The 62,803-nt window shown below is 39.1% G+C and overlaps 2 protein-coding genes across 3 annotated transcripts; both read right to left on the minus strand.

Moving 5' to 3' along the window:
* Window positions 1–5,455: 5,455 nt before the first annotated feature.
* Window positions 5,456–28,262, minus strand: LOC121943405 (mitochondrial intermediate peptidase-like). The gene is given in 20 exon segments (XM_042486929.1): window positions 5,456–5,535; window positions 5,696–5,781; window positions 7,262–7,383; window positions 11,692–11,808; window positions 12,307–12,381; window positions 12,573–12,682; window positions 13,453–13,660; window positions 14,370–14,447; window positions 14,678–14,831; window positions 18,009–18,061; window positions 18,290–18,313; window positions 18,315–18,351; window positions 21,765–21,813; window positions 22,018–22,174; window positions 23,238–23,420; window positions 23,547–23,610; window positions 23,729–23,815; window positions 24,005–24,093; window positions 24,257–24,430; window positions 27,751–28,262. Coding segments are annotated over 20 exon segments (2,094 nt in total). The 5' UTR covers window positions 27,898–28,262.
* Window positions 28,263–30,447: 2,185 nt separating this feature from the next.
* brwd1 (bromodomain and WD repeat domain containing 1) lies at window positions 30,448–59,878 on the minus strand. 2 transcript variants are annotated; one of them, XM_042486272.1, is made up of 44 exons: window positions 59,684–59,878; window positions 59,511–59,569; window positions 59,366–59,395; window positions 59,116–59,175; window positions 57,937–58,087; window positions 57,606–57,704; window positions 53,910–54,070; window positions 53,422–53,643; window positions 52,316–52,416; window positions 50,462–50,532; window positions 50,267–50,367; window positions 50,076–50,116; window positions 49,860–49,961; window positions 47,433–47,586; window positions 47,186–47,320; window positions 46,040–46,168; window positions 45,690–45,838; window positions 45,359–45,435; window positions 44,903–45,133; window positions 44,539–44,722; window positions 43,580–43,670; window positions 43,107–43,229; window positions 42,921–42,991; window positions 42,402–42,648; window positions 42,127–42,243; window positions 41,623–41,730; window positions 41,216–41,340; window positions 40,785–40,867; window positions 40,385–40,496; window positions 39,833–39,894; window positions 39,550–39,705; window positions 38,582–38,702; window positions 38,258–38,383; window positions 38,061–38,127; window positions 37,738–37,788; window positions 37,369–37,494; window positions 37,096–37,248; window positions 36,211–36,371; window positions 35,842–36,014; window positions 35,456–35,581; window positions 35,161–35,349; window positions 34,070–34,399; window positions 33,731–33,886; window positions 30,448–33,019 (listed from the first exon to the last, which is right to left on the minus strand). In XM_042486272.1, exons 1-44 carry the CDS (start codon window positions 59,718–59,720, stop codon window positions 31,602–31,604), a joined length of 6,786 nt encoding a protein of 2,261 aa, XP_042342206.1. In that variant the 5' UTR covers window positions 59,721–59,878; the 3' UTR covers window positions 30,448–31,601. The 2 variants fall into 2 exon arrangements, with proteins under 2 accessions (XP_042342206.1, XP_042342205.1); XM_042486271.1 differs by having other exon boundaries at window positions 35,161–35,355.
* Between the last annotated feature and the right edge of the window lie 2,925 nt (window positions 59,879–62,803).

The following is a 62,803-nucleotide window of genomic DNA, read 5'->3' on the forward strand; positions in this document are numbered from 1 at the left end:
AATGTTTAGGATAGGATTTTTAACCACATAAGAAGGATCATTCTAGTGATGCTGGTCCGTTGGTTGGTTTGCTACCTTACTCTTGGATTTCCATGAGATTTTAACATTCACGGTTTTAAGAGGATGAACCCTAATTATCTAGTGATCCTGACATATTCTCTAGCGCAACAATGATGTTCATATTTGTGTGACATTTCAAAAACTTTTGTATGGATTGCCACAAAATTTAATTCAGACATTCATGCCTTCCTCAAAATCAACTGTAATAACTTTGGTGATCCTCTGACTTTTCATCCAGCTTCATCATCAGGTCAAAACTTCAATATGTGCAATACTTCAGTTTAGGACTACATATCTGCAAAACGACCTGCAAAATACCAAATATATAGTATGTCAAAAGCAGTGTGTAAAAAAATACCAGGATAACCTACGGCAACTGGTCGCATTTTATACTTCACAAGTCATAATGCTTGAGCTGAAGAGAGGTAAAAGCTCACCCAGAGCTGACAGAAGCCTAAATTACTGATCTCTCAATCAATCACAAACAATCTCATGTATGCAGTTCTTAAAATGGCTCTCTGGGTTGACCCCCATCTCTGGTGAGCTGGGCAAATGGCATTTTTTAGCCAAAGAGGGAGCAAGGTATCATTAAGTGATAACATTAAGAGTTCCAAATCACACACTTTTTCTGTTTACTTTGAATTTCGTGCTAGGGAGTGTGATGCATATATCAGCAAGACGGTCAAACTTCAAGGTGCAATGTTATGACAAAGCAGTATGCATACTCAATGCAACAGTACATACTTTGTACGGGCAGCTGAAGTGCGTAATTACAGTTTTAAAAAGTTAACGCAGCATGAGTCTTTTCTTATGAAAACTCAAGATACTTTTCCAGCCCAGAGACACACTTTCATCTATTTCTGCAACTGACACATTTATCTAAATGTGGTTAGCCTTTCACCACACAAAAGCTACAATAAATTGCCATCTGTGTCTCCAATGATGACAAGTATGTCTTGCACTTTTCAGGACTTATATTACTTTTTTCTTCATAGTGCTGTGGCGCTTCATAGTGAGACGACTATCAGTAAATCAAGGATACAAGGAGACACCTCCCTCTGAACATGTGCTGTCTGGAGCACAGTAAAATCATTTTCATCACAAATCATGTGTTTTTAACCAAAGGCTATAAATTATGCATTTTGCAGCTTTACATCTTTGTTGTGTGAAGTTCCCCTCCTCTCATTCAGAAGGAACTATACATCTTTGTCACAAATGTGCTCTGGGACTGCACAGACCACCATGCTCTTGGGGTTTATTAGCAACTATGCAAGCAGTCATAGGAACTATTCAACCACACTGCCTCCGGACAAAGAACTCGGCTACCAAGTCGGAGTAGATCCATTTTCTGTGCTCTGCATTCGGGGCTATGGGAACAGTCTGGGTCATGAAAGCCCTCTCTGTGGCAGGATCTGAGCTTCGGTTCAGTCAGTTGATCACCTTTCACTCTTTCTCTCCTTTTTCTTCTCTCTTACTCTCACTTTTTCTCTGACTCACTCTGTCCCGATGTTGCTGATCTGGATTTACTGCCTGGGCTTACATTTCAACACCATTTTTCCTGGGAAACATCCACTCACGCAGGGGGAGCCATGCAGATAAAGACTGGCCTCTGATTAGCCTTGCTGGACCTGCTCCGGTTCCCTGTGTGCCCTTGTGCCCCCTCTACCACCTTGCCAAAGGGGAAATGTTACACACCTCCATTTACAAGCGTCTTTGTTTAAAAGGATTATGTGTAATGGGTTGGATCTGGATACTGTGTCTAGTCGTCTGCTCTCCTCTAACCTAAAAACTGCTTTAGATATAAAAGTGCCCTTCTTTTGCAAAATCTTTTTCCATTCCCCGTTAGGAATTCATGATGGTTGCAATGAACCTCTCAACCTCATAGTGAATAGAGACTAAATGTTTCAGCACATGCGCTGATGTACTGTTATAACTTTGACTATGGCTTTTATGACGTAAAAGTAAATTATGAGGATATACACGTATAAAGCCATCAAAATGGCGAGGTGGCTGGATGAGTCTCTTTTAAAATATGGGTACATTTTATCTCCTTTTGAGTGTTTCTACAGACCCTGGACTAGATTTTATTATGATAAAAAAAAGAAAGAAAAATGGGTTTCAGATGATTATCATGAATGCAGGTGCACAGAGAGGACTGAGAAGAAACTGCCAAAAATGTGGGACTGGAACTAACATCTAACCATAAAAGCTCTTTTAACTTGATCTACATCTTGTGTTATAAAATAAAATTGTTGGGGGTAAATTTGATTCCCCAAGCAGACATTTTTAGAGTCTTGAGACCTGTAAGAAGACTTATGGCTGAGAAAGACAGCCAGAGGGATCAATATGACCCTGATAACTATTCTGCACACAAGGCCTTGGCCTATAATTAGAGCAGCATTCACTTCAAAGGACGCCATAAAAGCAAATATTGTCACTCCAACAACAGTTAATTGGACAGAAGATCTAATAACAAGGATCTGATCTGTTGGGGGGTGTAATTTCAGAGGCTGGGTGCAGCCTTAGTTGGAGCTGTCAAAAGGACAATCTGATGGAGAAGGGAGGAGGTGACCCTGAGGGAGAGATTTACAGTACACTCCCAAGTGTCACCTGATCTTACTGCTCCCTCTCCTCTCACCTTCTCTCCCATTGTCCTGTCCAGACATGCCACAGTGCCTGCACAAGGAGAGGAGGAGGAAGTGATGGGCGGAGGAAGAGAAGAGGGCAACAGGAGGAAGTAGTTTGTTTTCTCCATTATGTCTAAATAAGTAAATATAGCTTTCACTAAAAAGTCATAACCTGAAGTTTTATGGTATAAAAGAAGACAAAAAAGAATTCAAGTGTTTAGCCATACTAGTGGCTTGGTGAGCCTGTAATTGGGCTGAATGTCAATGAACATCAGCATCCTAATATGCTTATAATGGTAATGATAACATTACAGGTATGTTTCCTAACATATTCAGAATCTTAATATAGCATGTTAGTCATATTCATATATATACATATACACTGTACATATATACAGACACACACACACACACACACATAAATATATATATTGGGATGATAACAATTAACCGATGATCAATTCATCGGTCATTAAGAATTAAATTGATAATTTGAATTTAATCGAATAATTGATAAGCTATGAAATACTGTCAAAATATATGCAATACGTTGCAGTGAGCTTTGACTGAAGATTAAATGTAGTTGGTATTGTTTGAAATAAGCAAAGTTTGTATGTTTTTTCAAATAACAATTAATCAATTAATCAATCCTTAATTTTGCCGATAATGTATATTTATAGATACCGTTACCATTAAAAGCATATTGGCATGCTGATGTTAGCATTTAGCTTTAGCCCAATTACAGGCTCACCAAGCCGCTAGCATGGCTAAACAGTCACAGTCTTGTTTGTCTAAGTTTGTACCATAAAACTTCAGGTTATGTCTTTTTAGTGGAAGCCATATATTCTTATTTAGGCATAATGGAGAAATAGTTTTTACAATACAGCATTTGTATAGAAATCTCCCACGCTTTTTGATCCATAAAAATGGTTTCCACTGTATTTGTTCATAAAACAAACTATCACACAAACTGATTTGAAAATTAGAGGACAACAAAAGTTATTAAAATTGATCCTGAGGAGAATGTTACATTTCACAACAATACTTCAGTGTGGACCAAAATGGTGGACCAACCGACCAACACAGCCATCTCTAGAGCCATGCTTCTAGGATGGCTGAAAAATGTTGATGAAATGCAAAGTGGAAAGCACCAGTCTGTGTTTCAGCCCTGCACAGTCAGCAGTTTTTAGGGCTCAAACCCATAATCACCCATGTCTGTCTTTCCTGCCTTCTGGATTTTGTCTATCCTAAAAAAAAAAAAAGTGTTTGGTTGCTAGAGAGACCTGAGTCAAGAATTCACACCACAGCAGGACTGGTCGTGTCTGTGTTGACAAAGCTCTTATAAACAACGGTAAGAACCCTTGGGAGTTATGTTAAATTGGTAAATAGGTGCTACTGCGGGAACTCGAGCAAGGAGAGAACCAAACCACAAGAGCAGCAGCTGTGAACACCTGAAAAAACCACAGCATGACTAACAGACTAACAGCTGCTTCTGTCGGATGACAAACCTGAGCTAAAATTTTATGGCTGAGATTAAAGGACTGTAATGGACATCAAGAAACTGTGTCAGTCTCTCATACAATAAAAATCCCTATTTGAACCCAGTTTCCCTCAGGAAGGATGATCAATCAGTAGCAATTACTACAATGGTACATGTAATACATTCTGTTTTTATGTAGCTTCTTCATCCTGTGTAATCTTCTATATACCATTTCATTTTAACAACTTGATCACAAAATAAAGAAACCTTGTTAAATATGTAAAAGTGGTACTAATAAGTAGCAAAACAAAAAAACGGACATATAATTACTTACTTATGACTAGTACGGTCAAAAAATTACAATTTATGGATTATGAATAAATGGCAAATGGACCTGCACTTGTATAGTGCTTTTCTAGTTGTTTCATCACTGTCACATTCATCCATTCACACAGACATTCATACGCTGCTGGCCATGGCTACCGTACAAGGTGCCACCTCGGTTTTAAAACTTTCTTACACATTCACAAGCAATTTGGGGTTCACTATCTTGCCCAAGAAGACTTCAACATGCAGACTGGAGGAGCCGGGAATCGAACCACCAACGTTCCGATTGGAGGACGACCCGCTCCACTTTCTGAGTCATAGCTGCTCCATAATAAGGCGTAGAATAGCCCCAGGTCACTCTGCACTGCAGGTGGGAATGTTTCTATATGTTCACATGACATCCCTAATTCTGAATATTTGAAACGGTTTCAATACTCATTTTTGGCAATACTGATTTTTTTTCTCTCTCTTATAGTTAACGTTTACTACAGTCATTCTGCTGTTCTCTACTAACCAAGTTAAATCGTTATGTTATAGCCTTGTTATATTTATCTTTTAAGTCAATTTTCTATGCTCTCAATGTCAATTTTTCCAACAAAAACTGTATCAAATACTGATATTTTTTAAGGTGTTGTATCAAAGATAGAAATTCCAGTATTGTGGAAACATTATTAGTTACTTTCATTATCTAACATTTTATGTTTGGACACTTTCCCACTGACACATTTTTTTTTCAAGGACTTTTTTCTGCCTCACATGAAACAGCTGAAAAAAATTCAAGAACAGTTGACTTTTCAGGCTGTCAAAACAAATTCAAGAGCATTACTTATCAGTAACTACACTTAACCAATTTACTGGTGCTACTGGGAGATAATGGACTGACATTTTAATTACTAAACTGAAGGAAACCTGGAGATGAACTCTGGGGAATCCTAAAACTGTGTACTATGATCCAAATAAGCTAAGTCTGCCCGAGGGGTGGCGGTGTCCCGTACGAGGTGGGATGACTGCTGCCTGAAGGCTTTGGGGTCAAAAGGTCAGCTGAATGCAAACAAAATAGCGGCGAACTCAGGCCTAGAGGTACAGTTCTTAAGTGTGCCGAAACATTTTAAATGACACATTGTAAAAAGTGCTTTCTTGAATTTTATAGGCAAATATGAAAAGATTATTCCAGAATTTTGGGAGAAAAAAAAAGTTGGGCATGGCAAGTTACCTTCCACCATCAGCATGGGCTCCTTGGCTCCTCCGTGGGCCAGCATCTCCCGACGATAACGCTCACCCATGTCCCTGACAAAGAGACAGAGAGCACAGGAGAGACAGAGACAGAGGAGAAAGAGATAAAGTTACAAACACCTGTATTCTCTGCCGCGGCCACTCGGAGCCCAGGGCCAAGTTTTCTAAGCTGCCTGTTCACAACAGACAGGTGACAGGAAACAGAGATCTGACAAGTGCAGGTGGAACTAAAACAATCTCGGAGGGACAGAGAAGACATGAAGACAAAAAAGCAGCAAAGGGAAAGAAAAGAGAAGCAGGAGGAAAACGCTGCAGGCCTCATCTCGATGAAGGCATGGCAGAGCTTCATTTTTCAAAACAAAGCCTTTGTGCTTTGTCCAGGGGCAAACACTTGTGAAACGGGTGGCTCTGGATGCTAGTGTGTGTCTGTGAATTACAGCAGACACCTGCCAAGTCGGCGTGAGTTTCATATTAATGTCATGTTCAACATCAGGAAGCAGAGACTTAAACAGTATCCAGGGGAAGGCGGCCTGTCAGGAGACATCTGTTTCAGCGCTGAAAACGCAAAACAGGTTTACGCTGTGCTTTACATCATGTGTGACTCGCACCATGAACACAAGGCTGTAAGTGGATGAAAAGAGAGTGAAGACTGCGAGTTAATCAAAACATATCTCTGTGGAAACTCAAGCGCAGGAGCTGAACTAATAACTTTTCTGAACTGTAAAACACACTTCGGTGAACCTCATGACCTTACAGCTCTGCTGTTGGAGACTTCATTGGCTATGTTTACATTCACACTAATATTCTTTATCATTCTGTTTTTGACAATATTCTGAATTTGATACGGGCCATGTAAACAGCATATTCCATTCAGATAGGCCTCTTTCTGAATGTATCATATTTTCTGATTAAGCAATGAGGGATATGCCAGTATTATTCATCCATCCTTTTTCACCCACTTATCCGGGGCCGGGTCGTGGGGTCAGCAGGCTGAGCAAAACACTCCACATGTCCCTCTCCCCAGCAACACTTTCCAGCTTCTCCTGGGAGACTCCAAGATGTTGTCAGACCAGATGAGATATATACTCCCTCCAGCCTGGGTCTGCCCCAAGGCCTCCTACCAGTTGCGCTCGTCCAGAACACCTCTAACGGGAGGCGCCCAGGAGGCATCCTAATCAGATCCCTAAACCACCTCAACCTCCTTTCAACGCGAAGGAGCATCGGCTCTACTCTGAGCTCCCTCCGGATATCTGAGCCACTTGCCCAACCACCCTTCGTAGAAAAATCGGAAAACTAGAAAATAATCTATGTCAGTTGCACGTTATATTTTTGTGCTATGAAAAGGAGGATCACTAAGTTCTCTTAGCCAAAAACCTCCCTCACCTCATACGCAAACATGTGCTGGATAGCAAATGCTCAATTAAAGCTCATCTTATGTTGAGTTGAACCTTTTCCCTTGTTTGTGTTTCTGCCGGCTCAGTGTGATGGTCTGTCATTTATTTATTTATTTTTTTGCTCTTAGCAACTGTCTCACCTGTCTAGAGGATCCTGAACGAAGCACTGTTTCCACACCATGGAGGCCACGGCCCTGGACATGAGGTAGGAGTAGTATTTGGCCCCATAGCCGATCAGGTGGCTGAATCTAAGCTGCCAAGCCTATGGTGGAAAAGAAAAGAACATTATCACCCTCACCTGAAGGAGAAGACAGGGCATCTTAAAATAATCTGGCCGTCAACAGGTTTACCAGACTATTTGTGACAGAACAAACTCATTGAGCAACAACAGCTGAACTCCAGCTCCAAAATAAATAAGACGCACATAAATGCACATATCTCATGACACTCTACATACATTTTGACAAAATGAAAAACTCTTACAGGTTTTTTTGGCTACAGTGTGTGTGGTGAGGCAGCAGTGTGGAAGAGGGAGAATATCACAGCGTTAAACGTTTCTGCTCGTAAAAACCTGTTGAGAGAAGCTGCTCCATGACTGCGGCTAACTATTTCAGTGAAAGGCACAAAGTGAGGCTATGGATATAACTGGATAACTACAAGGAAAACTTCAACTTGGCAATAAAACACCTTCATAAATTTCCAAATTTGTACGTGTCAGCCTTCTGGTTTGGCACTGCAACTAAACGGAAGTAAATATCAATGGAAAAAAATGAATCATAAAACTATTAAATCTCTGCTGACAAATATGTCAACCACTTTTTTTCATCTTTTAAGCTGTGTCTATTGTATTTATGATATTATAGAGGTGGGAATAAATATACCTTTACCTCCAATAACTAAACACTAAATCACAACATGCCAGCTCCTCCTTTAAAGGACAAAACATGGAAATTCCTAAATGGTAGAAAGCCCCCTTCTGCTCTCCTCTGTTCTCCCTGCAGTTGCCTGCGGGGGCCCTTCTCCATATCTATAAAGAGGAGCTCTTTTATGATCTTTGCAAACGAGGACTCTGGGGGAATTCAGCTGGCAAACACTCAAACATTCAGCCAGTTAAAAAAGACAGCAGCTGCCATAGTTAACATCACCATAACAGACTGCAGATGCCTCCCTCCAACTCCACAACAAAAATTAAACGTCTTAATGATTTATGCTCCAACTGCAACTGAAATAATTGACTGACTCAAAAGGATCTCTGCAATTTATGCACATAAGTTATCTCTGTGCCTCAGTGAAAATCCTTGTTCATTTTATAAACTCTGGTAATTAAAGTGACTTTAATCTCTGATGCCCAAAACAATGCATTTATTCAGCATTAGACTGTATTTATTCCCACATTTTTTTTTGGTCATTTGAGGGTAGGAGAAACAAACTGTCATCACGACATTGACTTATTTTCACCTTATAAAGTTATGGCGAACTTGGCAGCAAACAGTTTCTTATTTACACTTCTAATAGATATGAAGTAACATTAGCTTTTATTTTAAGTTGTGTCCAACATTTACTCTGCATTTATTTATCATCCATTTTTTAATCTCCTGACCAAAAATAACTGGCTCTGCTAATCGCAAACCTTCTGCAGTCTGGCGCTGAGCAGTTGTCGAACAGTTGGTTTGTGGATCCTTCTCTGAAAACCGAGCCAAAGAGAGCGATAAAAGTGAACCAAAACAGTAAAGTTATGGGCTATAAAATCAAAACAATGAATTAAAAGATGTTAAAATAGGCCATTAAGCTGACTCTCTCCTCTTTTCAAATTACACAGTCCATTGGTAATAAAGACATGCCAGCTTCAATCTCGTAGGCTTCATTGAGAGTTTGATCTAATTTTCAAGAGAAACTTGAGTACATATTTTATAAGGCACTGTATGCTTTAGGAAATAATATTAATGCCATTATAAAAATAATATCAAAAGTCTGTTTCAACAGTTTTGGTTTGATTATGTACAGGGTGATACTGTGAAATCATAATCATTACCAATGTGTCTACATTTCATTATAACATCATGAGATGAGAGGTAGAGGATATTGCAAGGAAAAATGGATCACTGAAATTGTGATGCCATAATTCTGATAAAAATGTACTGTTCTAGTCTATTTTATTTTTAGTCCTTATAATGAAAGACCAGGAAACTAAAAGTACTGCATGGTGGAGTAGAAACAGCATCACAAAAAATTATTGAACAAAAGAAAAACTTAAAAATTGTATATTACTTTCAAGAAAATACCTCCAAAATGATGCTACTGGATGACAAGGTGTAATAAAGTTTGAAACAGCTGTTTGAGAGCTTAAACTGGGGGCTGCTCATCTTTGATCCAACAGCATTAAAAATGCTTAAGCTCCAAAGTGTCAAGCTGACGAGTCTCCTCTGGGCTGCAGTGACTTTAATAAGAGTAGAAACCTCTCCTGAGAGGAGTTCTGGCTCAGGAAACCAAAGGCAAGCTAAAGTTGACTGAGTTTGCTTTGTCAGCTGGGCGCAGCGGTGATACAATGCCTCGGTCGTGTCGTGCCTCGCCGTCATGAAGATCAGAGGCCTGTTTTAGCTGTTTGGAGTTAGTTCGCACACTGCCAAAAAAATTACAAATTCTGACACATACAAAATAAATCCCGGTATTAAAGGTGAAAATGCAAAAAACAAAAAAAAACAGTTTTGTGCTTTCTGTTTTAATTTTAACTTAAACTTGGGAGAGCCAGCCTTTTATTAAAGACTTTTGTACTCCAGTGCATTTCCTCTGTGGTTTATGGCCGCTGATATCCTGGAAACAGATGAGCAGCTATTAAAGCACTATTTCGTGTGCTGTTTGAGTCTTTGACAGGACACTTTAAACACTCGTCAAAATGTGCCACGAAAATGATTTTCAGACTTCCAAGCTCCTCTTTGCCTCCAATCCCTTCACTTCACATCAAATGATTAATGTCGACTTTTGTAAGGCTGCAAGTGGGTGACATGTCAACAAGATATCCTTTTGATCCATACATACAAAGGAGACAAAGTCAGCACAGGCTTTTCACTTTGTTGCTCTTGTAAGTGAGATAAAAGACTTTTTGTTCTTTCTAAACTCAACTTGTGGAGTTTTGCTCGTGGTGCTAAGGTGCATTTCCACATTTTTGTAGGATACTTTGGATTACATGTGCTTGAGCGTGCATCAAAAACACTCCTCATTTAAAAAAAAAAAAAAGGGACCGTTTGGTCCTGAAGCATTCAAGCCAAGAATCGCAGATTACAGAAATGTCAACACAGCAAGCAGAACATCTTGCTTTCTGCCATTTATTTCCAAATATTATCTTCGGCTCAAGGGTAAGCATGTGGTCTGTGTTAGTCGCAGCTGATCCTCTCTCCCTGCACACAGCGGGAAATGATAGCCCTGCTCTGTAAACTATACACATGTCAGCGTCACCCTAATGTTTATAATCTGTGGCTCTCCGTAACCTATTAGCCACTCAAATGTTCGCTTTGCTGTGGAAACTTTCCCTGAGCCGTGTTTCCATGAGGACGGGTAAAGAGAGAGACACACACAGACACAGACACAGACAGACACACACACACACACACACACACACACACACACACACACACACACACACACACACACACACACACACACACACACGGGGCAAATTTGAAAAAGAAACAAGTTTAAGTAGAGTCCGTCAGTGAAAAATCTAAACAAATCTGTTTTCACTTGCTCCGATCCAATTCAAGAAACTGCAATCATCTTCAGTTTCTGTGGAGTTCAAATGAGGAAAACAATCCTGCTGTGGTTAGCTGTGCACACAGAGGAAAAGTGTCTGTTAGAGCTTTCAGTGTGGTTTGAAAAGTTGAAGAGGAACGATTGCGACAGTGGGAAACTATATAACATAAACCACAACCTCTGGAGAGGGAGCTACAAAGCAGGGCGCAAGCAGAGGAGTGGGAGGACAAACGCTGGCCGGGACACTGACGTTTGGGAGAAAATACAGCAGTTTTGTAATCTCTATTCCTGATGGCACCCCACATAATTACAGCCCAGAGTAAATGCTCTATGAAGGCCATTCCTGGCTAAATTATGACTGTGCGTTTGATTCCCTTCTCCCTCCTGGCCTCATCCCCTCGCCCACAGCTGCGAAAGTCGGGGAAATAGGGAGCTTTTTTCATTAAAGGAACGGGAGGAAGAGTTTCAAATATTGCCCCCAGGGAGAGCTCTTTCAAAGTAAACCTCTGCTTTGTTATTTTAGCAGGGCTTCAAAAAAAGGCTTTAATCCCTTAAACGCTGCTGTGCCTGGGTAAAAGATATAAAACCAGAGAGAAAGGAAAGAAGGAGAGAGAGTATAGAAAGCTAAAAGGTCTTTTCAGTCAAGCTTAAGTATTTTCTGTGCCGTGATCAACTGAGCAGTGAGAGGAGGGTCTTCAGGGAGTCACGAACAAAACTTTCCACAAATTTTCAAACCTCAAAAGACTGTAAGCGACATAAAGACACAGTATCAAAGAGACAAGCTGGTTGGTGTTAAAAAGCACAAAGACAAGGTGGGATGTACCGTATTGGGCGTATAAGGCAAGCCGTAGAATTTCTGCTGCATTTCCTTCAGGATGTCTGTGGTGGAGCGGTCCTGAGGTTTGCTGTGGTAGATCTGGTCCAAGACGGCATAGAAAATCTGTCCAGGAAAAAAAAAGAGAATTAATACAGCACAGTACTTCTCTGCAGTGGTAGAGGTCTCTGTAGAAAAAGGGGGCAATGTATTTATTATCACCGCAGAGCCGAAATTTCTTTACCATGAATAATAGATCTAAAGAAGTTTAGGACTGTGTAATACCTGTTTGTTAATCCAGCTAAAAGACAGATAAGCTCAAAATGTGCAGACTTAGACAAGGAAAAAAAAGTAATATGGTTTAACTATTTAACTTACAATATCTGACAAACTCAGTTTTGGTTTCAATACCATGTTGATAAGAGAGAAGCTTAAGTAACCCGTTCAACAACAAGGTTCTGATAAAGGTTTATGGTACTCCACATTGAAGGACTGGAGGCTTTTGTACTTGACAGATTGTTCATCACACCACACTCAGCTTTTCTGCAGCTGTGTGTTCTTGTAAAACTGAAACGCACTAAGATATAATTGTAAGGGATGTGTGTGTGAGGTTAGTCATTGTACCTGCAGCTGGGTGTCTGCGGCTCCACACACCTTCTTCGATTCAGACAGACGGTTCACCATACTCTCAGGCAGCGGCTGAGCACACAATGAGACAGACAGAATAAATCAGACGTCATTTTCATCTCATCCAAGCTGAAGTCAGCTGCATCATCAGTACAACAGCCAACGTGACACAGTCTTTTGGAAATTATTTATCTTCAACCATTTGGTTTTTCACCTCTTTTTAGTATTTCACACTGGTCTTTATTGTGAAGTTTTTGGCATACCTGTCCAGTTTCATAATGGCGTGCAAACTGGCTAATGACTCTATAGTCTGTGGCAAAGTACTCCATGAGGATTGATGGGACTTCAGCGAAGTCAGTCGCACATCTGGTTCCTGGAGGAGAGATGTCACAGCTTTGATATAAGAACACAAAAATTAAAACAAAGTAAGGTCTGACCAAACCAGACAGGACTGACGTGACACACAACTGCAATGTGACTGGTACTGTGCGTCATTTTAACCATCCACAGTTGTTTAAACGTAATGAAATACCACATCTGATATAAAAAGAGATTTGGAGACGTGAATAAGATGGCATTGAGTTACAGCTAATGCAACTGTTGTGAGATTTCAGACACAATTGTAAATTATGTAGCATGTCTCAACAGATGTAAACATGGTTTCCATTAATGAAACAGCCCCGAGTTGAGTTAATGCATGCCATTAATAGTGTAAAATAAATACTTTAGGGATCTGGAATTACTGGAGAAGATATCCAGCAACTTTATCTGACAACTGAAACGGTATCGGATGACAACTTTGGTAGTCAGGAATAATCTAAAGCTCTCCTCAGGGCTCACACTTAGAAAGTGGATTAACCCTCTTTTTTCAATTCCCCACACTGTAATGAATAACCTCCAGCTCCATATTCAACAATTTAATTCTACAGTGTGACATTTGGGAAGCGCATAGCTATCATTTAAAGATACAAAGCTCATAAAATGTCAAACATTTGCTAAATCCTCTGGTTTGAGAACACCTCCTGGTGATGATGTGTTACAGTCCTCCTTTGTTATGTCTCACTTATATATTTTTATTTTTATGTTGATTTAAACTCAAGTGAATCTTGTGGTTAGAGTACTCAGTCTGTGCTCACACCCCACCTGTCACATGCTGGTAGCGAGTGCGTCCCAGCATGGAGTGCATGGCGTGTCCCATCTCATGGAAGAGGTTTTCCATCATGCCCGGAGTGAGCAGGGTGGGGGCGCTCTTGGTCGGGTGGGGCAGACTCAGCATCAGCACCACAACGGGCAGCTGGTACTGACCCGTTTCCTGGCACCAGCGGCCGCCTCGGATGGTGAAGTGACAGTCCTGGGAGGAGGAGGAGGAGGTGTTAGGCAGCGAAAGAAAGACAGGTAGAAAAACATAATGTAGATGCATATTTTGATTCAAGTAAGAAAATAACACAAGTGCAGGTCAATGATTCCAACTATGACTTTTCTTTTCTGGCACCAAATGATCATTATTTCTGAGTATATTAATAAAAGAAACCAGCCTTTTTCTGTTAGAGCTTAGCAGCTGTGAAACTCCCTACCCAAGGACGTTAGGTTGGCGAAATCTGCTTTTAAATCACTCCACAAAACCTACTTTTACAGGAAGGCTTTATTTTTTTACAGTGAATCAGTTGTTAGTCTAGTTTCTATCCCTCTTTTGATGAATCTTATTTCTTATTACATACAACTTATGGTTGTGTTTGTTGTTGTAATATTGTTTTTTATAAATGTTTTTGCTGTCTTATCATGATGGTGTGTACTATTTGATGTTGTTCTCTAAAGCACAATAAAAATAAAGTTCATTATTATCATTATTACCCATGGTATTACAGTGTTATCAACTCACTGGAGTATGACAGTAACATGGACTTTTATTGTATTATGCCAATAGAGAATATTGGATCTGAAAACTGAACTGAAAAGAAAAAAAAAATTAATATATATAGAGAGATCTACTTTCAAAGCAGAAACTAACATAAAAAAAACATGAAAATATTGCATAGATGAGCGCCTGTTTATATGCACACCTGATGAGGTTTATCTTGCCGGTGGAAAAAGTCACAGTAGATGTATCCCAGTAATCCCTCTGTCTCATGTACCACAGCCTGGAAACAGACATAGACATAAAGAAACATTAAACACACACACACACACACACATACACACACACACTAAGTCCTGAAAAACTTTGATCTTTGAGAAACAGACCCTTGCTACCACATGGTAAAAGAGAAATCTTTGGTTTAATGTTGGACATAAAGCAGACTTCAACATATTAGAAAGAGGCATTGAGCCAACACAATCCCAGACATTTTGCACTATTAGTAAGATTTACCAGTTTGCGGACATCCTCGCTCCAGACCTCTCCAGCACTGGGGTGTTCGGACATGAGGGACACACCATACAGCTGAGAGAACAGGTTGTTCAAACCTTCCATACAGGCGCCCAGAGACAAATACGGACTGTACAGACTGGGCTCTATGTTGTACCTGCAATGAGCAAAACATTATTTTTATTATTAAAAGTCTGATATTACTTGAGATTGGTCCGTGTCTGGCAGTGAACCGGGGAATGTCATACTATTTAAAACACAACCAGATATAGCCAAATATTGCAAAAGGCCTTATAGCCAACCTTATTAACATACACAATTATTTAAAGTACAAGCTATACACAAGCATGACAATGACATGCTGTGGAAAAATAATGTGGCCACAGAGACATCAACCATTGGTCTGTTGACTGTTTTAAAGTCTCAAGTTTCTGCAGTTTGATGAGGGATACACAATACTGTATTTTTTGCTTATATGCCAACATAAAAAATAACTAATTTGGCTGATAACCAATACCGATACCATATCAACATCGATGTCCACTTTTTTCCCACCTAACTGTGGTGATCTCTTTTGTAGAAGAATAAACATCATATTAACATTATTGTCAGATTATGTTTGAAGCCAGCCTTGAGTGGCTATTCAATGAACTGCAGTTTTTGGCACTTCCGTGTTGGCTTCATTTTCAAAGGCTGCCGCTTGGACAAGGACCCCCCTATTTAAACCGAGCACATCATTTCTTTAATAAGTCTGGCGAAAACTCCCCCTGACCATTATGCATTTCTGATATTAACCAGTCAGACAAAACCACAAAACTGCCAGAGCTGAGGGCGAGCAGAGGGCCACCCCTCCATGTATTCATGCTGCTATGAGGCACTTCAGATAAAGACCGTCAAACCAAAACGCTTGTTTGGCTTGAACACCACATCTAGTGTATTATCAGTGACGTATAACAGACTGCTGCTGAGCACAGCTCCGTTTACCACACACACACACACACACTCAGTACGTCATTTCACTATGGTTTGAGCATTTTCCAGTTCAAAAGGTCACTGAAGGATGAGTAGAGATAAAGAGAAAATGATTGATTGAGTGCTTGAGAAAAAAAGCATGAGATAGTGCCTGGTGGTGTTTTGTGACAGAGTTGTTGGCTCTGTGTGTGCGTGCGTGTGTAAACTTGAGAAAACAGAAGCCGCTCAGGGAAAATCGCTTTTTGATGCAATCAGACTTGCATCCTAAATTTCTTTAGGAAGCTCCTGCCAAGGAGCAGAGCCTAAAACCACAAACAGGAGAAGACTAGAAATCTGTGGCAGCATGACAGAGGGGAGGACAAGCGAACAGATCCACATCTCCTCAGAGGTCCTGGGAACAGTCACCAACACATGGTTAAAGACACGCACACAATGTGTTGGCCTCTTAAATCCAAAGGACACATGAGGGATCCATAATGTCTGCAATAAAGATTTATTTAAAACTTCTCTGGAAGATTTGGCTCACCATGTTATTAGTCTCTGGTGAGTGCTGGGGAGGAAAAGTGCAGCTCATTAAGAACAGTGGTATCTATAAACGTTAGAGACATTCAGTGGGGCTAACCACTAAAGAATATAGCAGCTTGAGTTTTAAGACTGAGAATACCAAAGATGTTCACTGTATAAATGAGTTTAAAATGAAAAACAAGTTTCAGAAACAGGGCGTCCTGTCAGCCTAAGATCTATGAACTGCACTGTCTCTGGGACCTCTGGTGCATGTTGTTCCCCATCTCTCTCTTCCCTCATTTCCTGTTATCTCTCTAATGAATATATCTAATAAAAGGCAAAAAAAAACAAGTGTTTCTAAAATGAAATCAAAACAGCTTGAAACTGTTACTATATAAAAGGCAGCTGTTGGTGAGGACTGCAACTATTTCTTATTGAATTGGAGAAAAAATAATCAGATTGATTATTTCTTCCAGATGTCTTCCATTCATTCCTCTTGTCCAGAGAACAGTCAAAAAATCTTCCATTTACAAAGTTAAAACAGAAAAAAACAGCAACATTTCTCATTTTGGAAGGCTGGAAACACCAAATGTTTGGCATTTCCTCCACAAATGAGTTACAAACTCTCTCAGATCAAAGGTTTAAAGTTACAATATTTCTCCAAAACACTGTGTAGACTCACACATAAATAATGCCTCCCAATCACTTATGACTCACTACCAGTCTGTGGTGGTGTTTTCATCTGCAGAGAACCTTCTCACTCCCTGTTTTCTTATTTTGCCGTGTCCAGCGTGTGAATATACACTTCATATGATGGCAAAGGCACGATCCGCCTTGTTCTGCTTCAGATTGTCCTACCCTGACATTCTTACTCTAACCAATTCCACTCCTCTTGCCTAAACCTAACCATCCAAACCAATGATGGCAACAAGCACTAGCCAATCACAAGGAGAGTAGGGCAAGTCATGCCTTTGTTCTCCTAGGAAATGCAAATTTATGTCTGGGAGGTTGCTGCAGAGCACGCAGGTAGAGTCAGGAGGTAGCAACCAGGTGCCAGACCGCGAGCAGCACATATCCAAGACACAGCGCCAAAATACACACGTATATAACGAGGCAGAACACCAAGCAGTTTGCTTTCAGTTTCACTGGCGAAACAGTTTACAAACAGTAACAACAATTGCTTCACACTTTACCTTTAACTGTGTTGCTTGAGAATATGTGCTCTCTAGTATATTGTCACATTAATGTGGGACAGATACTGATGCATAATACACTCTATTTTTATTTATCAATTAGTAGTACTATAACAGTGAACAAGATTCTTTAAATTTGGATGGAATAAAGCAAAATATCATTTATCATATGGAGCGTAGGTTTTCAGCATCAAAATCACATGAGGGGAAAGAGAAAGAACACCATCACAACAACACATCACAGCCAGAGGTCTTTATGTTAAGGACTACAGTGATGTAGTCACGTGTCAAACAGAACTGTCAAATGTTTAAAAAGCTGCAAAGTGCACTGGGCCTAAATGGCAACTTGTGTGGAGGACAACAAAAAATGCTTGGACCAAAATGCTCCGAACACTGAAAAAATAAAAACAACAGGTTGAGGCAGGAGATTATCCCAGATCACATTGTCCTGGATGAGAGAAGAAAAACTCCCATGCTTCTCCCTTAACACCTTTTGTGACGTCTGACACCTGAAGATGAGCTGAGACTCTATAACAACTTACACCTCAGTGGAATATGGAATTACAAACAAGTAAAAAAGAAAATCACAAAGATACTGATCGGGATGACTTTATCAAATGACAGCTGGCTGAAAAATAAGGCTTCATAAGATACCAACTACTCACCTTTCAGCACGCAAGACACCACTGAGGTATGGATGATCCCATGGCATGAGCTCCTATAAAACACCAGCAGGAGTATTTTATTGACATGTGATATCATATCATACAAATAACACTACATTTGAGTAAATTGGATTGTAGTCGAGCTAAAAGAGAATAGAAATATTTTACATTTAACTATTAATTTTAAACCTTTACTGATTACATACATTTTGTGGGAAATATTTGCAGGAAAATATACTTGTACGTATAGAATATGTTGTGGGGGGGTGGGGGTCACTCACAGAATTACGAGGGTTGAGTTTTTTTCCTCATGCCCCTCATCATCTTAAAGTCTTTGGCTGTTCTGCAAGATAACAAAGGAAACCACAAAAACAGGTTATGAGATAAGTGACTTCAAGCATTTGTTCCCGACTCTCTACTCGAGTCAGAGCCTTTCCCAGCATGCATTTGACTGAAAATAGGGAAACGCACTGGACAGGCTCTTTGGTTAGCTAATATTTTGGGCTGTTTGAGGAATCCCAGTGTATTAAAAAAACAGCTTAGGGAATGTGACAAGCAGAAAGGGAGTCCATGCAAGAGATTAAGTTAAACAAACTAAGGTTAACAAAAAAAAGAGTTGGTAGAACAATAATATCAGCTATGAAAGCAGTGCACAGATGTGTGTTATGTTTGCTGCAGAGGTGCTGAAGGTGCAAAACCAAAGAAAACAATGCAGTGTGTGTCACATTCTGCCAAATTAAACATATACCATTTTCACAAGTGTCCACATTACACTAGAATGACAATGCCGCAAAAAAAAATACTCCCATGTAACCAGTGTCCTAAACGTCTAACTACCATCATCCATCTTGCCAGCTCTAATCCCCCAACCAGCAAACCGGGATCCAGAGAAGCGATGTAAAGCTGAGAAAACGAGCAAGGTGAAACCAAACCTCATCACAACTTTCCAAAAAAGTGGCCTGAAGCATCACAAAGCATAGCTTATGACATTCTGCCTTTACAAAATCACAGCTACCAAATGCAAACAGTAACCGAAATGCTGACCAAAGCAGCAGGCCAGAGGTTCCTTTAAACCAAAGCCTCACTAGCCAAACAAACTGTCCCAAGATGCACATATGCAGATGAAACCTACCTACATCAACAAATCTCAACCAAAAACAAAGCACACAGTAAACTGGAGTGTTAATACTATAGCTGTTTGACCAAGATGATGATACAACACTTAAGGTAACAACTTCCTCACTACAAATATGCCACTTCCTCTCCTTCAAAAGCCATGAAGCCATGAACCAAAGCATCTTTAGTCATATCAGGCTCAAAATTAACATGAGACAAGACAAAGTGTTCAAAGTCACAAACCCAGAATACAAAAACACAAACACATGCACTAGAATATGTGTAAGGATGAAGTCAGAGATGAGCACAACAGAGCTAAAGCTCCTCAGCCCTGTCCATCGTAACCAAACTGAGTGGTTGGATCAGTAGTTGAAGCAGTGCATGAATGTGTAGCGTGTGTGCTGCCGAGGTGTTGAAGATGCAAAACAAAATGACAGTGATGCAGGGTGCATGTCAGCTGCAGGAAAGGAGACACACAGTGAGCGCATAAAGCAGCTTTTAGTAGGTGTCGACCGATAATCGGGGCTGATATTTGGCATTTTTACCAATTATCTGCATCAGTGTTTATATTTTCATGATCACCAATAAAATTAATTAACGAATAAGTGTGCGTATTACACTCAACCGACACCAGAGAAGGCAGGGCTATACATGCAAAGAAAGTGTCAGCATGGTAGAAACTTTTACTTTGTAAAACCTCAAGGAGCTATTTTTAAGTCATTCATTTGGTGTTTAAATTTACACTGAACTTTTTTTTTTTTAAAAGCTGCCGAATAAAACGCTGTTTAAAATGTAGAAAGGTTCAGTTTTGATTAAACTTTTGCTAAAGGCATTAAGCAACGTTTTGTGTTTGAGTTTGTTATATTTCAAACTCTTAATTTTGAAAGAAATATATTCGTTTTTTATTGTAAATAGGGGTGGGGGAAATCGATTCAAAAACCCTAAACATCGATTCTTAACCCTCTAAAATGTTTATCGTTTAGAAAAGTCTTAATAATTTCAGACCGTTTGTCGGATCGTCTTACTTCTTTCGTTAGCGAAAGCTCCCGAGGGAATTATCCGATGCATCGTAGCTCTTTCAGAGGCCTCAGTATCCAGCCTGGGAATTCGGGTGTTTTAACGGGACCTTGTTTAATAAATACGTAAGATGGATCCGATATTATGTTTCTTTCGTCCATATTTTATCCATATTTCGATGATAAAAGTACACTAGCATCGATGCTAAACGCCATATTGGTTTCCCATAGTTCCTTTCGAGAGTTCAAAAATTTGTTTTGGTCCTGTCCACCAATCGGAGGACGATACGACGCTTTGTATCCGCTTACGTATGCCATACGTCATCCGAAGCAAACTGCACTGTGATTGGCCTAATCCTGCTCTATCTATCGCTCTGTGTTATTGGTGGCGACTAGTGCATTAGAATAAACTCTGGTAGCCCCTATAATAATACTAATAACAACAACAATAACAACCAATAATAATAATAATAATAATAATAAATAATGAGACAAGGGTAAATCAGGAGACAGTCTAACAAGCAGCAGGGCTCATATGGATGTAAACTCCTTGTTCACTGCAGGCAGAGCAGGCAGGAGAATCAGGGCCCTCTCTGAAGTGTCAGGACTGTGATGTGGCCCTCTGCATCACCACAGATACAGGAGCTGCCTTGCAGAATGTTAAAAATAATGGATACACAAACACCTGCAAAAAAACAATGGGACTTTTGTTTTTTGCAGCTGTTTGTGTATCCCATTATAAGTGTGTCCATTTTTTGAACTATAATAATTACAATGTTTATTTTTTCACTTTCTGATTCCCAACACTTGGGAGAAAGGTTTTCTACAACAAAAAAGCTTGTACATAATAAAACCTCTCAATCATTTCATACACACTTTGCTTTTATAACATAATATGCCACTGGCAAAACAGACTGGAGTAGATCCTGAAATTACAACTCCTATATTTTGAATCGAGAATCGATTCTGAATCGGATATTGTTTTGAATCGAAAATTGATCTGAATCGAATCATGACCCCAAGAATCGTAATCAAATGAAATCGTGAGCTACCAAAAAAAAAAAATCACACCCCTAATTGTAAATGCATATTGGTTTCAACTATTGGTCTCATTAAATACTAATAATCAGTGTCGGTGTCAGCCCTGAAAAGACAATAACGGTCAAATCCAGCTTTTACAGCTGGGAAGGCCCATGTGAGCCTAATCAGCCAATAACCCACCCATGTCAGACAACTGCCTGCTGCGGTTGACCGGGAGAGCCTCCGAGACATTGGGAGGGGCATCACACACAGAATATTTATTCACATAAAAACAAGAAGGTGAAAACAAAACACTAAAAGCCTGGGGCCCTCTGAATCTGAACCAAGAGTGGAAAAATGAAAAGAACTATTTCAACTGCTCCAACTCAAACAAAAATAAATGTGTGGGTTTTAGGAAACAGACTCTAGGGCATCATGCACAACCAACAAGCATTGATTTGACAAAAGTCTTTAATGACACAGCAGTCTTTAAAGACAATATAAAAAAAAACAAAAAAAATGTCATTACAGCAATCAGTGGACAGAATATTGGATCTCTGTGTTTTTCACATCTTTGAGAAAACTTTTAAGAAGTGAACCATACCTGTCTGACAGCTTATCTGTTAGCAGCTGAAGAAAGCTCATCACCGTCTCTGCAAAGGGCAATAAAAATTAAGTTGTAGCACATAAAACTATTTGAGACTTGTTGCCAGAAGCACAAAAAGACCAGCCAGAAAAATAATTTCTGTGTCTCATAAAATAAGAATTAGCAAAAAAGACTAATTACATCCTAATAGTTCCCGCTCTGTCTGACTAATGATAACTATGTCGATGCTGAAGCAAAGTCATAAATTTACCTGGTGTTTTGGCCATCGTTCCCTTCAGGGCTCTGTGTCCGTACGAGTCGTAGCCCACCAGTTTGGCTAGTTTGTATCTGCATTTTAGCAGCTCCTCCAGGCACTCCATCATGTCTGCATTAGGGTAAAGGTAAATCCTGTAGGCAATTTCTCGCACCTACGAGTGTAAGAGAGGACAGCTCATAATACTACAGAACATTTAAAAGGCAACACAAAAACAAAAGGCAGGAAGTAGAAAAAAAACCAATCTGCTAATCAAGAGTTACAAGTCAAGAGATTTTTCAATGGTCAGATTTTGACAACAATTACCTTACTCTAACCTGCAGATTATTACATGTTAATGCAAAGTAACGTTTTTCTTGTGCCTTAGAGAGTGCTGTGACTTTATACACTGCTGTATAATGTTGCTTTCTATTGTAATTTTTATCTAGATGGTGTTTTTAGCCTCTTTCATGAGAGACGTTGGAAATACTGATTTGTTATGAAAGCACTGTTCCCAACTTGGGGGTCGTGATCCAAAAGTGGGTCACAAGTCCCTACTGAAGAGACCGCAAGTGACTCGCAAACGTGTCAGGTTTATAAAAAGCACACTTTATTTTGAAGTACTGACTTTAAGGGCCTCTTTTTATCATGTCAACCTTTACGTCATCGGTCTTGAAGCTGTAATATGCACTTTTCTGGTTGCAGTGGTTTATATTTACCAAATTTTAGCACTTAATCCTGGTAATATGTTCTATTCACTGTGCTGTAATCCCATGTGTTTACATCTTGTGAAATAAAACTGAATGTGTGATCATTTATTTTATGTGTAGACCTTGAGCTAATGACTAAGGAGAAATCGGGACCCTGTGGCTGGACCAGCTGGGAACTGTTAACATATACAAAGTCTGGTCTCGTACTTTATGTGTAACATAAAGTTCTGAAAGCAACAGAAATGTAAAAATCATTAAACTGAAGTTATTAATTTGAGAGAGAGTATATCTGTACTGATTTCATAGCTACCAGAATTGCTTACTGCTCAACAAATACTTACAGACCAATATTTTATCAATAAAAATGGTGTTTTAAGATTTTAAAATAGAATGTCATTATTAATCAGGGCAGAATAGGCTGTTAAATTTTTAACCTCCAAGTCCTCGAAAATGACATATGGTAATGGCGCCACCTGCTGAGCAAAAAGGAGAAATGTTCCAGTGACCCAAAACAAATAAAGCACATACCAAGTCATCAGGGGAATCTGCATGTAATCCTCCAACTTGGATGAAGCTTCCTTCACTTGCAAAGTGTATATGTAGATGCTCAGGAATGGCCGACCTCGCAATTCTGTTCGGCAGATGAGAACCGACCAGAAACTCGTTGTTTAGATCCAACAGCTTCACGTGAAGAGCGACTGCCTCTTTCCTCTGCAGAAACAAAAGCAGCGCGTTCAGTAAATGTATAATATCGCAGAGGGGAGATTAATATTAAAACGTGCTGTATTTGTGTATTATCAATAACATGTATGTTATCTAATATTATGATCGTCTCACCAGTTTGTCATCGAGATGAATTCCACTGATTTCAAAGTCGAACATGAACAACTCTGCCACTCGTCTAGAAAGGCAGAAATAAAGCTATGATCATGATGCAAGGTTTTAACATTAGACATTGATAGAATATAAGAGATGCACAATAAAATCTATATACTAACAAAGGTGACAGAGAAAATTACCTCGTATCAGGGTCCAGCTGTGCCACAATGTCCGGATCATCAAGCAATATTTTCAGGCTCTTGCATAGTTCAACATTAGTGTTCAGCCTGAAACACAAACAACATCTACTGTGTGCCACTGAAGCTCTGACTCACCCAAAGCTTGCACAAAAATGTATTTTAACACTGCATGCAGTATAATGCAGCATATTATCTTTTTGATAATGAGCTTAAAGGGCTTTGGTGTTTATTAAAGAATTGTGAATTAAAGAGAATTAAAGAAAAGGTGCTTCTTACTTCTCCACTACTGTGCCGATCTCTATGCAGGTCTTTTCTGCAGCCTCCCGAAATGCTGGATCTGGATGTGCTACTTTAACAAAGTCTGCCTGTAACAGGAAGGAAAAAAATGAGTTGGCTTCTAACTCCACAGAAAGGATGAGAAGTAGAAGACACACAATACACGAGTTACAGAGGAAACAACTGTAAACTGCTATAAAACGCTAAAGCCAGTAAATGAAACATTTAGGACATTTCAGGTGTTAAACTCACCAGATCAGCCACTCTACATAAACCATCTGAGAGCTGGTCAAAAGACTCAACTGTCTCAACCCCTGGAGGACAAGAACACGCTTTCTCCACCAGACGCTCCGTATTCTTCAGAGCCGCCTCTGTGACTACCTGGAAACCTGCAGGACAGTGAAGCTCAGGCACCCCAAACAAACCCTGCAACCAAAGGTCGACAAACACAAACACACATTTTAACAATTTATTTACAGTATGTCCACATGTCATCCCCACTCTCTCTCCCTTTTATGCTTAAGTTGTCCTATCAAATGAAGGCAAAAAGCCCAATAAATAATCTTTAAAAAAAACACCACAGTACTCAGTTTTTAGGGGTTTAAGTAACAGCATCTCCACATATATAGCGACTGCCAATAATAACAGTGACAGCACAGTACATTGCAAGCCGTTTAGCCCTCTTTTTGGGCATCGCAAGCTGTTGAAAGCCTCTAATGACCAACCTGTGAAAAGGGTTGCAATGGTATTAGACTGTCACAGTACGATAACTTTATCAGAACAGCGTTTTGAAAGTATCATCATTTTTCAGAATCTTGACAGAAATGTTAGTTTTAGTTGAACAAAAGTTTTATTATTATAATTAGGGCTTGAAACCATTTTTAAGATGAAAATATGTGTAAAAAGTCTCCATTTTGAAAATAATTATATAAAATAAAGGTGAGATTCTCTGTCCAGTCGAATTTATTTTTCAGTAGCATAGATGAGCAAGTGTTCAGGGTATGATAATCCAATCCAACTTTCACATCACAGTACACCTTTAAACCTGTATATCACAGCAACCCCACCTGTGAAGACGTCCTAAGCTGCCAAATATGAAAGCATGTAGCCTGCACCTTTAACCGAGCTCTGAGATGGTAGGAGTGGTTTGTATTTATGACTTTGTTCATAAAGGTCTCCTCCAAGTTAGAGTCAAAGGTGAAAGCTACCTCGAATCCAAACACCTCTTTTGACTCTCCATTAACAACTACAGCATCTGGTGCATCCACATCTGCACAGACAGATGTGGAAAAGTAACTGGGTTACTGTTACAGAGATTGAACATGGAGGGTTTGACACAGGGATATTTTTTTTACATTCTAAATTAAAGGTAAATAGGTGTGATATGTCCTTTGTTATTACGTACACTATTAAATGCATCTATTTTAATTTATTCTTTTATCCTGTCATGGTTGTGTTAAAATCTATTATTATTGCTATCATTTACGTGTTTACAACTTATAATCAGTGCAAAAGTCTTAGGCCACTTTGAACTTTATTTTAGCAAGATTATAATGACCATACATATTTATTTCTCAGTAGTCTCTTTACTAAAATACAACCACTATACAGTATTAAAAATGCAAATATTTCAGAATAAAACAACCGTATGAGGCTTAAGTTGCAAATATTTACTGTGACCTCCACGTCCACTCAGCATGTCCTGAACTCTCTCAGGCAATATGAGATTTACAGTGCTAATCTTCTGTTGTATTTACACCAGGTAGCATTCAAGACACGTCCAAAGCTCAATATTGATTGTTTAAGCTTCCTTTTGTTATGGTTGTATGATTCCCTGTTTCACACTAACTATTGACTTCAGTCAGAAGAAGCCATTTTGCTTTTACTTTTATGCTGTTTTAGAACATTGTACATGTTCTCTGTGGTCTTTGTCCTCATTACAACTTTTCTAAAACAAAAAATATGGTGTCCTAAGGTTTTTGCACAGTACTGTATATACTTTATTTAACCAGGTAAAAAACTCACTGAGATTTTAAATCTCTTTTCCAGGAGTGACCTGGCCAAGAGGGCAGTTTAAAACATGGTTACAACAATAACTACAGACAAACAAATGCAACTATCACACTGATATGCATTTACACTACAAACTAATATCTTTCTGTAAAGATTAAGAATTTGGAATATAACAAACTCCAACACAAAATTTTGTTTAAATGCTTTTAGCAAATGTTTAATCAAAACTAAAACATTCAACATCAAGTACAGCAAGTTCCCAGCAACTTTCTTTTAATAAAGTAAAGTAAAAATTTAAGTTTAAATTTAATAAATGAAAACAGCTCCCTGAGGTTTTCTAAAGTAAAGGTTCCTCCCAAGCTGACGCTCTCTTTGGACTTTTCATTTATTAATTTTGTCAGCAAAGATAATCGACAAAATGCCAAATATCGATCTTAATAATCAGCCAGGCCAATAATCTGACGACCCCTAGTTTCTATCTCTATTTCTCAATATCGTCTGTCTTCAATCTGATATGTTTTTGCCTCAGATCTCTTGTTTAATTTTACCTTAAATTTTCTCTGGCCTTAGTTTGGCATTATTGTTTGACTCTTGTAGTTATGTTGCTTCTGCAAGAAACCCTTCTTGCTTCTGCTTTGCTATGTTTATCAAAGCACTAATTCTTTTGAAAGGTGCTATAAAAATAAAGGTACTTATTATTACTATTCTGTCATGACATGCTATACTCTTATATTTTCTTAATTCTCTGGTCAGAGAAAATACAAAAGAAGTCAACTCCAGATGTACCAAACGCTCTATATAGAATATGTATATATAGAAATCTCTCTTTAGTCCTGAAAATGAATAATCCAGTCACTATAATTACTCTGAAACATTATCTTGATTCCATAAATAACATCCATGCATTTTTTAAATGTTATAAATAGAAAACATATTTTTCCTTGCACTGAGTAACAATTTGTGGACTCTGAAAGCAGGATATTTTTCTCTTATCTTGGTAAGAGTGCTCCCGACCACTTGTGAAATTTTCTCTTACAGACGTGGACAAATTTGTTGGTACCCTTCTATGAAAATAGAAGAAGCCACAATTTTCTCTGAAATAACTTGACACTGACAAAAGTAATTGACATCCATTATTGTTAATTCCATATTTAATGAAAATAGACATTTAATTACATACTTTACTCTATGACATACCAAAGGGACACAGGTATACGTGAGACAATTGCTTTTAACTCGATCAGTTTTCAGGAGGAATGAAACACTGTTTCATTGAGCTGTAAGCTTGCTTGTGTTGTACGTCGCTTTGGATAAAAGCGTCTGCTAAATGAAATTGTAGAATTGTAGAAATTGTAAGGCTACCAACAGATTTGTCCACGTCTGTCCTTAAAAGAAAAGCAAACATAAGAATAATATCGGACATAATAATAATATATAACATATACATAATATCGGTGTATCCCAAAAATCAATGGGTGCTGACAAAATAAGGGCAAATCCTGGATAGGAGCAAAAATAAGAGAAAATTAGTTCATAAATTATTTCTTGCCCACAAACACACACACACACTCACAGACTGGGAATTTCATGTCATTTTTTCTACCACGAAATAACACTATATTTACGATACTGAACCACGAAATAACTCTATATCTGCGTTACTTCACTGAGGCTGCATGCATTCATGCAGCAGTAACAGTAACTGAACAGTCACACTAAAGACAAATACAAACCACGTTTTTCTCGAACAGGTTCAGTCTCCTGTGAGGTTTGGCGTTGAAAGCAGCTCCAACAGGAGACCAAGTCGTGACATTTCTCCGAACAAACGTCCATAAGTTTCGGTGCTTGACAAAGTAAAGTAAGCTCTTACACGCAGACATTTTGAACTGAATGTGTTGATGTCTACTGAAGCCTGAGGAGCTGACAGTGACTGACAGAGGACATGCTAAACTTTAGCCTCACTGCTAACCTGTTTGCAGAAGCCACGAATGTTTACGAATTTAAACAGTATTTAAATATCCGAAACCTTTCTCTCCGACGACATTAAAGGCTGAGTATTTTTGCGGTGTGTGTAAAAAGACGAACTGGTCATCACATACAACTGCTCACATGTTAGCATACTGACTATCAACGCCAATCGAACTGACTGTAGCAGGTGGTACTTTCGTGAAATAAAAAATATAAATAAAACGTATCTTTTAAAAAGCAGTCTTCAAAGAACAAATGACATTATGACTCGATGTATATTATTCGGAATTGTGATGCATATTTCTAATTGTTTCTAAGTAACAATAAATAAAAACCGCCAAGTCAAATGTGCTCGAAAGTGCGACGAGCTACCGAAAACATTACGCGATGACGTCACAAAAAAGCGACGTTGTTTGTTTTTGAAGCCACTTCAAAATAAAAGCAAGTTCATGTCTTAAGACCTAAGACCGAAATACATTCAAAAAACCCCACCTTTTTTATTTGGTTTATCCTCACAAAAGCTATTACACTGTCATCTTCAATTATTTTTTTCATTTTTTAACCGTTTTTAGGCAGCAAAATAAAATAAAATAAAAAGAAGAAAAAATATAGAAAAACGAACAAACAAAAATAGAACATGGGGTGTTGAGAATTTTAGATCAATGAATAGAACTAAAAACAAAGGGTTGAATTATATTGAAACAAAAGAAGGGCGATACACATTATCTATTTCTTCCAAATTTCTTCAAATTTCAATTCAATTGAAAAAGTAATTCTTTCCATTATAAAGATTTCGTGAATTATCATACCATTTCTCTACTAATGGGGCCTCTGTCTGGAGTCATTTCCTTGTAATCGCTTCTCTAGCAGCTAAACTCAATATTTCAAATAAGTATTTTGTGTTTATGTTTGTAGATGTTCAAAGTAAAATGCCAAACAGGAGTTCAACCCACTTAAATGTGATTGTTGTCCCAAATATAGTCACTAATTCTGTGTAAATCTTACACCAAAAAGCGTTTACTTTTGGGCCCAAAACAAATGGCAGTGGTCGGCTTCGTGGGAGCCACACGTCCTCCAGCAGCTGGAATTACCTGAGTGATGAGACTTTTGAACAGGTGTAATAAAAAATCTACAGAGACTCTTCCAGCCAAAAGTCCTCCACTAACTCAGCTTTATATTCTCCATTGTAATTCACAATATTTCTTCCAAAGTTCTTCAGAAATATAACAATGAAAATCCCTCTCCCACTTTTGTTTTACATAATTGGTATTAACAATCTTGCCTTCCTGAATCCCCTTGCTGTATAATCTTGAAATTACCTTCTGCCTGTCTGTCATATAGGCACCAGTGAAAATCTTCAATAAATCATTTTCAAATGCTTTTTGACTCTGTTACATAGAGCTGCTTATGTGCTGATGTACCCGAAGAAATCTAAAACAGTCACGATTATTTAACCCATAAAGTCAGTTTCCTGGTTAAAGAAGGTACAATATGATGATTTTAGTGATAAATTAATCCATCTATCACGTTTTTCCATCAAATTTTTAATCTGTTTTTTACCCCCTAAATGCGTCTGGATTGGAATTGTCCCGGATATATTCAATTCGTTTTCTTTCCATCTTTCCTGGTAGTCACAGTTGCACCAACAAACCAAAATCCTCAGTGGATTGATATATAATGATCCTTCAGGCAGGGGAGTGCCAGTCCTCCCTTGTTCTTTGCCGATAAAAGAAGAAATACATTCAAATTTATCTTTACAAGAATATTTATCCGCTGTAGAAAGTGCTTTTTAACTGTTCAACATTTTCGGAAAACAACAGCACAAATAACAGCAAGAAATAATAAAAAGAGATAAGAGAGAAGCAAAAGGGCAATCTGTTTTAGTTATTTCATCAGGAAGAGGATTAATTATTTATCAAAAAATCAATTGTTTTGTCCTCCGGGATTGCCTCATGACATTTTAATGGCTGTTTGGCAGTGAATTATTAAGAGGTAGGGCACCAAAACTACGTACAATATTATTGTCTCTATATGCAATTAAATGTATGACAAAATAGATAATTTAAGTCCTAAATACGGATACTTGACCTAGCGAACTAAATGTCATTTAAATGATTTCATTTGTCATTTTGGAAACTACCTTACTCACTGTAAGCATATTTACCAAGTAGTAAAATATTCATTTAAATCTATACCTTTACATAAATTCATTGGAGGCAGAAATACATATTCTTGTCCTGGTCTTAGGTTTTAAATGATCAAAATAAATAATTATTTTATTAATAATATTTAAAACAATTCCTGTCTGAGAGCCACTGTAAAGTCCCTTTGAAAAATAATGCAAATCTAATATTGCATTTTTTGCTGTCTGTTACATTTATACTTGCAAACAATAAACTGAGAAAAACAGATGTTTTTGTGTAATCATGTTGTCACTGAATAAGGTTAAATCACACAGAACACACCTTGAAATGATCTCTTTATTAATATGAGGAATAACTCATTCATTGCACTCCACAACCACATTGCGTTAATAGTTTTCCCATGAAATTGGTGTAGTACGAAAAACATTAAGCAAAATGTCATAAAGCGACTGCATTTAGAAACCTCCCCATAAACAAAACTAAACCATGTGACTGGCAAAATGTTTAAAGTCAACTCTGAAAAAGAATTTAATACTGAAAGTAGGTAACACAGGACAACAATAAAAAGGTCTTCCCAATATGAGAAATCACAGTTATTTTGCAATAAGTACTTTTGGTTACTTGTACTTGGCAAAAAGGTACCAATTTGTGACATATGGCAAGACAATGCAGTTAATGTAAAATAAAAAAAGGAAGGAAAAAAAAAATTCAAATTTAAATAAAAGTTTTGCTACTGATCACCAAACCTGTCAATGGATTCTCAATCACGTATTTACATCTATTTACTAGAATACAACACAAAACTAATAAAAAATAAAAATAAAAAAAAAAGAAATTGTACGGGGAGAAGAATTTGTATTTGTTCATTTGGCTCATATCAACTCATAATACAGTCAAGCATGAAGTGTGTGGATTTACAAAGGAGTGCTGTTGTCGAAAGTCTGAACATGGATTTGTTTTGTCCCAGTGAGTGTGCTTGGACATCTGCCGACCTGGAATTGTTTCTTGTCCTTACCTAAGCTCAAAAAACAACTGCATGTCTGAGACTACAGTAAACTTAGTTGACCCCTGAGTTTCTAATGCAAAACTAGTGTATGAAATACCTCATTACAGTGTTTCTTAGTGCAAGCCAGCAATATGCTTGATTAAACAGAGGTATATTAGATAGCACCCAAGCTGACAAGATTCCCCAGAATGGTAACTCTGCTGGCCAAATCACAACAAGCAGTATGGGAGGTGGCGTTTTGCTCTGTATCCTTGTGAAAACCAGCAGTTCAAATGCTTGAATTTGTATTACATCTATAAACATGTTTTTCATAGAAAATATAAATATCCCTGAATGAAACAGATTCACAGCATTTTCTTTCGAGGACTCCAGTGCTACTACCATAACGCGGCCATCAAGTGTTTTTAAAGGTCTCCAGTTAATATCCGTCTTCATCTCTCCTCTACAGTTCCAGCCGCTACGCCCTTTATTCGCTGTCGTGATAATTTACTGTCCGTTTCCCCCGGTTACGGGTGTTCACGCGCGTCTTTCGCTGTGGTTTGCTGTACGACACGTCGCTGTCGTCCTCCTCCTCCTCTGAGGCAGACCGTTGGCGGCGCTGCCTGAGCTGGCGGCTGACAGTCCTTTCCCCAACCCCAGACCGCCGGTGACTTCTCCTCTTTGGACTGCTGTGGGACCCTGAGCTGGCGTACGAGTTTTCAGAGGCCGAAGACGAATGCTCACTTTCTGAGTCAGAGCTGTGATTGCTGCTGCTGTAGCTTTCCTTTCGTTTGTGTTTTGGCCGCCTCGTGTTTTTCTTTACGCTCCTCGAACGCCCAACATCGGCCTCCTCGCTGGAATCAGATTTGGAAGAGGTTTCCTCCTTGTTGCTGTTACCTTCCTCTGGTTTGGATTCCCTTTTGGGACGTTTTGAGGAGCCCGACTGGCTATTTTTATTGTTCTTGGACGCTGGCTCCTTCTCTTTGTCCTCCTCCGCATCTTCGGAGTCTGAGGTGTAAATACGTTTTCTGCTGGAAGACAGCTGATTCCTGGCTTCATTGGGAGAGCTTCTGTTAGAGTCTCTCTTATTACACCTGTCTTCCCGTGACACTGTGGCTTTTTTGTTACCGTTTCCCTGTTTGCGCTGGCTCGCAGAGGCAGACTCTTCCTCAGAGGGAGAGTTGTCACTGATGTATTTCTTTTTTGGTAGTGCTCGGAGATTCAGCCGTCTGTTTGATGTGTTGTCTGAATTATCTGACTCTTCGTCTGATGAGCCAGTGGAGCGTTTCCTCCTCGACTTCCTCTTGGGTTTGTACTCCTGCTCAGAGCTCTCTGAAACGGAGGTGTTGCCACGAGGCCGTTTCGATCTCGTCTTGTTTCTCGTTGGCCGCTTCGATCTGGTTTCAACTTCAGATTCCTCACTGGAGTGGTTGCTTTCTTCATTTTTTTTCAATCCTTTCTTGCGTGGGCTGGATCTCTTTGGGGAATCACTGAGCTCCTCCGATTCAGCACCATCCAGTTCATTAGTTGAGGCAGATTTTTGTTTGTCTTGGCTTCTTGATGGCGAAACTTTACTCTTTTTCTTAGAGTCCTTGTGATTTGCTTCCTCCACATTTCTTCCATTTTGGTGTGGGCGTTTCTGAGAATTGTGGTCTTTGTCTTCGTCTGAGCTGACAGGAAGTTTGCGGGGTGTGGTCCTGTGTTCAGTGTCCTCTACCTCCTCCTCTTCCTCCTCACTTGTAATCCTCTTTTTCCTGGCTGGAGTGGTTGCAGTGCTTCGAGATGGTTTAAGAGTCACAGAAACATCAGCTTCTTCAGAGCTCTCCTCTGCAGCGTCTTCTTGCTCAGAGTTGCTGTCGGACGAGTGATGTTTCGCACTGTGGCCGTTGACATGGGACAAAGTATCTGCAGAAGAAAGGAGGGGAAAAATACAGGTGATTAGTAGCCGTACCATATCACTCACGATAATACCGCTATAATGTTCAGAGATCCCACACATTTTCACAGACGAAATTTCAAAATTTTCCCATTTCTTTTCAAGGATCTAAAATATTTACAGCTGCCCTGATGATGTCAGAAATTTGATAATCCAATGATTTCGTTTTTTCATTTATATTTTTAAAAAGGAAAAACGTCACTGAATTCCAAAACAAAAAAAACACGCCTTTTAAAAGTTTAGATTTCCGTAAAAAAATAAATAAATAAATAAAAAAACTCACAAAAAGAAAATCGCCATTTTATTTACATTTTAAATGCGTAATTTGCGGTGGATATTATTTTAACTATTTATATTTTATGCAGAATCTCAGTTACTATTTTTTCAAATGAGAGTTTTTGTTTCATTTTTGAGTATTTGTAGGCAAACTTACATTTATGTTCACATATACAACTATAGCACTTATTTTTGGTGCAAATATATGATTTTAAAATGCAATAAATAAATATTGTTTTCAGTATTTTGTCATATCAAAAAGAATATTATCTCAAAAATATTGTGATATTATTTAAGGGCCAAATCATCCAAACCTTACTGATTAGAGAAACTTTCATTGCAATTGAAATCAAGTGGCAAATAAAAATCAAATTCTGACATTAACCAGTGAGGACATTTCTCACCATTTCCCTTTGGCTTAGCAGCTTGTCTTGATGTCTTCTGTTTGTTGGACCTTGTGTCTCCATTCTGCCGATTCTGGGAGGAGGATGAAGCATCATTGTCATTGCCGTCCCCTTCGTCCTTCGATTCACTACCTGATTCCATCGTTTTCCGAGACGCTAGAAGACAAAAAAGGGCAGAATTTAGCAAAAATCTTTCCTAGCCCAAAACATAAATATTTTAAAGGACAAGATCTAGAAGCATTGTTTCTGTACATTTTGTTGTAATTCTTTCTGAATTTAAATGTCATGGCTAAAATTTAGGATTTCATGATAAAAATACTAAGAAGGGCATTTCTGTACCCCGTCTTGATGGCTCTTCATCAGACTCTGAGCTGCTCTGGATCACTGCGGTGCGTTTGCTGGTCCGCACTGAGTGGCGGAGGCGGCTGCTGCTCCTTCTTGGCTTCTCCTCCTCCTCCTCCTCCTCATAGTCCTCATCTGATGCTTCAAGTAGTTTTATCTTATTCACAGCTGCCCTCGCCGTCTTTCTCTTGAGTGACCTGCGAACCGTGATTTCCTCTTCCTCTTCCCTGTCGGAGCCCTGGGATGTGGCTCTGTCAGAGTCCTGCTGGTGACGTCTCTCCCTGCGAGACGACCTGCTGCTGTGGCCGTTCACCTCTGCTCTGCCCTCTGAAAACAAGCCACGAGGAAGGATGTTTAACATATTGGCTGGTAGGGCTGGACCCAAATATTCAGCTATTTGGGTATTCGTTAAATGGGTAGGCATTTGGTTTTCAGTTTAGGCATTCAGATATTCTTTTTTTCCTTTTTTGCAGACGACGAATGCTGTTTCAGTGTTTGTGATTCCGCTGCTGCGCCTGTCTGACTCACAGTGACGGGAATGATCATTTTACCCAGCAGTTTTATTAATCGGTTTATTGACTGAGTCGAACCATTTCAGTGTCAGTGTGAGCAGCAAACACGTAAGCCTCCCAGCTGTTCGTTGGGAGCGGAGCCCTTCCCTGCAGCACAGAGTAGGTGATTTTCAATATTTTCCATTATGAGGACTCTTATCATTTCAGGCGCACAACGAAATTTAACGGACTAATTTTTAATACCCGGACATAGATTATTGTATTGTACAGCTAAGTGTCACAACCGCTGTCATGCAGTCGGAGGCTAATAACACTCTGTGGTGCACAGTGTTTCTCTCTCCTGACAGAAAACTGTCGGGATGAGAACATGTTGCTCCCTCACTGCATGGGTGAAGCTGTGACATACCTGACAGTGAAGCCGTAAAGCGCACCGTCACTGTCTGTCGATACCCCGATACCGCCAACCAAAGCTCAGATAATTTGCTGTTGATTAATGTCGAAGCACCAAAGCCCAGGAAATGGTATTCTGGTGAGTTTTGCAATTAACTGCGCATAAGCCTAAGAAAAGTCGTTTACCTGTGCGCTTCCTGTCAGCACCAGCACTGTTTCTGGTCAGCCGCGTGCTTCTGCTAGTCTTACTCCTGCTGGGGTAACGACGCCGTGAAGGCTGGGAGGACACGCCTCCCTCCTCTCCATCTTCACCATCACTATCAAATTCCTCCTCCTCTTCTTCTTCGTCTTCATCCTCCTCTTCACTATCACTCTCTGCAACTGAAAATGACAAATAACAATTCCCATACACACAACTTAAGAATGCCCCAATAAAATCATAGTTTTTTGAACACATATGAATGAATGAATTCATTCTGACCTTTTTTCCTCTGCTTGGCACGGTTGCTTCTTGTAACTCTTGCTTTCTGTCTGAGTTGAGGGTGCCTTGAGGAACCAGGGCGTTTCTCCACCTCTGACTCACTCAGCTCACTCTCACTGTCAGACTCTGAAATAAATTACAAATAGATATTTCACTTCATTTGGCAGTCATCTTTATCCCATTCAACTTAAAATAAGTGCATTCAAACGCAACAGGACCAAAAGCCAGAGAACTGGAGATGCAACCCCTCCAAAGTATTTTCTAATTGCATGTTGGAGTGGGGTGCACAACACCAGCAACTGTACATAGTACAAGGACTATACATAAGTATCTCATACAACCCCACTTCAAAAATCCCCAACGATCACTTCAAATTTCTTTCGTACCTGGTGTTGATGAAGCAGCTTTGGAGCCGGAGTCGTCATCTGACGAGCTGTGACCTGAGCTGCTGCTTCGACTCCTCCTGACTCTTTCAGGGACAGACACTTTGGCTGAGGTAGATTTGGTCACTGACGTCGGCTCCACTTTTTCCTGAGTTTTTACAGCAGCTCTCTTATGACTTGAGAAAAAGAAGAATACAACTTTTTGTCAGACATTAACAGGTAACGTGCAACTGTGCCTTCAGATGCACCTGAAACCCTAAAAGTTCTGGCCTGCTCTGATTATTAACACCTGAATTCTTTCCAAACCTTTTATTTTTAAGCATTTGCACTGTATTAGTTCATGTTCAGAGGAAATGCATAAGTCAAACAGACCTTGATGTGGCGTTGGACTGATCCTGCTGCTGCATTTTCTTGCGGAACCGCTGACTGCGGCGGAGCCTGTCGCTGCTCTTGATGGCAGTTTTGTATTCAGATATGATTGCTCTGATGTGCTCCTCGAAGAAGGCAGAGAGCCGCAAGGTCATACTGTAAATCTACAATGGAGGAGAGAAGGGTGAGTCAGACAAGCTAAGACATAAACACCAATGTCAAAATATAGTTCCACAAAATATATATCTTTATGTTGCCGAGCAAAAAAAAAATCTTTTAGTTAGACATCTTGTATTGCTTAAACTGAATGGAAATGCCCTCCAAACTTTGAACATATATTAAAGACCTTACACATCATTTGAGATTAGAGAAAAGTCACTATTCCACAAAAGGGTGTTTTTCGACAACTGACCCAAATCTATGGTTTACTCATTTATTTGTATATTTAAAATTTTATTTTTGCATGTTTTTCTTATCACTCCCTCAGTGATTTGTTTTTTTATCTTTTTTGTCAAATAGTTTTTTTGTTTTAAATGTCTCACATAATACTTTTGTCACACATTTTTTTATTTTTTAATGTACGTCATTCTTTATGAAATCAATCTGGTTTGATTACTTAACGGTACAATAACAACGGGACACAGTTGAAGCAGAAACATGGGGACTATATTGTGTGTTATCCAGCTGTATCTGTTATTTATTGCAATTGTATGACTTACAATACCAGTAAAATGCCTTGAGCAAAATTATAATAAAAAAAAAACATGTGTAATGACTTAGTATTTCATTTCAAAATCTGTACCCAAAGATTTTCTTGGATGAACTCAGATCATTAAGCGTACATAATTGCTTTTTGACAGTTCTACAATATTTAATTACTCCGCTTACCTTGGAGCGTTTATTGGGTGTGTAGGCTTTAGCATTGGCAAATATTAGTCGGGTGTCTTTGCACAGCTCTACAGGATTTTCATAGCGGTCTTCCCCCAGGGTCCTTTTCACTGTGCCAAAGTCCATTGGTGTGTCAATGATGTCATGGTAGTCCTGGACAAGCACAAAACACGTGATTGAGACAAAGTCTAAATCATAACACTGAAAGACTAACTATAACCTGCTAATGCTTTTATGTTGACAGCATGCCCTTAGTCTGTTGTGGTAACTTACTGGATAGTTCTGAGGATCCACAGGCTGTCTGAACGGTTCTGAGTCTTCACACTCGAAAATGTAGTTGAGTAGATTCTTGCACTGTTCCTTCCAGGCGTCTCTGTCAGGCACCACCTCGACAGGACGCTGCAAATATCACAGAGAAGGAGAGGAATTTGTTGTGACGTGTAACATATGCCATCTGTTGCTTTTGAATTATTAATAGTTGATCTGCTACTAAATTCTACCAAAAATAGTTATGTGTTTCAGGGTGACAGTGATGATTTAACACACAGTTTAAACAAACAATGCTTAGCAAATCTTTGTACTTTCTTGTTTTAATATAATGTCAAAGTCCTTTGTATGTAACCTTGTATGTTATCCATTTACCTGACGCAGTCTGTGTCCAGAAGATGTTCCCGGTGCCTCTGTATCCTCTTCCTGTGGGCAGTAATCGAATTTGGATTACTTGAATGTGATTATTAACCAGATAACAATTACTTCTTTGAATGTGAAGGTGACCATAGATATATGGCTACAAATGGAAAACAAACTTCCTGAACATAAATTCAAAGAGCCTTTGTATGTTCACCTTTCCTTATTATCTCCCCTGTTTGCACATATTTGCAGGTCAAACTAAAAGTGGTTTGACATGGTGCAAGATAAACAAATACAATACTCATAACTTAAACTGTTTTCATTTTCAGACATACCTCATCATCATCATCCATTTCTTCAACAGCATTGTAAATCTCCATGATATCTGTGCAGCTTGGATTACTGAGAAAGAAGGAAAACATGTCAACTTAGTGTGCAGGACTGTTTATTTGAATGATACTTTGCTTGTAATCTGAATATCATTACATGATCCAGAATTTTCAAAAAACACTAATTGAGACATATAACGTACTTGACAAACTTCTGGAGGACATTTGTGATGATCTTTGCAGAGTGGGCTATCTTGCTCCTTGGCTCATTGAAAGTGCGGGCGTTATGTGCAATATACCTGGCATCCCAAATTAATGCTGAGAGGCGCCTGTGGATCATCGGAGATGAGTAAACACACACAGTGTTTTCACAAACAGTACAAAACATCAATATTTGAATTTAAACAGCTAAAGACATTTCAAGGACAGAGCTGGATCGACGGTCGAAAGTGCAAATCATTCTGTGCCTTTTCTTTGGCCTGCTTGCATTATTAAGCATGTGAAATGAGAAAACTGGCAGGACTGACCTGTAGAATCTGTTTATGAGTCGCAGTCTGATTGTGCCAAGGTCAGTGGGATAGGCGATCACAGTGCAGTAGGTGGGATACTGAACTAAGTCTACAGGACCAGAGAAGGGAGCTGCAATTTCTGTAGCAAAGACACAAAAATAGGTGGGTTAGTAGGACTGGGAGAAAATTCTTTCATGGTTAAAGGAACCCGTAGATACCCTGATGCAGGGTCAGAAAGAAGCAATCACCACCCAGGCAAATTGTTGGAAGTGGCAGGTAAGATCACCAGGCCATCTCCACTTTGGCAGACAGGGAAATACACAACAGAAAGGTACGATCAGTAAAGTTAGTGTATAGTGGGATAGTGCTACACATTTGCAACTGCTATTTAAAAGCAACACTCATGCCTGTAGAACCTTATGTGTTTTGACTGCTAGTAGTTAGAGTTCCCCAAATTCGACCCAATATCTATTAATAAAAATACACACACATACATACATACCTGTGGGTTACTTTAACTGTGTATACATTTTGTCTAAAGAAATAGCTTAGTGTGAAGTCAGTGTGTATTTAAGCAAAAGAGTGACAGTAAATGTACTCAGAGCAGACAGATATGCACCCAGAGCAGACAGATCTGCACCCAGAGCAGACAGATCTGCACCCAGAGCAGAAGAGAAATTTGCAATAAAGTTGTCAAGTCATCTGTATGAACTGAAATGTATTGATTGTTTATCTTTGCTGTAGGTGGGCACATTTATGTATGTATATTTATGTATGTCTAGGTGATCTAAGTGTTATTCCTTCATTTTGTGCCTATATTTTAAAAGTGGCAGATAACATTTCTGAGAGGCAGCCAAAAAAAACACTTGCCTGCCACAGTTACTGACAAGACCCTGCCCTGATGTGAGAGAACCGGGAACGGACATGAGAAGGAGTGTGAGTGTGAATGAAAGCAAGCAAAGGAGGGCCTGTGTTTGCATACACACCGACGGTGATGAGTTGGTCAATGCCGGCAACGATACGTTCACACTCCGCGTCCCTGCTCCTCTCCCCCCACTCCCCAGGCAGAGGCTTGTACATCAGCTCACTCATCTCTTCTGCAGTCACAGGAATGCCGCCGCCTTCTGTCTCTGGCTGCTGGGCTGCACAGCAGACACAGACTTGTTCAATATGCATTGAAACCTCATTAACCCCGCTTTGTAAAGGGACACCAGTACTATAGTTATATGTGGATGTGACAGCAATGAGCTACTAAGAAGTCTAAATTACCATCATCTGGAATCGGCTCCACATCCCAAGGACTCAGTTTCTCTGTCTCCCCGTTGTCCCATCTGGTGAAAACACAAAGTCAACAATCACACTTGTAACAATACTGAGGGCTACGTTTTTTGTTTTAGTTTAAATCAATACGATACAGTCATTAAAAAAAAGATGCTTTGGTTTTGTTTCAATTACAAACTTGTAATACATTTTACTGTCATAACAACAATGAAAGGACACTGTCATGTCGCTTAATAACCACCAGAGGACAGACAGACTAGTCTTAGACTGGCTAATTGGTGATACAGTACTGACTGTGTAAGTACATCTGAACATACTAAAATATTAAGATGAAACTTTTTACATCAAATGCAGTTTTGGGAAAGAAATACTTTGTATTAACTCTGTGTGGCAATCTTGAAAGGCAAACAATCTAAAAGTGTCAGCCACAAATGTAAACTCATTGCTGTCTGGTGTCCAAGCTTTGCTTCAAAATAGTGACAGTATCAAGCACCACATCCACCATATCTCCCTTTTATAACAACATGTGTGTTTTCCTACTTGACTTTGAAGCACTGGAAGAGACTGTCAGGGTATTCAGGCTGGTACGGTTCCTGACAGACAATCATCCCAAACCACCAGGCGTCGTCTATTACTGAACGGAACCGGTCGTCTGCACAGGAGAAAAAGATAACCAGTTACGGAGAAAGAGGGAAAAAATCCTCTGTATCCATTTAATGTTAAAGGCAGCAAGGATGAATCATTTGAAAGTTTGTATGTGAACAGCAACAAAACTTAATTAATTAGCACCTCCACTGAGAAGTAACAACACAGAAATTAAGAATAATCCCACCCGAGCCTCCTTTCTGTTGTTTTTAAAATGTATGAAACAGACTCACAGAGGATGATACTTGGTCCCAAAAGAAGAGATTAACATTCCTAACAATGTGCAAAAACTTACTTGGTTGCCAGTTTCTACGAAGCGCCTCGTCATAACTTTGCCTCAAAACAAGGAAATCGATGACATCTGGCATGTCGTGATACCTGAAGGAGAAATCAGTGTCAATTTAACTGGGAAATACAAGAAACATTCAAGACAGTCTGTGAAATAGATGATTAATTATACCGATGAATTATACAGATTTCATTAAAACAAACTATAGTACCAGAAATTCAGCCAGCATGTCAAAGCCAAAAGCAGATTTTAATACCCAAATGTTTGTAAGCATTGCTATCATAATCAAAACACCAAACCAACACTCAAATGTAGGCATTGACTATGATACATTTTGGAATTGTAACCTTCATAAGTATATATGTACGCTCAGTAGGAAATGCAACACAATGTTATGTGTTCTTAACAGAGTCTTTGAATCAATCTGAGCTGCTTACTTGACAGAAAACGACCTGTCTGATATTTTGCCAGTGCCGTGGTCGATCAGAGTCAGCTTCAAACAGCAAAGTGTTGGAGGACAGACTTCATATTTGATTCCGGTGATCTTCACAAACTCTTGGTCCTAGAAAATATACATCAGGGTTTTCATTTTAATTTGCATTTTGAGTAACACATTTTGACAACAAACAAAATATAATGGCTAGTTTGGGGGGAAATTCCTATGAAAAAAAAACAGGAGCTTTGTATCGAAGATTTCTTCTTACATTATAAATTGCCTCCATTTTCAGTGTTTTTTATGATGTCAGTCATGATTGTGTAAAAAAAGTTACTCAGAATTCAATGTTTTTTTCCAAACTCTTCTATGAAGAACAATTTATCATCTTCTTATTTGTATAAGTCTTACCCGCAGTTCCATTTTCTTCCAGGGCTGTTTGTCTAAGTTAATGGGATACAGCTCACTCCGGCTCACTGCCTCAACATATGCCTCGTGTCCCTGCCGAAAGTAGATCACCTGACAGACACAGAAAAATTCAGAGCTCAGAAAGTAACTTTTCTACATGATGAGAAACAGCATAGTGATCATGACGCGCTATTAAACCACCAAAACATTTGCCTAAAGTATTTAGACTACATCTATACAGTGACTTTATATTTAAGAACCATAAATACAGATTTCTAACATCTAAATAAATTATTGCCCAATCTTTACACATTGCAGCCTGCTTGACATGTTGAAACTGTCTGCACGAAATTTTTACAAAGAAATCTTATGGTTCAAATTTTCTGATGGATTCGTCTTCCATGTTATTAGATTTTTTACATTTTCTCTGCCCTTTGAACAACCCAAATAAAGAAATGTTTTCTCATGGTCCTCGAAAGTGCCTCTTGTAATGTCTGATGTACACACCTCATCCCCCATTTGGGGAACAAAAGGAGACTTCCTGGGAATGACATCAGTGATCCATGGTGAGGGTCTGAACTCGTTAGACACTTCTCTGTTGATGGAAGGTCGAACCTTTGGACGCTGATTGAAGCACCAAGACACACAACATTAAGCAAGTAAATATGAAAATGTTTCATCATGTGTCCCAAAATTCATTATTCTAACAGAGGCAAAGTCTGACAGTGATTAGGATTAGGTAGGATACTGGTTTCCTGTACGCACTGTGTTTAAGAACTCACCCTGGGCGACTTGTTCTTTGCTTTTTTAGACTTCTCTTTGCTTTTCTTGCCAGCTTTTTCCTCGCCAGTTTTTTCGTCATCATCACTCTGCTGCTGCTGCTTCTCCTCCTCTTCCTCATTCTCATCCTCCTCCTCTTCAGAGCTGCTGAGTCGGCGCCGCACTCGTTTCCGTGATGACAAGGGGGTGGAGGGCTGCAGGTTGATGCCAGCATCTGCCGTCCAGTCCGAGTACTCGCTGGACGTGTGGCTGTCCAAATAAAAGCAGTTGTGATTACAATTTTAAGTGACATATATGAAAATAGGCAACACAAAAACTTTGTTAAATGATTTGTTTTAACCTGCTTGGGGTACCAGATGGGTGGGGATTGCCACCTAAGACAACACAAAGGAGTAACACAAAGTTTTAACATAAAAGTCAATACTTATTTATATAATATATACACCTTTTATCTGGTACTCTAAACAAGTTCAAACAAATACTACTCCCAGATAGTATGTGACCCCTATAAAACATTATACCTTGAGCTGTCACTGTTCCACTCTTCCTCATCGTTGGAAGAATCCAAATCACTGCCATCCATTTCATTGTCCTAAATAGATTAAAAGTAAAAACATGAAACGGCTTAAAATCCCCCCATAAAAGAACCATGGGTGCTTGTAAATGACACTTTAATCAAAGTCATGGGATAGCAGAGAATGCAATACCTCAGAGTGTACCTCCGAGCTTGCAGTCTCCTCTCCCTCTTCACATGACAAGTCGATGTATTCCAGCGCGTCACTGCGGCCATGCGCTCGCTTTGTGGTGGGAGGCTCTTCATCTGAATCATCCTGAGGGGACAGATGGGGCTGACTCAACACCAGTGCAAAGATTTGGACAGAAATACTTGTGAACAGTGAAAAAAATCTGAAATATGCAGACAAATGTTTTCAATCTCTGATAATGAATCAATAAATAAACAATCCTACAGACAGCGTGGTGAAGATATTACACAGTATATATAGTATTTACACACCATTCAACACAATACCTGATGAATATGCTATTACATGCAAGTACTACACTTGCATGTAATAGCATGTTCAAATCATCAAATGATATTCAAATGATCACATACTGATCATTTTTCAAATTGCTGTTTAAATCTCTCTACGCTGAAGCTAAGGAAAAAGAAACCCACTCGACAACTGCTGTAGATAATGCGTCTTTTCTTTGCGTTGTACAGAGCCATCTCCTCATCTCCTCTGGATGTTCGAATCTCCTCCTGGTCCCTGAAAAAGCAATATGCACGATGTTTGAAATTTAAGAGAAACAGTAAAACAATTAGAACAAAATAAATGCTCTTATTCTCATCAGTAACGTGCACCACTCTCTGTCGCTTGATGGGTACATTTTTAGAAATAAAGTGATTTTTGACATGAATGTGTGAAATGTTGAATTCTGTTGAATAATATTTAAAATTTGAACTGACCTAAAAAGGGAGCAGGATTCTTTTCCATTTAGGTCATATTAAATATTCCATTATAAATAATTAGTGATTCCTCTAAGGAGTGTCACCTTTGAAACAGTCTAAAGCCTTTTTCACAAATGCATCGCATCCCTGAACTACCTAAACATTACCCGGTGGAGCTGCATGTGAGGACGCATATGTCAGAATCACATGGACTGGACATCTGACCGACTTTAACCCTGCCAGCTCCTTTGTACAAAGTCTGTGTAATGTCCAGTGGAGCCCATGTATGAATAAAGCAGGTCATTGTCCAGAGAATTCACAGTAAGCGGATGGGTGTACCGAGGACATTTCTATGTGACTGTCCCAAAACTGTAACAGAGTATCACAGTAGTATCACAAGTATCACACAAAGACGCCAACAAATAAATCGAACTGGGGAGATGACCAGTAGGTAAGGTCTGAATTAATTGTCATACAAATTCACGCAATGTTAGGAGACGTTTATGACTAAATTACAAATCCACTACAAAAAAAATACTATAATTTCTTCAATGTACTTTATGCATCATGACCTCATGTGAGAAAACGGCTAAATATAAAACACCACATAGAGTACACACATTTCCAGTAACCACCATCCCATGTCTTCAGCTGTGGATGGTAAATAATATTGCCATCTTATGTACCTGTAGCTGCTGGGTGCCACCTCAGGCACCACCACTCTGCGTCTCCAGGCCTGCAGGTCTCTCTCTGTGGCCATCTGGCTGCGAGGAGCATTCTGGTGCATCTGCCTCACACCCTCTACCTGTCCACTGCGGCGCAAACCCACATTAGGCGGTGACTGCACGTCTGCGCGATCATTCACAGACACTGTGATGAAGGAAAAATAACGAAGATGAACCTTGAAATAAGTTTGAATTTGTTTCATTTCAAGACATTTCGTGATGCTTTTAAAGCAAAAATATATAAATGTATCAAACACCTATCCTCCAACAGCTTACCAGATCAATATGTCAGCTAAAACGAATCAATCTGGTGGTGTATTAATACCTCTGCGTGGTGTGCTTGGTGCTGGTGCCAAGGCTGGGCCCTGTGCCTCCGCTTGTCCTTCAGGTCCTGGTCCAGCACCTGGAGCTGCTTCTGTCCCAAGCTGATTCTGACGGTCCTGCCGCTCCTGGAGATGACGGATGGCTTCGTCCAAAAGGCTGCTGCGTCTTGTCGCAACCTCATCGGGCTCTGCAGTCTGCTGGCTGATTACCTGCTCCACAACCTCGCCGTCACCTGAGCAGGTCATTAAATAAGGAGAGCATGAAAAAAATGGTAGAAGAGATTCACACTGGTCACGTAAATTAGCCTGTCAAGGCACTGTAACATAAAGATATGGTTCTTAAATCTAGTTGACTGACAAAGCCAAAGTAATTTTTATATCAAAAAGTAAATATTCCTCTGTAAACTAGCTGATTATGTTCAAATTAACGCCAGTGTGTGGTTGGTTTCCGTACTTACTGGTGGCTACATATCCCAGCTGAGGAACCAGATGCTCAGCAGCAATGTTCTCTCGACCTGGGACAAGACGCTGGTACCTGAAATTAGGAAAAGACATTTTAAAAATTTAAAACATTGCATGAGTCCATCAAGATATATTTTATATAGAATGCAGCTTGCCAATGGCTACTTGCTTTAAGTCAAACCAACATTTTTAACAGCACTATCCTACCTAATATTGTTGTTCATGGCTATGAGAAATTGCATGGACTGAAAATTCAAACCTCTGAGCCCGCAGGCAATGACTGAAGACTATATGACTGCTTTATAACTGAGAGAGGGTCATGTCTACCTTGGTGGATGAGGGTTTCCATCCACGTCCACCAAGAAGGGTGGGGGCATGAGATGGGGTGCTTGCTGTGTCTGTTCATCCAGCACAAAGCCGTTGGTGTCTCGGATCAGCGGTCGGTAGTCTGTGTGGAAGAACACCTGATCTGGAAGCTGTGTAGAGACCAGAGGAAAGAAGAACTTTAAGATATGGCTTCCTGCGGCTTTTGTTAACATTTTCTTTATCTGGAAAATGCAACACTGTGTATATCAAGTGAAAACAGTTACCCCTAAACATGGCATTACAGGATTTTTTTATCTAGCTACAGTTATCAGTTGTTTGTGTAAAGTGGGAGATGTGAAATGTAGCCTTGCCTTCTCATACGGCTTAGAACTGCCGAAGCCAAAGATGAGCAGATGGCCATGGGAGTCTGTGCAGGCAAAACGATGGCCATCGGGGGTGAATTTGCAGTCGAAAACGGCTCCATGACCCTGGCCTTCAATCTGGATGAGAAACACAAAATCAGTCAGGCAGGTCCGGAACTTGTCAGTTGATAGACAAACTTCAAGCCTGATGTTTTTTTCCCCTTCATAACCTTAAAGGCCTCATAGTAGTTCTTTAAAAAAACAAACCCATTCTGCTTCCTCCTCTTACTCACATTGTGCAGAGAGAAAAAAAAAACACAATAATTAGGCAGTAAGACTCAAGATCAATCGGCACACAAACAGATCGAAGGTGAAAAAACAAACAAAACGACTGTAAACAATGAAGTAGCCGATTGAGGATAAATGAGAAACAGCTCCAGGATGGTAAACACTTGAGGGCATACTGTGTGATGCTGAGGTAAACTGAAGACAAACACATACTAAACTAAGCCTGTTTTGTTACTGTGGTGTGTATTGTTTGTTCATGATGATGCAGAACTGTTTACCATCATTTAAATAGACTGCCCTCACAGTCAGGGTTCTTACAGAAGACCTAAAAAAATGTTTTAATGCCACTCAGAATTAAATTTTACAATGACCAAAACTGTGGAAAAATAAATGTGAACTAACATCGGTTACTTACAGTAAGGGACGATTTTACCCAAATGTTTAATTCAATATGAAATTTGATTTTTCTTATTTTTGGGTTCAAGTTAAAAAGTTAGGTGATTTAAAACTTTCTGAAATGGAATATGTGGAACACAATGAAACTATGTTAACATAATATGGTCATTTTCATTTGATTGGATGTCGTAAATGTCTATAAGTGTTGTTGGTTCTTCTATCTTTATATGCTTGACCTTAAATTCCGTAATAAAAAAATTAAATAGATATTACCAAATGTTTTGAGATTTTAGGATGCAACATCAGACAAAAATGGACAATAATATCCTTCTTCCCATGTCTGAGCATTTTTTAGACTTTTGAAAGACTGATTTAAGAAATTTTCATACCAAAAACACAGTATTTATAGATTATTGACTTGAATGTCTTAAGATTTATAGGAACCATGGATTGTGCTCGGTGTCAGTGTACCATGTTGAAGTAATGCTGTGTATTTGTCCCTCGTAACAGATCCCATATGAAGACATTCCCATCATGGCCGGCAGACAGGATGATCCTGGGGTCAAAAGGGTGCGGCTCCAGCACAAATACCTCAGCCTCATGGCCCTGAAAACAATGTTCAAGTTAGTCTCCGACTTTAAATTTACCATTTGTGAAGGCTGGTTGTGATATTCACTCTGCTCTATATTCTACTAAAAGAAACGCTGTGTACACTTACTTTAAGGATATGTAGCAGCTGTCCTGTGTAGGAGTTCCACACTTTGAGGAGATGGTTGTTAACAGCCGTGATGACTGTATTATCATGGCGATCCCACGCTACCATGGTAACTTTGGGTTTGAAGTAGCTTTCCTCTTCACTCATTGGTTCAACACTGAGAGAAAAAAACATACATCAAATAAGAAAGTACACACACTGCATACATGTTGCCCCTCTCAAAATACACTAATAGTGATACAGTTGATTAATTGAACACAAATGACAATGAAGTAACTAGTAGCTTGTATCTGATGCTTTAATTCTATAAATAAAGTCACAAAGTTCTCCTTTGTTTCTGATGCAAAATGTTTGTTGCTCCCTTTCACAGCATTGTTTTTAGTACTTCCCTTTTCTCTTTCACAAATCTCTGACATTAAACAGACTGGGTGCATTTAGTGCAATCTAAGTGTGACTTCCTAAGCATGTGATGCTAACTTAACACATAGTTCCAAATTCAATACACGTACTGAAAATGGTTAGATAACCATTCTGAAAATTGTCCTTGTACTTCAGTTATCAAATGTTACTTATGAAAGGCAGTGAAAATGCTTTTGGTGAGCCAATTACAAAATCTGCCAATGGAGAATCTTTCTAGTTCCTCTCAGAATAGACTGATAAGCTGCGGTTGGTAAACACAAATATTTTTAAGGTAGCTTAAAAGTATGGGTAGCCTAATATCTATATTTTAGTGATGTACTGCATTGGCACATAAACATTCTGTACAGACAGTGGTCTGTATGACTGACAGTGAAATAAGGCCTGAATGTTTTGAGTCATTCCAAATTTGACACTTCACACTTCTAACTTTGCTACATAGCTACAATCTTAAGGACCAAAAAATCAGCCACCATATGATTGTGCCCATCAAGCATGACTGTGTGATGGTGAACAGGGAGTACAAATGAAATGTCTGACCTCATCATTTCCCAGTGACATCACCCTCCTCAGATTAAATGTACTGTAGTTAGTCTCATGTTTTAGCAGGCACACTGCCATTTGTTATTAACCTACAATTCAGCAACAAGGTCAGAAGAGGACTACACATCTTGTCACATGAAACAAATGTAAAGCTAGTATACCTAATTCTAATAAGAAATTTAAAGGTAAGTTTGGGTGGTTATTGATGTGTTTGTAGAAGTAACAGCAAAATCGGTGGACAAATGTAGTATTTAGCAATATTCCTTACATCAGTAGGCAACGTTTTTCTGCTATCAGAAATCATTATTAAGAAGTAATAATGCCGCATGTCAAAGTAATCATCTTTGACAAGATCTCTAACAACTGTGTGAAGGCTGTGCTAAGACTTATACAATCTGACAACTGAACAAATAAAACATTCGGTAGATGGATTCCTCAGCTGACATCAGCAGCACCTGGTTTACTTGTACATGCTCCAACAGCTCTTTGATGCAGCCAAGGGAGCAAATGACTGCACTTAATTTAGCAAATCATCCAGATACTTTTTTTTTTTTATTTACAGCTAATGAGAATCTTGTTCTTGCATATCCTTTTGGTTATACAGTACAGTAAATCTTTGCCTCACCAGTTCTTCTTCTGAGAAACGCAAACGAAGAAGACACATCAAAGTAATCTACACAAAGAATCCAGACTGGTTTACAGGACTGGGGAAAAATTACGACACCAGCACCAATACCAGTACCCTTAAAAATGATACAGAGTAGTTCCTACGATACACATGGTGAGTGACGCGTAGTATAGCCGTACTTTCAAACGTTTTGGTGGCATCTCAGCACACTGAACTGCTAACTCTATCAAATAAACAGAGCTCGACTTCACCACACCACAGACTGTATGAGGTGTGGGGCGCCTGGCCCATGGAATAAGGGAATATCCTTGCTGCAGCGGCCATGGGTTCACTTCCAGCTCATTGCCCTTTGCACCTCTCTCCTCCCCTTTTTATGTTTATATACTATCCTATCAAATGAATGCAAAAAAGCCCCAAAAATCTTTTAAAAAAAGACCATGGGTTGTAGCTGCTGCTGGACTGTGAGCTCAGCGCCAACACACACTGACAGGGCTAATTTATAACACCCCACAGTTATTAACGGGTTAAATGATGGACTCAGGCCATTTAAGCGAAAGTGTGAGTTTATTAGGACTGTTTAACAGCTCTGTGCTGGATGTTCGCAGCAGCTGCTGCTGTGTTAGCTTGTGCTAACAGGGCAGATAGATAGGATTTATGGTCATTTAAGTTTGTCAGAGGAGAGCAGCTCCGGAGACAGCAGCAACAGAAAGTTTGCTGATCCGGCAGGGATGAGATTCAATACAATACAATACTTGGTACTAGGTTATTTTAGTTGATACCTTAAAAGGTATCGAGCACCGATACCCAGCTTTACTGGCCTTCAACAACAAAGTGCTCCTTACCCTGGAAGAGTGGCAGACATGTTGAGCAGGATGCACCTCCACTGCTGCCGTAAATGGAGCTTCCAGATTCGTGCTGTTCCGTCTCGACTTCCACTCACAAACCTGAGACAAGACAAGAACCAAACACCTTGCATCATCACTTCATACGCAGTTAAATTTATTCAGTATATTTACTATAAAAATGTATGTTGACTAAGTATGCTTATTGTTCTATACCTTTCACTTGAGTGGCAAAACTGGATACTATCAACTTTGTCCTGGACAGTGAGCAGAAATATGGATCATTAGTAATCATTGGTAACCGCTCAATGTTAACTCAGTTGAACCAGATTTTACAGCTGAAAGTCAACATTTTCTCTCTTCGCAACATGTTGCACATCAGATGAGGCTTTTGAGAGGGTTCTCACCGTGTGCTCATGGAGCTCTGATATCTTTTCTGGACTCCCGCCTCCCAAGTAATATATCCTGATGACATCATCAGTACTTCCTGTTGCTAAGAACATCCCGCCTGAAAAAAACAAACAGAAATTAACCTTTATGTATGTTATAACTTTACGCTTGGCTGGATGATACCACCGAGTCTACCTAAAGTGACTAATTACCTGGACTGAATGAGGAACACACTGTCTGAACTCCTGGCCTCGGCCGCTCTGTAAATTTATGTGGCCGATCACTTGAAGGACAGAAGAGAAAATGTTAATGATTTTATACAAAACATAACAAGTAACTATATTTTACAGACAGAAAAAGTGCATTTTACTGACACAAAAAAGTACATGGTTAAAACCCCACAATAATTGGTTATGGGAAGTATTTATACTCTAAATCTATAAAAAGACACGTTGCAATCAAATATATTTGTTTCTTAAATTGTAAGTAGTTATCTTGAGGATTGCCCATTTGCAACCATCACTTTAACATAAATGTACAGTAGTACAGGTCCTGATTTTTTAGCTAGTTTTTCCTTGTTGCCCATCCTTGAGTCAAACAGTCAAACATTTCATCTAATCTAACTGGCATTTCAACTTTAGGACGACGGATATGATTTAGAGTCAGGTAAGATACTCGTTTATTCATCCTATGTCAAAAAAGACTCATCAATACACTTTGACGATAACAAACACCACTTAATTTAATTTAGGCTTCTCTTAGTATCTTATTAGTTTAACTACTTTATATTTTTACCTGGTTGCTTATACAACTAGATGTGAGAATAAGATGAAATAAAACTTCATTTATCCTGAAGTTTATCCAGTATTTTAACTGCTGAAATGCTGCTATATTAATTGGCTGTAGCATCAATGTTGTAGCCCATGTTGGGACAGAAAAAAAAAAAAGACAAAAGCCAATCCAGCCTGGCTCGCCTTCCAGTGTTTGCTTTAAGCCTATTGCTGATCCCCAAAAAAACTGCCATATCCAACGACCATTTATAGGCCACAGTTTAGCATGTTCAATGGTATGCTAATGGCCTTGTTAGCTTAACTGATTTACAATCAAACTAAACTGTTTCCCTCAAATGGTAAATGGTAAAATGGACTGCACTTGTATAGCACATTTTCTAGTCTTTTTGACCACTCAAAGTGCTTTCACAGGACATGTCACACTCACCCATTCACACACACACAGTCACACAGTGGTGGCCGAGGCTACCGTACAAGGTGCCACCTACTAGGTAGTAACCATTCATACGAATGTACACTCCGATGACGCAGCATTGGGAGCAATTTGGGGTTCAGTATCTTGCCCAAGGATACTTTGACATGTTGCCCGGAGGAGCCGGGGATCGAAGCGCTGACCTTCCAATTAGAGGACGAGCCACTCTTCCTCTGGTAGAGTTATCAGCTGTGTGAATGTGTCCTTTGAATCCATAAAACACTGTTCTCAATCTTTTTCCTTTATAAGAGCTTTGAAAAATTACCTAATAATTTCCTTGTTATTGACCACATGAAACACGTGAGAAAAACACACTTGAACACATATCAATGCAAGTATTATAATGTGTTTTTTACTTTCTGCACATGGTTCTCAGCATGGAAATGGGCAACCTGGCAGCTAGCTGTTAATGGTTCTAGCTCCTTAAACAGCGATAAACAACGGCAAAAATGCTGACAGAGTTAACGGTGTTAACCAGCGGGAAACTGAGGGTGAGCGCTACACTTCAACGCCACTGCCGTAGCAGCAGTAGCCGCTGTATGAGCGCTCTTCAAACTGGCAATAAGCAAGCCAGTGAGATACACACAAGGACTAACATGCTTGTGCTGCAAGACCGGCTTTACACAACAAATCACAGAGAAGCTTGGATTACAACACACACAAAGGTGGAGTGACTTCATTCTCTGCTCAGGATGACATTATTCTACTATATCTTTACATAGCAAATAGTATTTGTACCAGTTTGTACAGTATTTGTGAACCATTTCATACACACTAATATGGCCTTTTAAAGCAGCACTCACCTGAAGTTGATGTTGTTGACATCCCACTGCCAGAAGCAGACAGTAGCATCAGTTCCAGTGGACAGCATGTAACGTTTTGAGCCCTTGGCAAACGGTGAGAACTGAAAACACAAAACATCCCAACACACAGATCAGGCACCTGAATCACTAAGATTCTACTGCAATTAAGACATTCTACATGTAGGATTAAAGATTAACACACACACACACACACACACACACACACACACACACACACACACACACACACACAGAACCACACGCACACGCACACACACACACACACACACACACACACACACACACACACAGACACACACACACACAGTACTGGTGATTGGCAACCAGACCAGAACATTGACAACAGTAACAGAAACAGTAAGTATGTTCCATCCACACAGCATCATGTGCAAAATTGTCCTTCCACTTAGTTAAGGCAAGTTGTCATAGCAATAAAGACAAGATGCAATGAAGGCTGGTGGAAATGTATTTTTAGTATAAAACAAGACTTTTCCAGTCCTGCTACCACCTCCTCTTCTTGTTTTATTTCAGTAGCAAAGCAGCAAAAACATATACTGCCAACCAAAGTTTTGCTTCACCGTAAAAACTACGGCCAGGTATTTACTAACTTGATTTCTGCTTTTTTTCAATCCCATGAAAGTTATCAGCAGTAGTTGATGGAAGCAGACACAAAATCAAATCAAGTCTAAAGACTTTTTTCTTTCTTTTTGTTACTTAAAACTTCAATGTGAACATACGTTGTAAGACTTACATCCCAGAAACAGTATTGCATTATGAGGTTGACTACAATAAAAGTATCTCACCACGTAATTATGAGTGCTAGTATGACTGCAAATATTCGAAATATAAAGAGGTATTCGTGATTCCTCGTCCTTTGCTGTGATAGCAGTCATTTATCTACAATTACTTGATTTTTGCTGAGGTCATGCAGATAATTTAGCATGCCCAGAGTAAGGGGATGGTAGGAATCTCAGTCAAATGATGATGCATTTCTTAAAAAGGAACCTGCTCTAATTTGTCTTTTAAATACAGCGCAGCCCCATTCTTAAAATTCCAGTATATTATCATGACAGAGATCAATTTACCTGTAGGGAGGTAATGGATCCACTGTGCCCCTGCAGCACAGCAACAGGGGCACAGGTACGAAGGCACCACACACGGATGGTCTTGTCACAGCTTCCTGCGGCAATTAGTGTGTTCTCATAATTAACCGCCAAGTCTGTGATCTCTGCAGAGTGTCCTCGCAACGTCGAATGAAGCCTTCCATCAAATGAAGACCAAATCTTCACCAAACAGTCATCCGAGCCCTGACAAAGAAAAATACCAACTTTTATTTTAATATTTCACTTTAGTATACATAAGAACACAACTGTGTTGTTTAGTGTGGATGGCGGCCTGGACTCAGCTGAATGTCAAATTCATAAATGTGAAGTATTAAAAATGCAATGTTTTTCCACTGTGTTAATCACTGATTCAGAAGAGCAAAAATAAAACTAAAAATCACGGTCATCACCACACATTACATATGGGTTTATTTTTGAACAGGGGGATAGGTTGACAAGTTCCATCTTACTGTGAAGATCCTGAGACCGGTGCGATCAAATGCGATACAGTACACAGCAGACAGATGCCCCAGGATCCGCCTGTGCAGCCGCATGTGTTCATAGTTACTGACAGGATTGATGGAGCTGAAGCGCTGCACTCCCGTCAGCTCTCTCCCTCGATGGACCTTCACTGTTGATGATAAGATGCCAATCATCAGAATATTAGACTGTCCTGAAATTACAGGGTCGTAATGAGACTGGGATGCGGCAGGCACGGGATACATTTACTCTAAAGTGGGCAGAAGGGTTAAACACAATACAAAATCAGGTATGTTAAGCCTAAAGCCTGAGTTTGGCTCTTATTTAACCTGGCTGCTACACACCTTGACCAACTTATGTGCAGAGTTTTGGATGGAAAGAAAGTTTCTCTTTAAAGGGAGACTGAGTAACTTATTAGATTTGCTGGCTTTTCCTTTTTTAGATTATGTTTTGGTCTTTTTTCCTTTATTAGATAGTATACTGAAGGTAGACAGGAAAGAGGTGAGAGAGAGGGATGGGACAAAATGCAATTAAGGTGTCTGAGTCAAACTCTGCCACCGTTAAGGAATCAGCTTACATGCGGCGCACACTTTTCCAGTGAGTTACCTGGGCGCACCCGGTTGACTTTTCCTAACAATATTATGCTTGAGTGATAAAATCCGCAGCTGATGGATTACATTAAATGTACAAACTTGTTGATCTATATGTTAGTATTGCCACTGAAGAATACCAAGCACTACAGCAGCGTGAGCTATAGGCATCACGTCACCACAGGAACCTGCATGCATTCAGTTGGTGATGCAGAAAATCTGAGTACCAATACTGTATGCCGCTATCTGCAAGGCTGTCCCTGCTTTAGCTGAACCACTGAATGTTTGTAGAATTCTGGCCATTTGTCCACGCTAGCTCTAAAAGAAGTCTTCTATAAAACCAAAGGTAGCATACAATAATAGTTCGCTATTTTGTTATTCAGTGTGACGTTACTTGCATATGAAATGCAGCATAATACCATCAAATGAAACCAAACCACTTTGGATTATGTTTTTATGCTTGGTCCTGATTTGTCCAACAAGTGCGTTTTACACTGCTGATTTTGCAGCCAACTGAATAGACTGGAAAGTAGATCAGTCTATTGGTATTCATCACTAATAACATTTAATCAATAGAAAAGACTTTGCTTTGATTTGAAACTTGAGTGATTTCCATGAATCCTTCATTATGGGACAGTGTCAGACCTAACTGCAGTTGTTACTGACTATGTTTAAATCTGCTGCAGTATTAAGTTAAAAGTTTAAGAGCTGTAGAATGTGCGATTGTCACATTAGAAAAATAAATAGTGGTGAAATAAATATATTGACATATGAATTCACACAATTAGCAATTTTCTGACAGCATTCCTACCTTAATGTAATTGAAGCAACAGTGTTACTTTTTGCTGTAGTACTTTTTCAAAGACAGAAGTAGGCAGTATGCAATCGATTCATTTTGTTCAGCAAGAGTCAAATGACGTGCCAAACGAAAGTTTATTGGCACTCGCACACAACGTGAAGAAAGACTGGGTTTGCAAAGACAATTGATATTAACTGTTGTGATGGTACCTGTTCTCTCTGATTGGGGCTTTAGGCTTTGTCGAGTCAGCTACGGCAAGAAAAGCTTGGCTCTCTTGAATTTGCTTCATGGTACACACCTCAGGAGAAGAGGGGTGTTTATCATCATTGGATGATATTAAATTCAGAAAAATACAAAATGCTGTTGCCGTTGGACTTCAACAAGCATATAAATGCATTGTATCCAAAATACCCTGTGACTCAGCACCAAATTCAGTTGGAGGTACAAACTTAACTAAAACCTAACTAACTTTCTCACTTTCTTTTTATACTTTTCGTGTCAGTTATAAACATTTGATTTAAGCATCATCAGCATGAAAGAAAAATGCAATCCCAATCTCTAAACAATAACAATATCACTGCTGCTCGAAAGTCTGATACATCTGGTTTGTATCAGTTGCTATGGAAAATGACAAAATATCAGAGAAACAAGAACACCATCCAAAATGTTTTCATCTGCTTTAAGTTCTCACTGCAGAAGTTGTTTGTTCATCAACATTTGAGTAACTTCAACAGCATTTCTTTAAATAAGCAGAAAATCAAAATAGCCAACATGTTATTATAAATTAGTATATATTAGTATTTTCTGTGAGGAAAGACAGGTTTTAAACAGAAGACACTGACGCAAACAGGCCTCATGAGATTTTTTTGCAGCAGTATGCAGAAGACAAATGTCTCAGCAAATCAGAATTGTTGAAAAATCGTGAAGAATTGGGCGTGTCAAGCTTTGATAAAATACTGATTCCTAGCTTCTCAGCATTTATACTTGCCAGGGAGCTCCTCTTGTCATAGTAAATGTTCCCTATTGTGCTAAAAACCCTCCCACTTAGGACAGAGGAGGGTGGAGGAGTATTCTGTTTGAGTTATGGTGGAACTATAGAGTGGAACATTCCCCAAAATGTCAGGAAGCACCACAGCTACAGAACAGTCCCTAAGTAAGCCGGTTTTGTTGTGATCTTTGCAAATTTACATATTGTTCTGCTTGTTGGGAGTTGGAAGGAATCAAACATCAGATATTAGTTTATTCTTTCAACAACAACCAAGCTTGAAACACACTACGCCTGAATTCACGCAGCGTCACCTCTTGTCCGCCTGACACCTGGCGCAGGAGGAGAGAGAGGGGAGACGCTGGCCTGACAGCCGCTTACGGCGGTGTTCCATGGTTACTGAGAGCAGCGAGCATGGAAATACATGACAATATATTTCCTCCTTGTTCCCCGATGTCCTAAATAAGTCGCTGTATGTGTCTCTTGCTGCTTTTTAAAAATAACGCAGCTGAGAGGGTCCAAAAAGCCGCTAAATAGCCATATAGTTGGCACATTAGTAGTCCTCTCCTTCCATCACCCTGGGACCTTAGATCGTCTTGTTTCTTTGCAAAATGATGGAGCCATTGTTTATCAACTTCACAGTATGTATATCAATGTCGCTTACTGCGAAAACACACATGACTGACTGTGCTCCACCGTGCGCTCCGCTGTGATGCTCTCTGCTACATGTACTTCAGAGTGCTATGGGTAGTGTAAACAATTAAGTTAGAGTGCAATCTGCTGGACAAACTATATAATGAAACCATTTCTAAACCACCCAAGCATTGTTTTCTGCATTATATGGTCTGAAAAAAGTTTATGGCGCATATCGGAAAAAACTACACGCTGATGCAGATACGCTCCCATATGTCTGTGAAAGGCTCATATCAGCCGCTAATATCGGTGGACTGACAAATCGGTTGGGCTCTAATTGTGATCAATATAAAACTTTCATATCAATAACAACAAGCATTGCGATGTAAAAGACTGCATCAAGGTGACCTATCTGGAAGCCCATCAAACTGTTACTTGACAGCAATAGCCTGACAAAAAGTCTTCAACTAAAATTTGGACAGTCAGGCAGAATAGGAATATACAGTGCTTTATAATGTGGAAAGTGTATAACCTCAGTCTTTTATGATTGAATAAGGATTTGAACACTGCTTTGCTATATAATGCCAAGAACATGTACCATTGCCCAGCAGATCCATTTTGATCAATATGTTTTTCAAAAATACACAATAAAAGCATTATTGAGTGAGGCCAGACCTACCTAGGTGTGAAGGTTTCTTGCAGTTCAAAGGCCTCTCTGGTGGTCTGCCCCGGTGAAGGGCTGCATATGATGAAGCGTTAAACCGCACATTGTCGCAGTCTGAAAAACAAAACAAATGGTTCACAGAGTGATTCAGCTGATTACCAGCTGGATGTGGCTAGAGAACAGTATCAGTTCTGGCAACTGCCCAAACCAAGAAACTATTCAGATTTTTATATAATGTAAAGCTTATTGGTGCAAGAGGCATGAAGAATCCCCGTTACATAGACAGTATGGAGAAAAAGCTTTTAGGCCGCAGAAAAACTTAAGAGTCATCTTGACAGTTGTGTACCTTTTCGGGTCCTAAGCATTGACTGCTGTCCAGACCCCAAGAGAGAGTGTACACCTGGGACACACGATGGCACCTCTTGGTCAAGAATTGGTCCAATCTGCTTACATATCTGTAGCAAATGGTCTGGAGCAATATGTCTGTTGGCTGCAACCTGTCAGTGCAAACAAAGACATGGCACTACATACAGATCACTGCTGAAACAACAAATCTGATAAATGATAAGGAGACTAAAATGCCAAACAACTATAAAAAATATAACATGCTGCTCATGTTTGGTATATATTATTTTAACCTGAATGTGTTAGCTGGCTGTTGGCTTCAGAGGGTTGCTAAAACAAGATAAGCAATTTGAAGATGTCACCTTGGGCTGGCAGAGCTTGTGATCGATATCCATGTTTTCTGATATTTTTATGGAATGAATCAGCAAAATTATCAGATTCATAAATCAAAATAGCTGTCAGACACTCTAATAAGAGTTGATTTTTTGTGGGATTTTACTTAATGTGGAACCTGGTCTGAATTGATTTCATACATAAAAACCAGCAACCAAGAAACAATATCTATGTTGTATATTGCTTTATTTGATAAATGTAAATGTAAATAATGCAAATGTGAAATTTACTATATTTATGATAAAGAGGGTAATTTATCTATATGTAGTATTCGAGAGACTGCAGACTACTTTAACAGTTTTGTCAGAATAAATGTCTGACAGGGTTGGTGGGTTCATGTGCTTCTCAACACATATTCAGAGAGGCGTGGCTTCTTATGCAAAACTTTCTCTTATTATGGACCAATCACAGCGCAGGTCACATGCAAAATAACGCAGAAACAACGTATCTCGGTCTCTGATTGGCTGGTGGAGCCGTCTCGACGTAGCAAGAAGCCCGAACAACCCACCCTTTCTGCAGTACAACAGTCGGGGCTAAATAATATTAAACCCTCTATCCAAATACAGTTTTCTGAGCGACTGCACAATTCACCCTGACAAATTAAGTTAGTGGGAACGAGGTGTGTCAGTGTCAGTCACCCCAGCTCAAGAAAATACAACAGTAGTCCGGCAGGAAAAAGAACAAAGACCGTAAACAAGCACGGAGCATGGACACGGAGCACCCCTGTCACAAGACAATAACAAGCGCCGACAATGAACTTAACGAAAGATATGAAGTTAAATCTCACCACATCTTCATATGTTCTCGGGTGCTCGTTTCCCAGCCAGTCCAATCTCCCGGGTAAGAGCTGTGGAAAACAAACAGCCACAGTAAACACCAGCACACATTAAGCTAGTCAAAAAAAAACGGGTGATGTCAAAGGAGTGAGACAGGGGTATTAAAAAGTCGACTGAGTGAGACAAGTTTTATGCCCAGACTCAGTCAAAATCACCGCAAACTAGCAGATAACAAGCAGCAGAGGCAGCGGGGATACACACCTGATATTCCTCTAGTTCGCTCGCCAGGACCTGCGGTGGATTAAAAGAGGCGATTCAGATTAGATTGATTAACTCTATTATAAACTAGCTGGTCAACTATTTTGAAATACCGCACACTGTACTAGTCAAAAGCACACCAGCTCACCTCAGCCGCTCTCCGACATGGACCCGTTGTTAGAAAACGAGAAATCAAGTAATAGAGCTCTGAAATGAAACGGCGATGAAATAAACCGTTAAAAAAAGCAGTTGGGATATCAATTAGCACGAGCGATATCGTTGTAAATTAAGCTATCAATTGGGTTTACTTGTGCTGCTTACCCGACTCAAGGAGCGAAATGTTCCGATTTTTGGCCATTGAATCAGCCGTGATTGGAGAGGCGAAGCGAATTTTAGTATAACTTTATGACTACAGAGAATAGGATATATTTATTTAATTTCGGTTACACAGCTCTGACCCCCTCCACGGTTGCTCCCGCTTTCTATTCAGCCTGTTTGCAGTCGCCATTGGAAGGATGAGGCCCCAGCGATACGACTTACTTCCGCCACAGCGGAGTAACACAGGAAAAAGGGGGTGGGGAGGAGCACTTTCAACAAAAGACGAAAGTGTACGTTAGCCTGCCGGTTAGCCACATTTGCACTATTTTATGGAAGTCAAGCATTTATAGAATTCCTAAAACATACCTGTAAAAAATAAAATCAAATAAAAATAAACATAAATTTAATTTTAAATTACACACAACGCTGTGATCAAACGGCCACCCCTTTTTTTCTCATCAAGGTCGTGAGTTCTGTACATGACGTCATAAGTAATGGTTGCCAATTTCCTTTGCCAATTTCTTGATTGATAAGTTAGATTTATTAAAGATACATTCCTGCCCATTAAGTAACAATATGGTACACTTATTTTTCTCAATGTGTACATGTGATGATCTTTTGGATTAATATTTCTGTTGGATCTCCAAAAATATTTTGGCAAGAACATTTCACTCAAAGAACTGGATTTGTTTGTAATATTCATAAATCCAAAGTTATCTAAGAATGAGCAGTATATAATCAATTTGCTCATTACTTTAGCTAAATTTTATGTTCATGTTTTATGTTTTTTTGTGTGTTGTGTAAAGGGGACAAGCAAATGTATGAATGTCGTATGGTCTAAACCACTGTGTTTTTATGGTACAAATGACAATAATTTTTTTTATCATGTAATTTTCTTGTATATTTTATTTTGTTTTATTTCTCTTACTTTTATTTTTGTCTGTAAATTTCTGTAATGTCTTCAAAATGTTTTCCAATGTTACATTTTTTTAGGTTTGCTTTAACAGTTATGTATAAATATCAAATCAGTCCACAAATGGGAAAAGGCATAAGAACCCTATTGTCAGTGACTGCTTTGTTATACAAAGAGGTGAGTTATATATCCTCCTTTTTTTTTTTTTTTTTTTTTTTTCTTGCTGTGGTTGAATGTAAGTAGCCTATTATTACTCAAGAAGGCTACTGATTTATATAGTATATAATAAAGTATAATTTTAGGTAGCCTACTTGTACTTTAATTAGTATTTCCATTTCATTCTACTTTATATTTCTACAACACCAGACTCATTTTATAGTTTTAGTTAGTGGTTACTATGCAGATTCATTAATTAATACATAATATAGCAGCTAATAATTTCAGGCGTATTATGAGCCTGAAGTTGAATGTACCTTTACTTGCTGCAGTACTAAAGTGAAGTACGCATTAATGTTTAAATACTCATAATTCACTAGTACAATCTGTTTTGCTTTGTAATTGGCAATTCTGCATAATGGCCCAAGTACTTTTACTTTTAACTTTTATCTGTAATGGAGTATATTTACATTACAGTATTGCTACTTTTACTTTAACAAAAAATGAATTCTTCCTACGCCACGTTTTTTTGTTGTTGTTGTTTTTTGTTTGTTTTTAATCTTTAAATTCATTATTTATTGGATGTCATGTCAGTTAAAACAACAGTTCCCAAGCTGAGAGATCAATTACCCAAATGCCCCAAGGGCCAAAGACCCTAGGTTCAAAGTGAGTCATTTGCTTTTTGGTCATTTAATTACTTTCACATTTGTACAGGAATGATCACCACCAAGGACAATATAAACTGGTTTTATGTGTTATTATGTAATCATGTGGCCTGGTCTTGTCCTGTGTCATGGTGCTATATTTTCAACTAAAATTTGGCTACCACAAAATAACATGAAGACAATACAGATTTCAGATAGAGTACTGATGTCAGGGTCATCTATAGTGTGCTGTGTATATATGGTGGAAACTGAGGCAGTGGCCTGGGCATCCGCGGCTTCAGCCCTGAATGTTTCATACATGGCTCCGGTTCTAAATATATAGGCTATATACATGAAAAAAAGAAAAAGAAGAAAAACAGAATAGGTCATTAATAAAAAGTCCAGGATGTAATAATTAGTCATTCTACTCTGCAGTAAAGTCCTATGATATTATTGATCAATACGTAAGCTCTGGGTCTTCGGGTCATTAAAGTAACACATTTTGTGTGATCCCAAGATTGCACCAGTAATCACTTTAATGTTGCAGCAAGTAATAGAGCTCATTTCAAATACTTTGTATGCTGTGTGGTAGTTTAAACTATGATAAACATTACCATTTATTAGTTAATTATATTTTGTATCGATTATCTCATTTTTCAGAGTAACTAAAGCAGACAAAAAAATGAAGGAGAGCAAAAAACAATCCTACCCTGAGATGTAAAAGAGTAGAAGTATAGAGAATCATAGAGTGGAAATACTCACATACAAGTATACCTCAAAATCTCTAAATTTTCAGTGATAGCAGTATTTACGTATTCTGTATAAGCTGCCTATATTTTTAACATCACAATCCATAATTAATCTGGAGAGTAAAATTTAAAAAAGTATAGAGTATAACGAGAAAATGCATGAAAGAGCATCAGCATAGTTTATTCATTAAAAAAACAGAGGTAGGATCCCCCAGGACTTCTCTTGAGACCTTCAAGCTAAGCCCTTAAATCCTAGAAACGTCCCTGAACAGAAGCAACAGGAGAACAACATCAAATCTTTACTCAAGGTTGCCCCAAAAAGATTAATTTGGCTAATATGGGTTTCAGATCACGTTTACACTAAGGGCTGATACAAGTAATGAGAGCTTGCAGGGATAGAAGCCACTTATGATATATATATAACAAACAATAACTATGTTAAATGTATTAGTGCACAGGATTTCAATGATAGCCTTAAATTGGTATCCAGACTTTAAACGACAAAGTACAGTTGCGGTACCTGATGAAAAAACATGTAGTCCATATGCAAGATGGGTTTCTGTTACCAACTGGGGGGAAAAGTCAAAAGCCACGACACCACATCCACAACTTCAACCAAATGTTTCTATTCAGTTGTGACTTAAATGAAATATGAAGATGC

The sequence above is a fragment of the Plectropomus leopardus genome, chromosome 5, assembly GCF_008729295.1.
Source record: "Plectropomus leopardus isolate mb chromosome 5, YSFRI_Pleo_2.0, whole genome shotgun sequence".
NCBI classification, from domain to species: Eukaryota; Metazoa; Chordata; class Actinopteri; order Perciformes; family Serranidae; genus Plectropomus; species Plectropomus leopardus.

Bases quoted from the DNA above. Each gene is read 5' to 3' on its own strand.
- brwd1 (XM_042486271.1), bottom strand. From the start codon at position 59,720: ATGGCCAAAAATCGGAACATTTCGCTCCTTGAGTCGG. The intron at 59,176-59,365 runs GTGTGTATCCCC...TGTTTTCCACAG, and splicing joins GCGAACTAGAGGAATATCAG to CTCTTACCCGGGAGATTGGA. The intron at 41,341-41,622 runs GTAAGACTTATA...TATATTTTCTAG, and splicing joins GGAAGAAAATGGAACTGCGG to GACCAAGAGTTTGTGAAGAT.